Source organism: Pseudophryne corroboree, chromosome 2, assembly GCF_028390025.1.
Source record: "Pseudophryne corroboree isolate aPseCor3 chromosome 2, aPseCor3.hap2, whole genome shotgun sequence".
NCBI classification, from domain to species: Eukaryota; Metazoa; Chordata; class Amphibia; order Anura; family Myobatrachidae; genus Pseudophryne; species Pseudophryne corroboree.
Genome location: NC_086445.1, coordinates 459,192,913 through 459,265,001, shown reverse-complemented (window position 1 = coordinate 459,265,001; position 72,089 = coordinate 459,192,913).

Genomic DNA, 72,089 nt, shown 5'->3' with positions numbered 1-72,089 from the left:
AATATACTTGTAAAAGGGGATAACAGTACATATGATACACTACAATATAACAGAGACTTCCTAACCACAGAACTAAACAATAAATACAAAAAGACAATACTACACTGACCTAAATGCAATACGATACAATACTATAATACTATAAGGTATTTAAGAGAAAAAGAGGAGAGAGAGAGATAGAGAGAGAGAGAGAGAGATTGGCTCGCAGAAAGACAATGATTATGGAGAGAACTTACGCACAAAGGGTATGATCGCCAGCGCCTCGATATCCAGCTCCCGATTATCAGCAGATAACCGTTGATGAGAGAGTGAGAGCTGGATGTGGTCGGCCTGCCTATTTATGCTCCACACACAATGCAATCTCCTGGTCCTACAATCCCATTGTCCATTGGCCGAAGGAATTCGGCCCTGCATCATAACAAAAGGTCATAGGGTGATTCATACAGGTGGGCTGTGACGATTTCCAACAGCTCAGGTGGGTGGGAAACTGGGTTTCCCGCCGCATACCTGAGTATGTGCAAATCATAGAAATGGACATAAACTTCTTATGTCCATAACTATTCGCACGAGCGATTAATACGCTCCAAACCAACACCGGAATATTGCTAATTAAATACTCTTCCGATGGGTACCAAACACTGCAGTATGATTCCTGTTAAACCCTTCGTACGATGCAAAGAGGGATTCCTCAGCTCTGGGACATTATACTTTAACCAAACTTACAGAAACTATCAAAGGGATCATGATCTATAAACTACATTAATTGTGAACATTTGTAACTAATGAGTCGCACGCTACGATCACATAAACTCTACCGTAAATGCGCATACTGCGCGTGCGAGTGCACGCTATTGCGGGTATGCGCTTCCACGGGAGAGCGTACGCATGCGCAGCACGGACCAGTGTGCGGTGCAAATATGGCAACGTGCATTGAGACATTTTTCTGACTTTGACAGTCCACCCTTTGGCAGTCAATAATAACTGCCACAAAACATTTAAGGAGAAAAATGTAAGTCAGGGGTTAATTGATTTCCATGGTTGGGTAGGGGAGGAGAGAGGAGAAGGTGTGAAGAGGGTATGACCTAGTGAGAAAGCAGGAGCATGTGTGTATGAGTCCATGTTTGGAGGGTCATGTATCATCGTGCCGTACGTGTGGTAGATCAAGCTTCGAGGTATTGCGAAGTATACATTTGAATTCCTTCTTATCCTGTGGTACAGGTCTGTGGATGGGCTGTCAAACTTTACCGAGCTCATTTCGGCTGTAGTTGTAACAAAATGGGGATGCACATTTTAGTTGATGATACATGAATGGGGGAGGTATGTGGTTGCTGATATCTGTGCCTGAATTCCCTATCGTCTATGTGTGTCATTACCTGAGGGTTGTAGAGATGAAGATAGAGAACACTTATGAAAAATGCAATGGTATTCTATGTCAGGGAAATGTACATTCGTCGATTGAGGTCTTGATTGGTGTCGGTTGATTGGAGTCTTCTTCTTTGTGCTTTTGCTCATAAATCGTGAGTAAAGCAAACAACGTCCATGGATTTACAAAAAATGTTGGGCTATCGTGATTTTAAAGTTCCTAGGGAAACTGGGGTACCCATGGCATTGTCCATCAAAATCTTGTATATCAGGTCGACTGCTCTTCTTCTTTCCATCTTTCCGTTGTCGGCCCCTTGGCTCATCAAATCCTTCGTCTACGTGGGTCTTTGTACCTCGGAGGAAAACATAGAAATGGGTGAAAGACGGACCGTATACTCATTACATCATTACGTCATGGTTTCTAGCATTGGGTCATAAATCAAATCCAGGTTAATTACAGTTTCCTCACTCCTCAAGCTCATCACTTTCGTACTTTGTTTACACCTCATCAAAGCCTGCCCGCATCTAAATATCAATCCAAACGATATAACGACACCCAAAATACACAGTAGAAACTTTCCAACATCCATTATGACTCCTTGAGCCCACTCTCCCAAACCGGAGAACCAATTTCGCGGGTTCAACCATGACACCCAACCAGTCAGCTCATTACCTACAGCAGCAAGGGTGAGATTGTGTTTTCGACGAAATTCCCACTTTAATTGCAGAATATCATCCATCTTTTGGTCTATGACCTCTACCGGATCCTCGGTGCTATTTGTGATATACGTGCAACACTTTATGCCGTACTGTGTTGCCAATGTAACACAATATCCGCCTGTTACTGCTGTAAGATAATTAAGAACCATCCTATGCTGAACTAGTTCTGTTTTGTAAGCTTGAAGTTCTCTTCCAGTGTATCTAAACGTGTCATCATACATTTCAGTGATATTATCTAACAAATTGGCGAGTGCGGAAATGTATCTATAATTCATCACTCCTCGAGCGGTACGAGTGAAATCTAACGCTACCAGAACCTGAATCCCGGTGGATTCATGGATAAGATCAGAGGCCGGATGCTCTAACCTTTCTGACAGTTGTCTTTTAACTCGGTGTTCGTAATGAGTGTGAGTATAAGGAGCTTGGGCACCACGGTGTATGTCCTTCATTTTGTCATGTGTAACAGTCATCACTTCAGGCAATACTTTTCCAATATAACACAATCCTTCAGAGTTTGGGGCAAGCCACTTGTACGCCTTTCTCCCGCATATGAAATATGCATCATCGGGGAGAACATATGGGACGGAGAAGGACATGACCATGTTACAAACCTTCCAGGTGAAATCTCCTGACCCTAATTCTTCCATCTGCCTAATGCACGTATCGGTTTGTACGATATGTGCACAGTATCCTGGTGATACCTCTCCAACTTTAGTAATCCTATTTCCTAAGGTATATCGATACCGGAAAGATTTTCCTCTACTGGCTATGTGGCGTACGAGCTCTGTATCTGTAGGCATTCTATCTGCTCTGTGTGAAAAGGTCATGGTAAGGTTGCTCCATGACACTTCCCAATTTCCCGGTTTTCTGGGATTGGAGATGTTAAAACATATGAGGGACCTATCCACATGGTATTGGTGGAGCTTCAAACTAGGAGGGCTGGAGATGTTAAACCTCCGGTCCACCGGTCTCCCACCACTTAGCTCAAGTACCTCCCCTAACGTTAAAGGAAATGGTACTAGCCCTGATTTACTGTGACCCTGAGGTACTTGAGAGCATACCCAACAATCTGTTTGGTTTAACACGCTACCCACTAGAGAGTGATAGTCACTCAATGGATGCCGGTCCATATGGATATTAAAACTAGATTGGCATTTCTTTATGCATCCATCTTCAACCAGATTATCACATAGCCTACAGATACAATTTTCCTCAGCTAACAATCCATCACAATTTCTTCTATCGGATCGTTTTCTGATACTCGCCTTTGCTTGTTGGTTTGGTTGATCTTGGAAAACTACGCCTCCATCATCATAATCGGAACCCATTCCAGAACCTCTTTCGACCTCTATGGTACTCTCGCCGGAACAGACTGCTCTGGTCAACATCATGGTTAACATCAAAATCCGGATCACAGTCTCTTGGGGCAAGTCCATCTTTGAGGAGGAAATAGAGAAGAATGAGAAGGGGGAAAAAGAAATTTTAAGGGAGAGGGGATGGGAAGTGGAGAAAAACAATAAAAAGGAGAGGGGAGTCGACAACTGCTTCCGGTCTTCAAGGCTCAGGTGCCGCCTCAGTCCTCCTGGAACAGACACTCCAGTGATACAACCTCTACCGTCTGTTCCTTATCACGGGACTTCTCTGGATCAGCAACCTTCTTGCAGTGGGATGAATGGACCCAAGTCTCTCTCTCAGCAACCTTCAATGCTGTGGTGCTAGTCAATAAGACCTGGTATGGTCCTTCCCATCTATCAATAAGACAACCTGAGCGTAGAAAATTTCGTATCATTACATAATCCCCAGGTTCAATGTCATGACAATTACTATCTGGTAAATCAGGAATCACCAACTTCAGATTATCATTTTGATTCCTCAACTGTTTACTCATGTTAATCAAGTACTTTACAGTTACTTCATTGTTACATTTCAAATCATCCTGAGGGTTAATCATGACATGTGGTTGTCGACCAAACAAGATTTCAAAAGGAGACAGATTAAGAGGGGACCTGGGAGTGGTTCTGATGCTATACAAAACAATGGGTAAAGCTTCTGGCCACGTCAATCCTGTCTCTGCCATTACTTTACTCAATTTATTTTTAATAGTGCTGTTCACTCTTTCGACCTTCGCACTCGCCTGTGGACGGTACGGAGTGTGCAGCTTGCTATCAATTCCCATCAACTTACACATTCCTTGGAAGACATCACCTGTAAAATGGGTACCCCTATCGCTTTCAATGATTCTAGGGATACCATATCTACATACAAATTCCTGCACAATTTTCTTAGCTGTAAACATAGCGGTATTTGTAGCTGCTGGAAAAGCTTCGACCCAATTTGAGAAAACATCTATACAGACAAGTACATACTTTAAATTTCTACATGGGGGCAATTGAATGAAGTCAATTTGTATTACTTGGAAAGGGCCGCCGGCAGGTGGGATATGGGATGGTTCTGTAGGTATTGCCTTTCCAATATTCTTTCTCAGACAGGTAAGGCATGACATTGCTCTTTTACTAGCATGAGAGGAGAATCCTGGGGCGCACCAGTATGCTCTTACCAATTTGCACATCCCCTCCTTGCCTAGATGAGTCAGCCCGTGAGCTGCTTCAGCCAGACACGGAAGGTATGCCCTGGGGGCCACTGGTTTACCATGTCCATCCGTCCAGAGCCCTGAGGACTCCTGGCCATATCCCTTTGCCTTCCAGACTGCTCTCTCCTGAGTGGAACACAAATTCTGCATTTCACACAACTTTCGTGTGTTGATGGTATTAAATACCATCAGTTGTGTGGTGTCTGTCCGTATGGGGGTAGCAGCTGCAAGCTTTGCAGCTTCGTCTGCTCGGCTGTTACCAAGGGATACTGGGTCTTGGCTATATGTATGTGCTTTACATTTGATAACAGCCACTCTGTCGGGTTCCTGTATCGCTGTTAGAAGCCTTTTTATATGAGCTGCATGCGCTATCGGTGTGCCAGCTGCCGTCATGAAATTTCTGAGCCGCCATAGGGCTCCGAAATCATGGACTACCCCGAACGCGTATCTGGAATCGGTGTAGATATTGGCTGACTTTCCCTTAGCCAATTCACATGCTCTGGTTAGGGCGACCAGTTCAGCAACCTGGGCTGAGTGAGGTGGGCCTAGTGGTTCCGCTTCTATGGTGTCTTGGTCATCTACGACTGCGTATCCAGTACACAAGTCTCCCGAGTCTGACTGTCTGTGACAACTACCGTCCGTGTAGAACGTGAGTTCTGCATCTTCTAGTGGATTGTCACTGATGTCAGGCCTTGCGGTAAAATTTTGGGTCAAATATTCCATACAATCATGTGCATCTTCCTTTGCATTAAATCCTCCTTCCCCATCACTCTCACCTCCCACCCTTTGTGCCTGTCCAGGCACACCTGGGAGAAATGTTGCAGGGTTTAATGCACTGCATCTCCTTATGGTGATGTTTACGGGGGCCATTAATGCCAATTCCCATCTCGTAAACCTTGCTGATGAGACGTGTCTGGTTTGGGCAGAATTCAATAAGGCAGATACCGCATGCGGTGTATGGATTGTGAGGTTGTGGCCTAGCACGACATCTTCGCTTTTTGTCACTAGCAATGCTATCGCCGCAACGCTACGCAAGCATGTGGGGAGGGATCGCGCTACCGTGTCTAGCTGAGCGCTGTAGTATGCAATTGGCCTGCTGGCATCACCGTGTTTTTGTGTTAGTACACCTGCTGCGCACCCAGCACTTTCTGTTCCGTATAGTTCAAAGGGTTTCCCATAGTCTGGCATACCTAGTGCTGGTGCCTGCGTTAGGCACTGTTTGAGTCTCTCAAATGCTGTTTCAGATTCGTCTGTATGCGAAATCCGATCAGGTTTGTTTGAGGAGACCATTTCCTGCAAAGGTAGTGCCAATATGGAAAACCCTGGGATCCAATTACGGCAATACCCACACATTCCTAAAAACGTCCTGATCTGTTGCTGGGTTTGTGGCAGTGTCATGTCTCTAATGGCTTGGATTCTATCAGCGGTCAGGTGTCTCAGTCCTTGTGTTAGACAGTGTCCCAAATATTTTACCTTAGTCTGGCATAATTGCAACTTGTCTTTGGAAACCTTGTGACCTGTGTCTGAAAGATGAAACAGGAGCTGTTTCGTATCCTTCAGGGATGCCTCCAGTGAATCTGAACACAGTAATAAATCGTCCACATACTGTATCAATACTGATCCACTGTCTGGTTGGAAAGACTGTAAACAATCATGCAAAGCCTGAGAAAATATACTTGGACTATCTATGAAACCTTGGGGTAACCGAGTCCACGTGTATTGGACTCCTCTGTATGTGAATGCAAACAAATATTGGCTGTCAGGGTGCAGAGGTACCGAAAAGAAAGCGGAGCAGAGGTCAATAACAGTGAAAAATTTGGCAGTGGGAGGAATTTGCATTAGGATGACAGCTGGATTAGGCACTACGGGGAACTGACTCTCAACTATTTTGTTAATCCCCCTTAGATCCTGCACTAGCCTGTAACCCCTCCCCCCACTCTTTTTAACAGGGAAGATGGGACTATTTGCGGTGCTGGACGTTCTTACTAGAATGCCCTGTTGTAGCAAGCGCTCTATTACGGGAAAAACTCCTAACTCCACCTCTGGCTTCAGAGGATACTGTGGGATTTTTGGAGCTATCCTACCTTCTTTTACTTGTACTACTACTGGAGCTACGTTTGCCATTAATCCAGTGTCCTGTCCATCTTTTGTCCAAAGTGACTCTGGTATCTGAGATGTCATCTCTTCTACCTGGGATGGGTTCCTATTTGTCATAATGGTGTGTGACATTAATTTTGATGGGGAGTCTAACATGTCTCGTACTTCCTGAGCGTGATTCTCAGGGATGTCCAAGAATACACCTTCAGGAGTACAATAAATGACGCAACCCATTTTACATAGTAAGTCTCTTCCCAGGAGATTAGTTGGTGCAGATGCAGCCAGCAAAAAGGAATGCTTGGTATGCAAAGGCCCTATTGTAATCTCGGCTGGTTTGCTAACAGGGTAGTGCTGGACTACTCCTGTTACTCCCATGGCTGGAATTGTCCTACCAGTGGTTCTCATGCCCACTGTCGAATTTATCACTGACTTGGCCGCCCCTGTGTCTACAAGAAAGTTTAAAGTTTTACCAGCTACATTGATTGCAATTTCTGGTTCGTTTCCAAGACTAGCAATCAACTTAACTGGCTGCAGATTACAGGTATGGCCACACCCCTATTGGGTATGCTGACCTCCCTGAATCCCGCTGGCAGCAACTACTTGTGAGGGAGTTAGCTGGGAGCTACCAGAGGCATGCCAGTCTCTGTTTGGGGGATATCTTTTTGTTTCCCCTGTATGTGGCTCAAAACTCCGCCTCTGTGGACCCTGCTCCCAATGTCGTGTGTTGTGTTGTTGTCTAGGGGGTTGAAAAGACCTTTGTACATTCTTTGTTCTACATTCTCGTGCAAAGTGTCCCGGTCTGTTACAAGAAAAACATGTTATTACACTTGCCTTACCCACAGGATTCGGTGGTACATACGCAGGCTGCCTTGTGGTCAGCGCCTGTATACTTACGGACATCAACTTATCACTTTGCGACTCCCTGTGCCTAGTGATATTTCTGTCGTGATCAATAGCAGCCTCTCTCAAGGTGGACACTGACAGACCTCGCCAACATGGCTGCGTGGTCTGTACCCTAGCTTTTAATGTTTCTTTCAAACCATCCATCAGTACAGATACTGCTACTTCTCGATGGTTTGGGTTGGTCTTAATGTCTTCTATACCAGTGTACTTTGCCATTTCTAATAGTGCCCGGTGAAAATATTCTGTTGCCGTTTCGGACTCCTTTTGCTTAATGGAAAATATTTTATTCCATTTAACAACGGCAGGGAAATACTCCTTTAGCTGTAAATTTATCCTTTTTACATTATCCTTGTTGTACACGTCTGTAAGCGGTACATCTTTATCCAATGCACAATCAGCTAAAAACTGAGTTGCATCGACATTGGAAGGTAAACAAGCTCTTAGCAGTATCTGCCAATCCTTGTTGTTGGGTTCTACCGTGTTACCTAAATCCCTGATGTATTTTTGGCTAGCAACTAAATCCTTCCTGGGGTCAGGAAATTCGGACACTATTGTTCTTAATTCCATTCTGGAAAATGGAGTGTACATGGCAATGTTCCTTATGGGAGTGGCTCCAGAGATATCTGTTTTTCCATTGGGGACTGCTATTACCCTTACAGGAGCAATTCTAACAGCCTCTTCCTGTGTAGATTCTACAGCTTGTTGTGGTACAATTGTTTCAGTGTAGTGCATGGTGCCGTACTTACCCGTTGACACGACCTCACCTATCCCTCCGCTAGGGGCTTTCACTAATCTCGTGGGTGTCGCTGTGCCTACTGTGGTCTCTGCTATGGTGGCTGCAAGAGAGAGAGCTGAAATTGTTGTTGAATCGTCTTCTTGATCACACTCCTGAGGAAGGTTCAAAACAGGGTACATCTTGCACGGGTTAATACTTGCATGAGTTATTTGGTTAACATCATTAACATTTACAGTGTTACTAAGAGTTTGTGTTTTACAACCCAGTGCGTTTCTCTCCGCAATCAACTTCTCTCCTGCAATGTATGGTGGGGAAGGAGCTGTGGCAATCAACTTCCTGACTGCCCCAGATCCTGCCGCCAGAGCCAAACCTCTCTGTATCTCACCTTCCTGGTGCCATAACTGTAAATAATCATGATGCTGAATTTGTCTCTTTGCTGATTTTACGAGACATATCCTCCTCCTTAAATTTTGTAACACTTCTGGACTGAAGCTACCTATTCTTGGGAATTTGTCCCTGTCTTGTACAGTCATTCTCTCCCATTCATCACATAAAGATTCGGTGTGAATTCCATATTTTTCACACATTACATATCGTGCCGACCCAACTGGTCGGTTCACAGAATCAACCTGAACCAGGGTTGATCGCCCCCTACCTGAGCAACTGGCCCCCATAGTCTGCAGGTGTTGCTTAGTCCTCCTTGGATCTCTGTATCAAGGTTTTCAGCAAGCCTTTTCAGACAACCAAATTACTCCACAGTAGGCCGGCGGTGGCGGTTTACCGAGTACCCCACTCACTCGCCCACCTCGACCAATACGACCTGATCACACCGACGTGGTGCTGGCGTACTCGATACAGGGCCCCTATGGAACCTTCAGTTTACTGGAACATATGAGGGTTACCCGCAGGACACTTACTCTTTCCAGTAAAGGTGGGGTTGTTAGATAGTTCCTGAGTGACCAGCGAACTTCCCTTCCAAAAATAAAAAATTACACAAATCACGTCAGAATGTACAAATAGCGTTTGTGACCACTTTACTCTAATGGTATTAGGTCAGATCACTAACTACTGCACACAATTACGTGCGGTCCAATCGTTCAGTACACGAGCACTACTTGTCATGTACTGAAAGATCAATGGAATCGATGTTTCCGGCCGCGATTCCTTCAGCAAGAGCTTATGGCCTATATGGGTTCTGCACCAACACCCCAGGCGTTGTGCCACTGGACTTTTATAGCGGACCTTTTTACCTTATGACCTCCTGGTCTTGTTACCTTATGACCTCCTGGTCTTGTTACCTTACCTTATGGTCCGCTATACTCTAATGCTCAAATATTATTTAACCAGGGATGCCTCCCTGGCCACCGTATATGTCACTTACACGTATGTCCCTTGACGAGTACCCGGCTTTCTTTTTGGTTCCACCTTAAAGTTATATAAACTTTTGTATACAAAACACACTCACTCAACACATGTACACTTTGTTTCTATATCTATTTCTGCGCAGAAATTGTCTTCAGGCCAAGAGTGTTACCAATTAGGAGCAGGATCTGTTAAACTAAATTTCAGATTTTCTAAAAACAGATTTGCGTTATTTACCGCTTCGCGTTATCTACCGCTGTGCGATACTTATCGCCTTGCGCTAATTATCGCTTTGCGCTAATTCAACTTTTTCGTGACTTGAGCTACGTGAGCGTAACCGGACGCTACGTTGCGTAATGTACGCTGCGTGCGTCTGCCTTTTGGATTGCGTACGCTAGTCTTTGTTAGCGACACGTGTACGCAATGCAAAGGATCCACCGTAACACAATATATTTATTTATCAATGTAGGTGATCCCTGATCATCTACCGCAATCCACACTGACTGCCTTGTATCTCAGACAAACCGTGTGTTTGTTCTATACTTTAACTATTACCTTTACTATGAAATAACAGCAAATCTCTTCTTAGCACTTTCTATCAACTATAAAATTTTGGCAAACAGGAATAGTGATATACGAAAAAAATGAAATACACAAGTGAAAAGAAATGCAGGTATGTATGCGTACGCAAGACAAAAGAAAAATAAACAGTTTTAAAAAGACACAAGCGTTTTGTTCTTACTTCCGGTTACCGGGTTCCTTCAGCACTCTTTGTCTAAGCGAAGCAGACGCTTATCCCGTCAGCAACTGCGAGATAACCTCCCACCCTTTTGCTGGGGGATAATGTCTGCTGATCTACCTAGTGCAGATGTGAAAAGGACCGGACGAGCCCGCAATTGACAATGCTAAATTCCTTTGTCGTATAAACAACCCTTTATGAAGCTAAGAACACTGTACGCTGTTTACTTAAGAAGTACCGTAATGGTACGCTATCTGCGTAGCGATCGCTCAGCCGTAGGCGAGACGCTCAAGCGTCACGTTCGCTCACGGCCCAGTGATCACAGGACACGTTATTGGTTATGTCTAGGGGAAAGATTCGCTGTAACGTAGCGTACGCTAGAGACCACGAGGAGGTCACCAGCGATGCAGACGCTCACAACACTATACCTTTATGTTAAACCTTATACCGATGAAATACACTGAATACCTTAATGTGAGTACAGGGTGTAAGTGCAACCTTGTGGAACCTGACTATCTACAAAGCTGCATGAGCGTCACCGACGCTCAAATGAACACTTATCACTATAGGAAATACACAGATACTGGTTTAGGTTTCCAAGGCCTATTAACTGTATTATGTCTAATATACTTGTAAAAGGGGATAACAGTACATATGATACACTACAATATAACAGAGACTTCCTAACCACAGAACTAAACAATAAATACAAAAAGACAATACTACACTGACCTAAATGCAATACGATACAATACTATAATACTATAAGGTATTTAAGAGAAAAAGAGGAGAGAGAGAGATAGAGAGAGAGAGAGAGAGATTGGCTCGCAGAAAGACAATGATTATGGAGAGAACTTACGCACAAAGGGTATGATCGCCAGCGCCTCGATATCCAGCTCCCGATTATCAGCAGATAACCGTTGATGAGAGAGTGAGAGCTGGATGTGGTCGGCCTGCCTATTTATGCTCCACACACAATGCAATCTCCTGGTCCTACAATCCCATTGTCCATTGGCCGAAGGAATTCGGCCCTGCATCATAACAAAAGGTCATAGGGTGATTCATACAGGTGGGCTGTGACGATTTCCAACAGCTCAGGTGGGTGGGAAACTGGGTTTCCCGCCGCATACCTGAGTATGTGCAAATCATAGAAATGGACATAAACTTCTTATGTCCATAACTATTCGCACGAGCGATTAATACGCTCCAAACCAACACCGGAATATTGCTAATTAAATACTCTTCCGATGGGTACCAAACACTGCAGTATGATTCCTGTTAAACCCTTCGTACGATGCAAAGAGGGATTCCTCAGCTCTGGGACATTATACTTTAACCAAACTTACAGAAACTATCAAAGGGATCATGATCTATAAACTACATTAATTGTGAACATTTGTAACTAATGAGTCGCACGCTACGATCACATAAACTCTACCGTAAATGCGCATACTGCGCGTGCGAGTGCACGCTATTGCGGGTATGCGCTTCCACGGGAGAGCGTACGCATGCGCAGCACGGACCAGTGTGCGGTGCAAATATGGCAACGTGCATTGAGACATTTTTCTGACTTTGACAATAGGCAGGCCGACCACATCCAGCTCTCACTCTTCAACGGTTCTCATTGCTGAAAATCGGGTGCTGGATGTCCAGGCGCATGCGATCGTTTACCCTTGTGCGTAAGTTTTTCTCCGTTATCATTGTCTTTCTGTGAGCCAATTTCTCTCATCTCTCTCCGTCTCTCTCTCTCTCTCTTTCCCTTCTCTCTCTCTCTCGTATCTCCCCTAGACTAGTATTGTATTGTATTAGATAGTATTGTTTAGTTCTGTGGTTAGGAAGTCTCTGTTATATTGTAGTGTATCATTTGTACTGTTATCCCCTTTTTACAAGTATACTAGATATAATACAGTTAATAGGCTTTGGAACCTAAACCAGTATCTGAGTATTTTCTATAGTGTTAAGTGTTCACTTGAGCGTCGGTGACGCTCAAGCAGCTTTGTAGTTAGTCAGGTTACACAAGGTTGCACTTACACCCTGTATTCACATTAAGGTATTCTGTGTATTTCTTTGGTATAAGGTTTAGACATAAAGGTATAGCATTGTGAGCGTCTGCGCCGCTGGTGATCTCCTCGTGGTCTCGAGCGTCCGCTACGCCATAGCGAATCATTACTCTAGTCATAGCCAATAACGTGTCCTGTGATTGCTGGGCCGTGAGCGAACGTGACGCTTGAGCGTCTCGCCTACGGCTGAGCGATCGTTACGCAACTAGCGTACCATTACGGTACTTCTTAAGTAAACAGCGTACAGTGTTCTTAGCTTCATAAAGGGTTGTTTATACGACAAGGGAATTTAGCATTGTCAATTGGGGACTCGTCCTATCCTTCTCATATCTGCACTAGGTAGATCAGCAGACATTATCCATCAGCAAAGGGCGGGATCATATTCCTTGCAGTGCTGATTGGATAAGCGTCTGCTTCGCTTAGATAAAGAGTGCTGAAGGAATCCGGGAACCGGAAGTAAGAACAAAACGCTTGTGTCTTTTAAAACTGTTTTATTTTTCTTCTGTCTTGCGTATACACGCACGCATACATTTATCTGCATTTCTTTTTCAAATTTCGTATATCACTATTCCTGTTTGCCAAGTTTTATAGTTGATAGAAAGTGCAAAAAGAGATTTGCTGTTATTTCATAGTAGAGGTAATAGTTAAAGTATAGACCAACACACGGCTTGTCTGGGAGATAAGACAGTCAGTGTGGTGTGCGGTAGATGATCAGAGATCATCTACATTGATAAAGGTAGAAATTGTGTTACGGTGGATCTTTGTTTTGCGTACACGTGTCCCTAACAAAAGACTTGCGTACGCAATCCAAACGGCAGACGCACGCAGCGTACATTACGCAACGTAGCGTCTGGTTACGCCCACGTAGCTCAAGTCACGAAAAGTTGAATTAGCGCAAAGCGATAATTAGCGCAAAGGCGATAAGTAACGCACAGCGGTAAATAACGCGACGCGGTAAAATAACGCAAATCTATTTTTGGAAAATCTGAAATCTAGTTTAACAGATCCTGCTCCTAATTAGTAACACTGTTGGACTGAAGACAATTTCTGCGCAGAAATAGAAATATAGAAACAAAAGTGTACATGTGTTGAGTGAGTGTGGTTTTGTATACAAAAGTTTATATAACTTTAAGGTGGAACCAAAAGGAAAGTCGGGTACTCGTCAAGGGACACACGTGTAAGTGACATATACGGTGGCTAGGGAGGCATCCCTGGTTAAATAATATTTGAGCATTAGAGTATAGCGGACCATAAGGTAACAAGACCAGGAGGTCATAAGGTAACAAGACCAGGAGGTCATAAGGTAACAAGACCAGGAGGTCATAAGGTAACAAGACCAGGAGGTCGTAAGGTACTAAGAGGTCCGCTATAAAAGTCCAGTGGCACAACGCCTGGGGTGTTGGTGCAGAACCCATATAGGCCATAAGCTCTTGCTGAAGGAATCGCGGCCGGAAACATCGATTCCATTGATCTTTCAGTACATGACAAGTAGTGCTTATGTACTGAACGATTGGACCACACGTAATTGTGTGCAGTAGTTAGTAATCTGACCTAATACCATTAGAGTAAAGTGGTCACAAACGCTATCTGTACATTCTGACGTGATTTGTGTAATTTTTTATTTTTGGAAGGGAAGTTCGCTGGTCACTCAGGAACTATCTAACAACCCCACCTTTACTGGAAAGAGTAAGTGTCCTGCGGGTAACCCTCATATGTTCCAGTAAACTGAAGGTTCCATAGGGGCCCTGTATCGAGTACGCCAGCACCATATCGGTGTGATCAGGTCGTATTGGTCGAGGTGGGCGAGTGAGTGGGGTACTCGGTAAACCGCCACCGCCGGCCTACTGTGGAGTAATTTGGTTGTCTGTAAAGGCTTGCTGAAAACCTTGATACAGAAATCCAAGGAGGACTAAGCAACACCTGCAGACTATGGGGGCCAGTTGCTCAGGTAGGGGGCGATCAACCCTGGTTCAGGTTGATTCTGTGAACCGACCAGTTGGGTCGGCACGATATGTAATGTGTGAAAAATATGGAAGTCACACCGAATCTTTATGTGATGAATGGGAGAGAATGACTGTACAAGACAGGGACAAATTCCCAAGAATAGGTAGCTTCAGTCCAGACGTGTTACAAAATTTAAGGAGGAGGATATGTCTCGTAAAATCAACAAAGAGACGAATTCAGCATCATGATTACTTACAGTTATGGCACCAGGAAGGTGAGATACAGAGAGGTTTGGCTCTGGCGGCGGGATCTGGGGCAGTCAGGAAGCTGATAGCCACAGCTCCACCTCCACCATACATTGCAGGAGAGAAGCTGATTACGGAGAGAAACGCACTGGGTTGTAAAACACAAACTCTTAGTAACCCTGTAAATGTTAATGATGTTAACCAAATAACTCATGCAAGTATTAACCCGTGCAAGATGTACCCTGTTTTGAACCTTCCTCAGGAGTGTGATCAAGAAGAAGATTCGGCAACAATTTCAGCGCTCTCTCTAGCGGCCACCATATCAGAAACCACAGTAGGAACTGCACCACCCACGAGATTAGTTAAGGCCCCTAGCGGAGGGATAGGTGAGGTCGTGTCAACGGGTAAGTACGGCACCATGCATTACACTGAAACAATTGTACCACAACAAGTTGTAGAATCTACGCAGAATGAGGCTGTTAGAATTGCTCCTGTAAAGGTGATAGTAGTTCCCAATGGGAAAACAGATGCATCAGGAGCCACACCCGTCAGGAACATTGCCATGTATTGCCCGTTCACTAGAATGGAATTGAGGACCATAGTGTCTGAATTCCCAGACCCCAGAAAAGATTTAGTGGCAAGCCAAAAATACATCAGGGATCTAGGAAACACTTTAGAGCCCAATAATAAGGATTGGCAGATAGTGCTAAGAGCTTGCTTACCTTCCAATGTCGACTCAGTTAAATTCTTGGCTGATTGTGGACTAGATAAAGATGTACCGCTTACAGATGTGTACGACCAGGATAATGTAAAAAGGATAAATTTACAGCTAAAGGAGTATTTCCCAGCCGTTGTTAAATGGAATAAAATATTTTCCATTAAGCAAAAGGAGTCCGAAACGGCAGCAGAATATTTCCACCGGGCACTATCAGAAATGGCAAAATACACTGGTATAGAAGACATTAAGACCAACCCAAACCATCGAGAAGTAGCAGTATCTGTACTGATGGATGGTTTGAAAGAAACATTAAAAGCTAGGGTACAGACCACACAACCATGTTGGCGAGGTCTGTCAGTGTCCACCTTGAGAGAGGCTGCTGTTGATCACGACAAAAACATCACTAGACACAGGGAGTCGCAAAGTGATAAGTTGATGTCCGTAAGTATACAGGCGCTGACCACAAGGCAGCCTGCGTATGTACCACCGAATCCTGTGGGTAAGGCAAGTGTAATAACATGTTTTTCTTGTAACAGACCGGGACACTTTGCACGAGAATGTAGAACAAAGAATGTACAAAGATCTTTTCAACCCCCTAGACAACAACACAACACACGACATTGGGAGCAGGGTCCACAGAGGCGGAGTTTTGAGCCACATACAGGGGAAACAAAAAGATATCCCCCGAACAGAGACTGGCAGGCCTCTGGTAGTTCCCAGCTAACTCCCCCACAAGTAGTTGCTGCCAATGGGATTCAGGGAGGTCAGCATACCCAATAGGGGTGTGGCCACACCTGTAATCTGCAGCCAGTTAAATTGATTGCCAGTCTTGGAAGCGAACCAGAGATTGCAATCAATGTAGCTGGTAAAACTTTAAACTTTCTTGTAGACACAGGGGCGGCCAAGTCAGTGATAAATTCGACAGTGGGCATGAGAACCACTGGTAGGACAATTCCAGCCATGGGAGTAACAGGAGTAGTCCAGCACTACCCTGTTAGCAAACCAGCCGAGATTACAATAGGGCCTTTGCATACCAAGCATTCCTTTTTGCTGGCTGCATCGGCACCAACTAATCTCCTGGGGAGAGACTTACTATGTAAAATGGGTTGCGTCATTTATTGTACTCCTGAAGGTGTATTCTTGGACATTCCTGAGAATCACGCTCAGGAGGTACGAGACATGTTAGACTCCCCATCAAAATTAATGTCACATTCCATTATGACAAATAGGAACCCATCCCAAGTAGAAGAGATGACCTCTCAGATACCAGAGTCACTTTGGACAAAAGATGGACAGGACACTGGATTAATGGCAAACGTAGCTCCAGTAGTTGTACAAGTAAAAGATGGTAGGATAGCTCCAAAAATCCCACAGTATCCTCTGAAGCCAGAGGTGGAGTTAGGAGTTTTCCCAGTAATAGAACGCTTGCTGCAACAGGGCATTCTGGTAAGAACGTCCAGCACAGCCAATAGTCCCATCTTCCCTGTTAAAAAGAGTGGGGGGAGGGGTTACAGGCTAGTGCAGGATCTAAGGGGGATTAACAAAATAGTTGAGAGTCAGTTTCCCGTAGTGCCTAATCCAGCTGTCATCCTAATGCAAATTCCTCCCACTGCCAAATTTTTCACTGTTATTGACCTCTGCTCCGCTTTCTTTTCGGTACCTCTGCACCCTGACAGCCAATATTTGTTTGCATTCACATACAGAGGAGTCCAATACACGTGGACTCGGTTACCCCAAGGTTTCATAGATAGTCCAAGTATATTTTCTCAGGCTTTGCATGATTGTTTACAGTCTTTCCAACCAGACAGTGGATCAGTATTGATACAGTATGTGGACGATTTATTACTGTGTTCAGATTCACTGGAAGCATCTCTGAAGGATACGAAACAGCTCCTGTTTCATCTTTCAGACACAGGTCACAAGGTTTCCAAAGACAAGTTACAATTATGCCAAACTAAGGTAAAATATTTGGGACACTGTCTAACACAAGGACTGAGACACCTGACCGCTGATAGAATCCAAGCCATTAGAGACATGACACTGCCACAAACCCAGCAACAGATCAGGACGTTTTTAGGAATGTGTGGGTATTGCCGTAACAGGATCCCAGGGTTTTCCATATTGGCACTACCTTTGCAGGAAATGGTCTCTTCAAACAAACCTGACCGGATTTCGCATACAGACGAATCCGAAACAGCATTTGAGAGACTCAAACAGTGCCTAACGCAGGCACCAGCACTAGGTATGCCAGACTATGGGAAACCCTTTGAACTATACGGAACAGAAAGTGCTGGGTGCGCAGCAGGTGTACTAACCCAAAAACACGGTGACGCCAGCAGGCCAATTGCATACTACAGCGCCCAGCTAGACACGGTAGCGCGATCCCTCCCCACATGCTTGCGTAGCGTTGCGGCGATAGCATTGCTAGTGACAAAAAGCGAAGATGTCGTGCTAGGCCACAACCTCACAATCCATACACCACATGCGGTATCTGCCTTATTGAATTCTGCCCAAACCAGACACGTCTCATCTGCAAGGTTTACAAGATGGGAATTGGCATTAATGGCCCCAGTAAACATCACCATAAGGAGATGCAGTGCATTAAATCCTGCAACATTTCTCCCAGGTGTGCCTGGTCAGACACAAAGGGTGGAAGGTGAGAGTGATGGGGAAGGAGGATTTAATGCAAAGGGGGATACACATGATTGTATGGAATATTTGACCCAAAATTTTACCGCAAGGCCTGACATCAGTGACAACCCACTGGAAGATGCAGAACTCACGTTCTACACGGACGGTAGTTGTCATAGACAGTCAGACTCGGGAGACTTGTGTACTGGATACGCAGTCGTAGATGACCAAGACACCATAGAAGCGGAACCGCTAGGCCCACCTCACTCAGCCCAGGTTGCTGAACTGGTCGCCCTAACCAGAGCATGTGAATTGGCTAAGGGTAAGTCAGCCAATATCTACACCGATTCTAGATACGCCTTCGGGGTAGTCCATGATTTCGGAGCCCTATGGCGGCTCAGAAATTTCATGACGGCGGCTGGTACACCAATAGCGCATGCAGCTCACATAAAAAGGCTTCTAACAGCGATACAGGAACCCGACAGAGTGGCTGTTATCAAATGTAAAGCACATACATATAGCCAAGACCCAGTATCCCTTGGTAACAGCCGAGCAGACGAAGCCGCAAAGCTTGCAGCTGCTACCCCCATACAGACAGACACCACACAACTGATGGTATTTAATACCATCAACACACAAAAGTTGTGTGAGATGCAGAATTTGTGTTCCACACAGGAAAGAGCAGTCTGGAAGGCAAAGGGATATGGCCAGGAGTCCTCAGGGCTCTGGACGGATGGACATGGTAAACCAGTGGCCCCCAGGGCATACCTTCCATGTCTGGCTGAAGCAGCTCACGGGCTGACTCATCTAGGCAAGGAGGGGATGTGCAAATTGGTAAGAGCATACTGGTGCGCCCCAGGATTCTCCTCTCATGCGAGTAAAAGAGCAATGTCATGCCTTACCTGTCTGAGAAAGAATATTGGAAAAGCAATACCTACAGAACCATCCCATATCCCACCTGCCGGCGGCCCTTTCCAGGTAATACAAATTGACTTCATTCAATTACCCCCATGTCGAAATTTGAAATATGTACTTGTTTGTATAGATGTTTTCTCGAATTGGGTCGAAGCTTTCCCAGCAGCTACAAATACCGCTATGTTTACAGCTAAGAAAATTGTGCAGGAATTTGTATGTAGATATGGTATCCCTAGAATCATTGAAAGTGATAGGGGTACCCATTTTACAGGTGATGTCTTTCAAGGAATGTGTAAGTTGATGGGAATTGATAGCAAGCTGCACACTCCGTACCGTCCACAGGCGAGCGCGAAGGTCGAAAGAGTGAACAGCACTATTAAAAATAAATTGAGTAAAGTAATGGCAGAGACAGGATTGACGTGGCCAGAAGCTTTACCCATTGTTTTGTATAGCATCAGAACCACTCCCAGGTCCCCTCTTAATCTGTCTCCTTTTGAAATTTTGTTTGGTCGACAACCGCATGTCATGATTAACCCTCAGGATGATTTGAAATGTAACAATGAAGTAACTGTAAAGTACTTGATTAACATGAGTAAGCAGTTGAGGAATCAAAATGATAATCTGAAGTTGATGATTCCTGATTTACCAGATAGTAATTGTCATGACATTGAACCTGGGGATTATGTAATGATACGAAATTTTCTACGCTCAGGTTGTCTTATTGATAGATGGGAAGGACCATACCAGGTCTTATTGACTAGCACCACAGCATTGAAGGTGGCTGAGAGAGAGACTTGGGTCCATTCATCCCACTGCAAAAAGGTTGCTGATCCAGAGAAGTCCCGTGATAAGGAACAGACGGTAGAGGTTGTATCACTGGAGTGTCTGTTCCAGGAGGACTGAGGCGGCACCTGAGCCTTGAAGACCGAAAGCAGTTGTCGACTCCCTTCTCCCTTTTATTGTTTTTCTCCACTTCCCATCCCCTCTTCCTTGAAATTTCTTTTTCCCCCTTCTCATTCTTCTCTATTTCCTCCTCAAAGATGGACTTGCCCCAAGAGACTGTGATCCGGATTTTGATGTTAACCATGATGTTGACCAGAGCAGTCTGTTCCGGCGAGAGTACCATAGAGGTCGAGAAAGGTTCTGGAATGGGTTCCGATTATGATGATGGAGGCGTAGTTTTCCAAGATCAACCAAACCAACAAGCAAAGGCGAGTATCAGAAAACGATCCGATAGAAGAAATTGTGATGGATTGTTAGCTGAAGAAAATTGTATCTGTAGGCTCTGTGATAATCTGGTTGAAGATGGATGCATAAAGAAATGCCAATCTAGTTTTAATATCCATATAGACCGGCATCCATTGAGTGACTCCTTAGTGGGTAACGTGTTAAACCAAACAGATTGTTGGGTATGCTCTCAAGTACCTCAGGGTCATAGCAAATCAGGGCTAGTACCATTTCCTTTAACGTTAGGGGAGGTACTTGAGCTAAGTGGTGGGAGACCGGTGGACCGGAGGTTTAACATCTCCAGCCCTCCTAGTTTGAAGCTCCACCAATACCATGTGGATAGGTCCCTCTTATGTTTCAATATCTCCAATCCCAGAAAACCGGGAAATTGGGAAGTGTCATGGAGCAACCTTACCATGACCTTTTCACACAGAGCAGATAGAATGCCTACAGATACAGAGCTGGTACGCCACATAGCCAGTAGAGGAAAATCTTTCCGGTATCGATATACCTTAGGAAATAGGATTACTAGAGTTGGAGAGGTATCACCAGGATACTGTGCACATATCGTACAAACTGAAACGTGCATTAGACAGATGGAAGAATTAGGGTCAGGAGATTTCACCTGGAAGGTTTGTAACATGGTCATGTCCTTCTCCGTCCCATATGTTCTCCCCGATGACGCATATTTCATATGCGGGAGAAAGGCGTACAAGTGGCTTGCCCCAAACTCTGAAGGATTGTGTTATATTGGAAAAGTATTGCCTGAAGTGATGACTGTTACACATGACAAAATGAAGGACATACACCGTGGTGCCCAAGCTCCTTATACTCACACTCATTACGAGCACCGAGTTAAAAGACAACTGTCAGAAAGGTTAGAGCACCCGGCCTCCGATCTTATCCATGAATCCACCGGGATTCAGGTTCTGGTAGCGTTAGATTTCACTCGTACCGCTCGGGGAGTGATGAATTATAGATACATTTCCGCACTCGCCAATTTGTTAGATAATATCACTGAAATGTATGATGACACGTTTAGATACACTGGAAGAGAACTTCAAGCTTATAAAACAGAACTAGTTCAGCATAGGATGGTTCTTAATTATCTTACAGCAGTAACAGGCGGATATTGTGTTACATTAGCAACACAGTACGGCATAAAGTGTTGCACGTATATCACAAATAGCACAGAGGATCCGGTAGAGGTCATAGACCAAAAGATGGATGATATTCTCCAATTGAAGTGGGAATTTCGTCGAAAACACAATCTCACCCTTGCTGCTGTAGGTAATGAGCTGACTGGTTGGGTGTCATGGTTGAACCCGCGAAATTGGTTCTCCGGTTTGGGGGACTGGGCTCAAGGAGTCATAATGGATGTTGGAAAGTTTCTACTATGTATCTTGGGTGTCGTTATATCGATTGGATTGATATTTAGATGCGGGCAGGCTTTAATGAGGTGCAAACAAAGTACAAAAGTGATGAGCTTGAGGAGTGAGGAAACCGTAATTAACCTGGATTTGATTTATGACCCAATGATAGAAACCAGGATGTGATGAAAATGCGATTATACGGTCCGTTTCTTTCACCTGTTTCTCTGCTTTTCTCCAAGATACAAAGACCCCCTTGGACGAGGAAGCTGACGAGACGAGATGTATACAGACAACGGATTGACCAAAGAAGAAGATTTGACAACTTTAAATATGGACACTTGATGAACTTTGCCATGGATCCCCAGTTTCCCTAGTACTTTTAAACTCACGCTAGCCCAACATTTTTTGTAAATCTGATGGCTCAGACAAAGCTATTTGCTCATGCCCAAGGAGCAATACAGCGCAAAGAAGACGACTCTCAACAGATACCGAACACAACTTCGACGACAGATGTACATTTCCCTGACATAGAATATCATTGCATTTTCCATAAGTGTTCTTTATCTTCATCTCTACAACCCTCAGGTAATGACACACATAGACGATAGGGAATACAGGCACAGATATCAGCAACCACATACCTCCCCCATTCATGTATCATCAACTAAAATGTGCTCCCCATTTTGTTCAAAATCCGAAAAGAGCTCGGTAAAGTTTGACAGCCCATCCACAGACCTGTACCACAGGATAAGAAGGAATTCAAATGTATACTTCGCAATACCTCGAAGCTTGATTTACAACACGTACGGCACGATGATACATGACCCTCTAAACATGGACTCATACACACATGCTTCTACTTTCTCACTAGGTCATACCCTCTTCACACCTACTCCTCTCTTCTTCCTTACCCCACCATGGAAATCAACTAACCCCTGACTTGCATTTTTCTCCTTAAATGTTTTGTGGCAGTTATTATTGACTGCCAAAGGGTGGACTGTCAAAGTCAGAAAAATGTCTCTATGCACGTTGCCATATTTGCACCGCACACTGGTCCGTGCTGCGCATGCGTACGCTCTCCCGTGAAGGCGCATACCCGCAATAGCGTGCACTCGCAGGCGCGGTATGCGTATTTACGGTAGAGTTTATGTAGTCGTAGCGTGCGACTCATTCGTTACATATTTTCACAATTAATGTAGTTTATAGATCATGGCCCCTTTGATAGTTTCTGAAAGTTTGGTTAATATAGAAGGTCCCTGAGCTAAGGAATCCCTCTTTGTATCGTACGAAGGGTCTAACAGGAATCATACAGCAGTGTTTGGTACCCATCGGAAGAGTATTTAATTAGCAATATTCCGGTGTTGGTTTGGAGCGTATTAATCGCTCGTGCGAATAGTTATGGACATAAGAAGTTTATGTCCATTTCTACTATTTACTCATACTCAGGTATGCGGCGGGAAACCTAGTTCCCCACCCACCTGAGCTGTTTGAAATCGTCACAGCCCACCTGTATGAATCAACCTATGACCTTTTGTTATAATGCAGGGCCGAATTCCGACGTCCAATGGACAATGGGATTGTAGGGACTGTAGGATTGCATTGTGTGTGGGGCATAAATAGGCAGGCCGACCACATCCAGCTCTCACTCTTCAACGGTTCTCATTGCTGAAAATCGGGTGCTGGATGTCCAGGCGCATGCGATCGTTTACCCTTGTGCGTAAGTTTTTCTCCGTTATCATTGTCTTTCTGTGAGCCAATTTCTCTCATCTCTCTCCGTCTCTCTCTCTCTCTCTTTCCCTTCTCTCTCTCTCTCGTATCTCCCCTAGACTAGTATTGTATTGTATTAGATAGTATTGTTTAGTTCTGTGGTTAGGAAGTCTCTGTTATATTGTAGTGTATCATTTGTACTGTTATCCCCTTTTTACAAGTATACTAGATATAATACAGTTAATAGGCTTTGGAACCTAAACCAGTATCTGAGTATTTTCTATAGTGTTAAGTGTTCACTTGAGCGTCGGTGACGCTCAAGCAGCTTTGTAGTTAGTCAGGTTACACAAGGTTGCACTTACACCCTGTATTCACATTAAGGTATTCTGTGTATTTCTTTGGTATAAGGTTTAGACATAAAGGTATAGCATTGTGAGCGTCTGCGCCGCTGGTGATCTCCTCGTGGTCTCGAGCGTCCGCTACGCCATAGCGAATCATTACTCTAGTCATAGCCAATAACGTGTCCTGTGATTGCTGGGCCGTGAGCGAACGTGACGCTTGAGCGTCTCGCCTACGGCTGAGCGATCGTTACGCAACTAGCGTACCATTACGGTACTTCTTAAGTAAACAGCGTACAGTGTTCTTAGCTTCATAAAGGGTTGTTTATACGACAAGGGAATTTAGCATTGTCAAAGCCGTGAGTAAAAATACTATCTTCATAGCAAAGATACTTGGCGCAGTCGCAGTGCGAATATTGCGCATGCGCACTATGCGGAATTTCACTGCGATGCGATGAAAAATACAGAGCGAACGACTCGGAATGAGGGCCAATGTAACTGTGCTTATTGCTCTCATACTGTTGAAAATCTTTGAGGTTATCGAGTCCTAAATAAGGGACATCCGTTAATAAATATTTTATGTAGAAAAATCCATCCGTGAAGTTTTTCGTGTGGAATCGCTACTCGTCTCTCTGTGAAGACCTGCAAAGAGAGGGAAAGACAAGGTACTGATACACTAAATAGATACTTACCCCACTGACCTGCAAATACCTTTATACCACACTGACCTGTGTGTGACAGTTGTTTTACCATGAAAGATTAATAGTAGCATCCATTACCTAGACAAGTCTCCAGACACTTATATTATTAACTTCTAAAATGATTTAACTGATTTTTCTCTAACGTCCTAAGTGGATGCTGGGGACTCCGTCAGGACCATGGGGAATAGCGGCTCCGCAGGAGACAGGGCACAAAAATAAAGCTTTAGGATCAGGTGGTGTGTACTGGCTCCTCCCCCTATGACCCTCCTCCAAGCCTCAGTTAGGTTTTTGTGCCCGTCCGAGCAGGGTGCAATCTAGGTGGCTCTCCTAAAGAGCTGCTTAGAAAAAGTTTTTTAGGTTTTTTATTTTCAGTGAGTCCTGCTGGCAACAGGCTCACTGCATCGAGGGACTTAGGGGAGAGAATTTCAACTCACCTGCGTGCAGGATGGATTGGATTCTTAGGCTACTGGACACCATTAGCTCCAGAGGGAGTCGGAACACAGGTCTCACCCTGGGGTTCGTCCCGGAGCCGCGCCGCCGACCCCCCTTACAGATGCTGAAGATTGAAGGTCCGGAAACAGGTGGCAGAAGGCTCTTCAGTCTTCATGAAGGTAGCGCACAGCACTGCAGCTGTGCGCCATTGTTGTCACACACTTCACACCAGACGGTCACGGAGGGTGCAGGGCGCTGCTGGGGGCGCCCTGGGCAGCAATATATAATACCTTTTATGGCAAAAGAATACATCACATATAGCCATTGAGGCTATATGTATGTATTTAACCCATGCCAAATGTCTATAACTCCGGGAGAAAAGCCCGCCGGAATAGGGGGCGGGGCTTATTCTCCTCAGCACACAGCGCCATTTTCCTGCTCAGCTCCGCTGTGAGGAAGGCTCCCAGGACTCTCCCCTGCACTGCACTACAGAAACAGGGTAAAACAGAGAGGGGGGGCATATTTTGGCGATATTTTTATATATTTAAGCGGCTATAAGGAACAACACTTATATAGGGTTGTTCCCATATATATTATAGCGCTTGGGTGTGTGCTGGCAAACTCTCCCTCTGTCTCCCCAAAGGGCTAGTGGGGTCCTGTCTTCGATAAGAGCATTCCCTGTGTGTCTGCTGTGTGTCGGTACGTGTGTGTCGACATGTATGAGGACGATGTTGGCGTGGAGGCAGAGCAATTGCCGATAATGGTGATGTCACCCCCCAGGGAGTCGACACCGGAATGGATGGCTTTGTTTATGGAATTACGTGATAATGTCAGCACATTACAAAAATCAGTTGACGACATGAGACGGCCGGCAAACCAGTTAGTACCTGCCCAGGCGTCTCAGACACCGTCAGGGGCTGTAAAGCGCCCTTTACCTCAGTCGGTCGACACAGACCCAGACACAGACACTGAATCTAGTGTCGACGGTGATGAAACAAACGTATTTTCAAGTAGGGCCACACGTTATATGATCACGGCAATGAAGGAGGCTTTGCATATCTCTGATACTACAAGTACCACAAAAAGGGGTATTATGTGGGGGGTGAAAAAACTACCTGTAGTTTTTCCTGAATCAGAGGAATTAAATGATGTATGTGATGAAGCGTGGGTTAACCCAGATAGAAAAATGCTAATTTCAAAAAAGTTATTAGCATTATACCCTTTCCCGCCAGAGGTTAGGGCGCGCTGGGAAACACCCCCTAGGGTGGATAAGGCGCTCACACGCTTATCAAAACAAGTGGCGTTACCGTCTCCTGATACGGCCGCCCTCAAGGATCCAGCAGATAGGAGGCTGGAAACTACCTTAAAAAGTATATACACACATACTGGGGTTATACTGCGACCAGCCATCGCCTCAGCCTGGATGTGCAGTGCTGGGGTCGTCTGGTTGGATTCCCTGACTGAAAATATTGATACCCTGGATAGGGACAGTATTTTATTGACTATAGAGCAATTAAAGGATGCTTTCCTTTATATGCGAGATGCGCAGAGAGATATTTGCACTCTGGCATCGAGAGTAAATGCGATGTCCATATCTGCCAGAAGGAGTTTATGGACGCGACAGTGGTCAGGTGATGCGGATTCCAAACGACATATGGAAGTATTGCCGTATAAAGGGGAGGAATTATTTGGCGTCGGTCTATCGGATCTGGTGGCTACGGCAACTGCCGGAAAATCCACTTTTTTACCTCAGACCCCCTCCCAACAGAAAAAGACACCGTCTTTTCAGCCGCAGTCCTTTCGTTCCTATAAGAACAAGCGGACAAAAGGACAGTCATATCTGCCTCGGGGCAGAGGAAAGGGTAAGAGAGGGCAGCAAGCAGCCCCTGCCCAGGAACAGAAGCCCTCCCAGGGTTCTGCAAAGCCCTCAGCATGACGCTGGGGCCTTACAAGCGGACTCAGGAACGGTGGGGGGTCGACTCAAGAATTTCAGCGCACAGTGGGCTTGCTCACAGGTGGACCCCTGGATTCTGCAGGTAGTATCTCAGGGTTACAGGTTGGAATTCGAGAGGTCTCCCCCTCGCCGGTTCCTAAAGTCTGCTTTGCCAACGTCTCCCTCAGACAGGGCGACGGTATTGGAAGCCATTCACAAGCTGTTTGCTCAGCAGGTGATAGTCAAGGTACCCCTCCTACAACAGGGAAAGGGGTATTACTCCACGCTATTTGTGGTACCGAAGCCGGACGGCTCGGTAAGACCTATTCTAAATCTCAAATCTTTGAACCTGTACATACAAAAATTCAAGTTCAAGATGGAGTCACTCAGAGCAGTGATAGCGAATCTGGAAGAAGGGGACTTTATGGTGTCCCTGGACATAAAGGACGCTTACCTGCATGTCCCAATTTGCCCTTCACATCAAGGGTACCTCAGGTTCGTGGTGCAAAACTGTCATTATCAGTTTCAGACGCTGCCGTTTGGATTGTCCACGGCACCTCGGGTCTTTACCAAGGTAATGGCCGAAATGATGATCCTTCTGCGAAGAAGAGGCGTATTAATTATCCCTTACTTGGACGATCTCCTGATAAGGGCAAAATCCAGAGAACAGCTGGAAGACGGAGTAGCACTAACCCAACTAGTGCTGCAACAACACGGGTGGATTCTGAATTTTCCAAAATCTCAGTTGACCCCGACGACACGTCTGCTATTCCTGGGAATGATTCTGGACACGGTTCAGAAAAAGGTGTTTCTTCCGGAGGAGAAAGCCAGGGAGTTATCCGAACTTGTCAGGAACCTCCTAAAACCAGGGACAGTGTCTGTGCATCAATGCACAAGAGTCCTGGGAAAGATGGTGGCTTCTTACGAAACGATTCCATTCGGCAGATTCCACGCACGAACTTTTCAGTGGGATCTGCTGGACAAATGGTCCGGATCGCATCTGCAGATGCATCAGCAGATAACCTTATCGCCACGGACAAGGGTGTCTCTTCTGTGGTGGTTGCAGAGTGCTCATCTGTTAGAGGGCCGCAGATTCGGCATACAGGACTGGGTCCTGGTGACCACGGATGCCAGTCTGAGAGGCTGGGGAGCGGTCACACAAGGAAGAAACTTCCAGGGAGTATGGTCAAGCCTGGAGATGTCTCTTCACATAAATATACTGGAGCTAAGAGCGATTTACAATGCTCTAAGTCTGGCAAAACCCCTGCTTCAGGGTCAGCCGGTGTTGATCCAGTCGGACAACATCACGGCAGTCGCCCACGTAAACAGACAGGGCGGCACAAGAAGCAGGACAGCAGGACACAGAAGCTGCAAGGATTCTTCGCTGGGCGGAAGATCATGTGATAGCACTGTCAGCAGTATTCATTCCGGGAGTGGACAACTGGGAAGCAGACTTCCTCAGCAGACACGATTTACACCCGGGAGAGTGGGGACTTCATCCAGAAGTCTTCCACATGATTGTGAACCGTTGGGAAAAACCAATGGTGGATATGATGGCGTCCCGCCTCAACAAAAAACTGGACAGGTATTGCGCTAGGTCAAGAGATCCTCAGGCAATAGCTGTGGACGCTCTGGTAACACCGTGGGTGTTCCAGTCAGTGTATGTGTTCCCTCCTCTGCCTCTCATACCAAAAGTACTGAGAATTATACGGCAAAAGGGAGTAAGAACGATACTAGTGGCTCCGGATTGGCCAAGAAGAACTTGGTACCCGGAACTTCAAGAGATGCTCACGGAGGATCCGTGGCCTCTACCTCTAAGACGGGACCTGCTTCAGCAGGGACCGTGTCTATTCCAAGACTTACCGCGGCTGCGTTTGACGGCATGGCGGTTGAACGCCGAATTCTAAAGGAAAAAGGCATTCCGGAAGAGGTCATTCCTACACTGGTAAAGGCCAGGAAGGAGGTGACTGCACAACATTATCACCGCATTTGGAGGAAATATGTTGCGTGGTGTGAGGCCAGGAAGGCCCCCACGGAGGAATTTCAACTGGGTCGATTCCTAGATTTCCTGCAAACAGGATTGTCTATGGGCCTCAAATTGGGGTCCATTAAGGTTCAAATTTCGGCCCTGTCGATTTTCTTCCAGAAAGAATTGGCTTCAGTTCCTGAAGTCCAGACTTTTGTAAAAGGAGTACTACATATACAGCCCCCGGTTGTGCCCCCAGTGGCACCGTGGGATCTTAATGTAGTCTTGGATTTTCTCAAATCCCATTGGTTTGAGCCGCTCAAATCGGTGGAGCTGAAGTATCTCACATGGAAAGTAACCATGCTACTGGCCCTGGCTTCAGCCAGGAGAGTATCAGAATTGGCGGCTTTATCATATAAGAGCCCATATCTGATTTTCCATACGGATAGGGCAGAACTGCGGACGCGTCCTCATTTTCTGCCTAAGGTGGTGTCAGCGTTTCACCTGAACCAGCCTATTGTGGTGCCTGCGGCTACTAACGAGTTGGAGGATTCCAAGTTGTTGGACGTGGTCCGGGCATTGAAAATATATATTTCAAGAACGGCAGGAGTCAGAAAGTCTGACTCACTGCTTATATTGTATGCACCCAACAAGATGGGTGCTCCTGCTTCTAAGCAGACGATTGCTCGTTGGATTTGTAGCACAATTCAACTTGCACATTCTGTGGCAGGCTTGCCACAACCTAAATCTGTCAAGGCCCATTCCACAAGGAAAGTGGGCTCATCCTGGGCGGCTGCCCGGGGAGTCTCGGCATTACAACTCTGCCGAGCTGCTACTTGGTCAGGGACAAATACGTTTGCAAAATTCTACAAATTTGATACCCTGGCTGAGGAGGACCTTGAGTTCTCTCATTCGGTGCTGCAGAGTCATCCGCACTCTCCCGCCCGTTTGGGAGCTTTGGTATAATCCCCATGGTCCTGACGGAGTCCCCAGCATCCACTTAGGACGTTAGAGAAAATAAGAATTTACTTACCGATAATTCTATTTCTCGTAGTCCGTAGTGGATGCTGGGCGCCCATCCCAAGTGCGGATTGTCTGCAATACTTGTACATAGTTATTGTTACAAAAAAAGCGGGTTGTTATTTGTTGTGAGCCGTCTGTTCAGAGGCTCCTACGTTTGTCATACTGTTAACTGGGTTCAGATCACAAGTTATACGGTGTGATTGGTGTGGCTGGTATGAGTCTTACCCGGGGTTCAATATCCTTCCTTATTGTGTACGCTCGTCCGGGCACAGTATCCTAACTGAGGCTTGGAGGAGGGTCATAGGGGGAGGAGCCAGTACACACCACCTGATCCTAAAGCTTTATTTTTGTGCCCTGTCTCCTGCGGAGCCGCTATTCCCCATGGTCCTGACGGAGTCCCCAGCATCCACTACGGACTACGAGAAATAGAATTATCGGTAAGTAAATTCTTATTATTCCTGTTTTATTTATTTATTTATTTACCAGTTACTTATATAGTTCACACATATTCCGCAGCTCTTTACAGAGAATATTTGCCCATTCACATCAGTCCCTGCCCCGGTGGAGCTTACAATCTATATTCCCTACCACATGTACACACACACACATTCACACTAGGGTTAATTTTGTTGGAAGCCAATTAACCTACCAGTATATTTTTGGGATTGTGGGAGGAAACTGGAGTTCCTGGAGGAAAACCCACGCAAGTACGGGGAGACTATACAAACTCCACACAGTTAGGGTGTTTTCAGAGCTAGCTATAAGAATTGGTTGGGAATTGAACTCATAACCTCAGACCTGTGAGGCAGTAATGATAGTCACTATGCCACCATGCTGTAATGTATGAAATAGCATTGCCAGTACGAAAAGAAACCTGATGAGATACAGAAATGCATACAGTATGTATTTGAAACTACTTCGATTCCATTCAAGCAGATAACTTTGGAATTTGTGTTTGCATTGTTTTCAACCTAGCAGTGCCAATAGAGCATTTACAGAAATGTGCCATATTTCATTGCAGTTGAAGGATTTACATATTAGAAATAATCTCCATTGGAATGTGATTTATCAAATAAAGATGTGTTTATTTATTAAATCCATCTCTTTCCTTTCTGCAATATTCTAACATTCTGATGTGAGATTGCCTTATTGTTAGCTCAAGTGACATGAAACCTATTGAGTATAAAATCAAAGTAAATATAAGCAGGTAGAAAATCCCTTGGGATTAGAGTGTAAAGAAAATGCCTAAGCATCCACTAAATCCTAATTAATATTGAATAGATCATGGTATAAAACATGGTATAGCTAGACAAGATTGGATTTTTAATTTGAACACATTTCCCCTCAGGGGATTAATTTAAAAGCGGGAGCATCAATGTTTGTTTTTCAATTGGAAAAAATTAAAAAAGAGTAAATTCAGAAAATATTTCACCTGCACATCTTAAATGCATTCCTACTTTACTAGTGCTAGTTGTATTTATTTATTTATTTATTTATTTAGCATAGATTGGGCATACAATAACCACAAAAAAAAAGAAAATCAGACACATGCATATCAAAATATAATCAAAATAAATATTTACAATACACAATTCACCAAGTACATAAATTGTGAAAATAACAAATATATGTATGTTTAGAAAGACAATAAAATACAAGAAAAATTAAATAAAATGGCATTTCAAGGTCAGTCAGATTCTACTGTAGCTATCATTTCTCTGTTGCATCCTAGAAAATGAAAGACAGAATGTGATTGGTTGCTATGGCAACACCACCACTTGTCTCTTTTAGAGGCTTTAGTACAGTAAATCTACCCCATTATCTAAAAAATGCCTCAATTTCACTCAACATTAGCTTAGAAAGGGCTGTGCTTTGGGGACCTTAACATCTAGGGTGGGATGTACTACAGAGTAATTGTGGTCAAAACCCTGAATCTACCGTTTTCAGACTTTGGCCGCATTTCCCATATGTACTATGCACTGGAATGCGATGCTTCTTTCCCAATCCCAATCGGATCCCTTCCAGCACCCCTTGTTGCCGCTGAGTCACTCTGCTCATGTGCAGAAATACTCCAGGGGGGGAAACCTCAAAGTCCTGACAGCGCAAAGGACATCTCTTATCGCGAGAGCTGTCCTTTGCGTTACTAATCGTATATGTAAGTATATATACAATTAGTATCTATGTGGTAAGTGGCGGGATGTACCACATTGTGGAAGTGATGCTTAGTACTTCCCTTACCTAGAAGGAAAAGGTCATAGCTGAGACAATAGAAGTGAAGTACTATAGGGCATCTTACATGCAGTGCCACCAAGGAGGGAAGAGGGGGGAGGGGGGGGAGGAGCAGGTACTAATTACCTGTGCCTGGGCTTGTTGGAGGGACCGTGGTCTGCCCATTCCCCCCTCCCCTGAGAATACTTACTGTATCTTGCTCTGGCAAGCGTGTCTTTCCTCCACAGTGCCATCTTCCTAGTGACATGTTCAGGCAGATGGAGCTGTACAGTACAAGCAAAGACTCTGGCACTGTGCCAGAATAACCCCCCCCCCCCCCTCCCCCCCCCCGGGAGGAGGGTACCACTTGCTGGGGTCAGGTAAGATCACCACCTTCCCCTCTGAAAATCTTCCCCTGTCTGAGTAGCAGACAGCACCCTCCCTGAACAGCATGCAGTTTTATATGTATATGTTTTGGAGAGGTTTTTTGGGGGGAGGTGTGAGCATGACCCCGATAATGCAATGACCCCACTCCCATACAGTACCTGGACTCGTCAAACCTCTCTACAGCCCTGCATACATGCAGTACTTGGGTACTGAAGCATGGTATAAAGACTATAAGATCATATGGGCCAAAAGTAGCTTATGTGGTGTATTTTACTATTCCTCTGATCATAAACATGTAATTTGCTGCCTTGGTGGTGTAATATAATTAAATGGGTATAACAGAAGCTACTTTCTATGAACTGACAGCTCTTACGGTTGATGTGGATAATCTCTTGCGACTTGTTGAACTTCTAGAAAAGGAAAATGAGTTGAGTAATGGGTTCGTTTACTGTAATATGAAAAATCACTTTCAGACTCTATTGCACACGAGCAAATCTCCGGGGGAATGGCGCAGCGGCCATTTTCCCAGAGATTTTCTTACTGCTCATGCACAAATCTCTGGAGAAATGGCCGCAACGCGATTTACTGGAGATTTCAGGAGTGATGCCACCGCCGGCGGGGACTCCAAAGAGGTGAGTATTTTAAAATGGGTGTAGGGTGTGCGGTGGGCACCCATTTTAGATATGCCACTGGGCCAAGGGTGTTTTAACAAAAGAGAGGGCCCATGTGCAGTCTCCGGGTGGGCCCCCTCCTCAGTGCAGTGCAGTAGTATCAGGCATTGTGCCAAAGTCTACTGCACATGCACAGGTCTGCGGAACACAGGTCTCTGGAAAGATGGTGCCACCATGTTCCGGAGACTAATTTCACTAATGCGCATGCCCGGAGGCCATTTTGGCTGTGATTTTTGCCGTGGCTGCAGCGCCCGATGCGGGACTCCAGAAAGGTAAGTATTAAAAATATGACTGCAGTGTGTGTGGTGTGGGACACAGGGGCACATGTGCACCACGCACATTGCACACATTATAGAAACGCCAATAGTAAGTGCCCTATTCAGAGGTGGATGCTAATAGCGTTGCTGCTGTGTCTTCATGTGCAGCGCATCTGAGAAGATATGCAAATGTCGCATCCATCTTTTGTATAGATACTCCCACAGCGGGTTCACTACGGCTGGCCGGCGGTCGGGCTCCCGGCGCCCAGCATACCGGCGCCGGGAGCCCGACCGCCGGCTGACCGACAGTGTGGCGAGCGCAAATGAGCCCCTTGCGGGCTCGCTGCGCTCGCCACGCTACGGGCACGGTGGCGCGCTACGCGCGCCACACTATTTTATTCTCCCTCTATGGGGGTCGTGGACCCCCACGAGGGAAAATAAGTGTCGGTATGCCGGCGGTCGGGCTCCCGGCGCCGGTATACTGAGCGCCGGGAGCCCGACCGCCGGTATACAGAAGACCACCCCCCACAGCCATTGTCTCACATCCACTGCTTGCATACAAAGATGCAGAATTGGATGCACATTGGTTGCAACATTGGATCTCTGAGCAACTCTTATATTGTCCGTCACCACCAAGACCCTGAAACCAGCCATACTGCACCTAAAGAAACAGGCGCTGGCAGCGGCACGACCACAAAATGGTTGCGACTTGCCTACATTTTTGTAGCCATCATCTGTTACCTCCAAAAACTACGGTAACTGTCTGTCATTCATTCTATGGGGCTATTGAGAGATGGAAGCAGTGTTCCCGAAAATCGCAAACGAGCGCGTCCGTGGGCTATCATGATGCTATTGCATCCAATGATTCGGTGTTGGGGGGAGTGGACCAGGAAATGCAGGCGTGTCATGATAATTTTCATGGCCGATGACAGCACCTGTGTTTCCTGTGTTTTAAAACATGGCGGCGTGGATAGAGGTCAACCTCTATTTGAGGTTTCTGTGATGCGATTGCAATTCAATTGCGATTGCAGCACTGGGTAGCGCTACACATGCTGGGCTGCGCTGCACATGCTGGGCAGCCTTGCCCTTTGCTGGAAGGCCCCGAGCATGTGAATTTAGTGGTCGCAGATTTTGCTAAAATCTCTGAAAAACCTGCTAATCTATACTATGACCGTCATTGCAAAACCATTACAGTACATACACTGTGTAAATCAAATGCATGCGCAACAGAAAAGACATCAGCCAATGGTGAAAATATCGCTTTTGAGGTCACCTATGAATCCAGCCCAAAGTAAGGTTTAATAAAATAGATAGCAATATTAAAATATCATTTATATAAACTAAAGACTCGTATAGTGTCAGACCACTTTTTGTATTGCCAACTAGTAATGTAACAGCCATGTGATTTGGAAAAACAAATAGAGACCAATATCCTGTAATGGGTACAGAATTTAATCTAAAAGAGCTAAAGTAATTGGATAACACAAAATATTTAATTTTGAAATGTTTTAGCACTTTTTTTAATGGCTGATCTTTAATAACCTTTCGATGGCATGCCACATTCAATCAAACTAAATTACACATCCTTCCTTTAAAATGTTTTATTTCAGCATTTTATTATTAAATTTTGCAAAAGGCCATTCAAGATGCACACATATTAAGATGGCTTTTCGGATTGAATTAACCTCCTCACACTCAAGAGCTCTGCAGCAGATAAAGGATAGCTAAATAAAGATTTCTGCATTAGCTTAGATCTAGTATGAACAATCCCAAAATCTGCCTGTGAGTAATAACCATAAAATGGCTTGTTTTTTTGAAAGGATTTATTTCAACCTCTAAGGTTCACATATGTGATGTTCTTCTGTGCAAAATAAAATAAGTTGCCAAAGAAAGTGTGTCCAGTACATCTTGGTAATTTGCTTCCCTGCCATTTCTCCTAAGGTTTTGGAAAGCAAAATTGGGATAAAATAAGCCCTTCAAACAGTCTGCCCAATCTATGCTCTGATCCACACAAACACCATCCATACCTAACCAACCCAATATTGACCATATTTATACCACATCACATACTCTTTACAATTACTAGTAGGTCATATTTCTTTACATTGTCACCAACATCAGGACTATTTAAAGCAATGACTATTTAGAGACTTGATTGCATATTGTATGTGTAATTAATGCTAAACTGTTTTATAATAGGAGATGCTACTGCGCTGTCTCCAGTATGGCTACTCGTGGGATGATGCTTCATTCTCTTACCAAGAAGTCTGACAATACTATTACTATGCATGTGCAATACCATTGTGTTACTGTGAATGAGTGATATCATTGGAGATGGACTTCTCCCCTTTAGCTTCAGAGAACTGAGACGCTTTTACTTGCTGGACTGCTGTTCTAGCACCTGCAACGCTACTAGCATCTAGAAGACAGTCACTGGCTGCTGATCTGTCTGAATCTCTGCTACAAGTCTGCTTCATGCTCCATCAACCAGTGTAATAGTCAGTATAGCTGTACCATCACTTGCTAAGTAAACCACACTGTCTGGTTAATGTTGACATATAATTACATTTTTTTCTAGGAAGACTTGAGAAAGGTTGAGATATTTAGAACTCATAACAAGAGACATCTCTAAGCAAGAGGGGACAGGGGATTTGACATATAGTTACATGTTAAATGCCACAAGCTGTGCATGACTCATCAGCCTCAATAAGAGCACATGTTATAGGCCCTACACACTGGCAGATAAAAGTGAAAGATATGAACAATCTCGTTCATTAATGAACGAGATATAGTTCATGTCTTTCAGTGTGTAGGAACCAACGATGAACGATGCGCGTCCCCCTGCGCTCATTCATCGTTGGTCTATCATCGGCCATACATGCAGGAAAATCTGAACGATAACGCACTATACGATATGCGTTATCGCTCAGTCTGTATATAAAGCCGATGACGATCCGCCAGACGCCGGGGACCCGCCGCTCAGGACACTCCTCACCGTCGCCCACCGCCGCACAGGACACTCCTCACCGCCGCACAGGACACTCCTCACCGCCGCCCACCGCCGCACAGGACACTCCCCGCCGGCCGCCGCCGCACAGGACACCTGCCACCGTAGCGAAGAGGAGCGCCTCACAGAGGAGCAGCAGGAGCTGAGCCAATAGGTAAGTAGAAACGGTTACCCACTGACCACCAATGTATGACACGGGGCACACACTGTCCACCAATGTTAATAATAATACAAAAACAGGACACAGCATTATTTCATTAATCACACTGTCCACCAATGTATTTTAATATTCCCACTGGCCACCAATGACATAAATATGTTCCCAGCCAGTATGCATTTTGTATGTGTTTTCAGTACACAGCATATGTACTGAGAGCACATGCTGCATGTATACTGGCTGGGGACATATATCACTGTCCACCAATGTATATTTTAAAATCCACTGGCCACCAATTAAATAAATATGTCCCCAGCCAGTATGCATTTTGTATGTGTTTTCAGTATACAGCATATGTACTGAGAGCACATGCTGCATGTATACTGGCTGGGGACATATATCACTGTCCACCAATGTATATTGTAAAATCCACTGGCCACCAATTAAATAAATATGTCCCCAGCCAGTATGCATTTTGTATGTGTTTTCAGTATACAGCATATGTACTGAGAGCACATGCTGCATGTATACTGGCTGGGGACATATACACACTGTCCACCAATGTATCTAAAAATTACCACTGACCACCAATGTTTTCTAAAGATGTCCCCAGGCAGTCAGTAGGCAGCATTACACATTACGTCAGACAGCGTCCCGCTTTTTACACATTACGGCAGACAGCGTCCCCTTTTTACACAATATGGCGCTTGTTTTTACACATTATGGCAGACAGAATAGTTAGAGAAATAGAGAGAGAGAGAGAGAGATACTTACCATGTCTCCAGCGCTATGTACTTGGTAGAGGCGCCGCTGCAGCAGTCCCTCTCCTTCCGTATTGGCTGACCGCCGCCGCTGTGAATGCTGGGATGAAGGAACAGCATCCCAGCATTCACAGCAGCGCCTGGCAGTCAATACGGAAGGAGGGGGACTGCTGCAGCGAAACCTTGACCAATTACATAGCGCTGCTGCGGCTCCAGTCCCCCTCCCTCCTTCTCCGCTGCCTCCGGCGCTGCTACAGCAGAAGCGGCATGTAATGAGTCAATTTGACTCATTACATGCCGCTGGCCTTTGTGCGTTCAGAGCAATTGCGCTGTGTGCCAGGCACACCTGGCACACACGTAGTTACGGGCCTGACCCTCCTATGAAACCATGCCCAGTATTTAAGTGAACCTCAATCTTTCAAATCTTGCAGATCTTTCATATCTTTCATATGGATTGGTCAGTGTGGATGCACATAATCGTTGATGTGAAATCTTTCATCTATCATATCTTTCATCTTTTAAATCTTTCAAATCTACAAGTGTGTAGGGCCATTAGTCACCAGACTTAAAGATCAGGCTGATAAAACTTCAGGTGCATGTTGTTTACTTGGGTCTACAATAAGGGTCTGCATGTGTCCAAATCTGTCACTGTGTTATTGGATCATCACAGTACTGTACAGCTCCACAGAACTTAGCCTAGGAGAGATTGATACCTACACATATTGATAGTTGTTTGCTGTTATCTTCAACCAAACCTACTCTGGTTTGGAATCAACGTGTAGACTAATCTCCTTGCTCACAATCGCTATGCACCTACCCACTTATAGGCATTTGCCAATACTTAAGCTAAAGTTGACTGGTTCTTTGGTCAATCACATTCTGCTAACTTCAATTTTTAAATCTAATTCTGCCACGCTTCAGAGTTTTGAACATTTTACCTTTGCAGTGTCTATCCCAGCTGGCACTGAGGTCTGTTCATGCTGTCCCTGCACAACACTCTCAGCGTCCTGAGGCTAGCAAAAGTGAGTCTCTCTGCAGTGCACCGCTTCCACTCAGCATTCTAACTGCACAGGCTGAACGCCAGAGTTCCCTCCAAAACACTAGTATGGGCGTAGCCATGCTGGAAACAGTCACCTGACTCTCTTCAGCCACTCAGAGCCACTCCTAGACCAACTGATCACAGCTTCCAATAAGGGAACACTCAGTGCTATAAAGGGAACTGCACAAAATACAATAAACTACTGTGCACTATAATGTAACATATGTATAATATATAATCAAGTGCACAATCTGGATCCTGATCACTAGAGCAGGGGGTGGACTCTTAGACAGTGGGGCCCCCTGGGGGATTAGTGTATAGGGGGTATACACTTGTGGGCCAGTCCAACCCTGGATACCATGTAGTTGTTTCTCCAATTGCAAGAGTTCTGCTTTTGTTGGATGCAGGTAGATGATTATTATGGAGATCAGTGAAATATTGTGCAATCCTATGTCCACCTTTCAGTTCTTTTTATCCCTTTTTTTTTTTTTACTTAGGATTCACTTTTGTCTCTGTATCCTAATATTGCTCCAAAAGAAATTGTAGATTTGGTTCTCTTCAGACCATTTTAGTAGGATTGTGACCAACAGGCACTAACTGTCATCCCATTGTGTAATAAGACTAGTGGAGTGGACATGAGGTGAGGGATTAGTGCTGGATGAGAGGATGATGATAAACCACCACTCGTATGCTGGTTGGTGCTGCTGTGGGTGCTGTTGCTGCAGTGGTATGTTTTTACCAGGTACAGGTGAGCAAGGAACTTGAGTTCCTGCCTAATGTTTCCCTTCAGCTTGGTTCCTGGTTGCAGCAGAGCACAAACAGGCCAGGATGGAAAATTGGTCATCCTTTCTTACTGCACACATGGGCCATGGAGCTGCAAACTGCAAAAGCTGAGGGTTCTTATATTGGTGGAAAACTACATCTCCATTTAGTAAGGACAACACAGCCATATGACTTATGTGACCGATGAGTTCCTCATTACCTGGTCTAATTGTCTGGGTTGACCACACAGAAAAAGAAAATAACATATAATAAGAACATTCAAAGATAATATCAAAAAGTGAATACTACTGTACAATAAAGAGAAAATTACATAGTAAACACAAGCTTACTGTATACTAACGCTGCTGGGAGAGGATACCGGATACAGTGACTTTTACCTTGTAACTGTCAGAATGAGAATAAACAAAGATGGCATCAAATCAACTAGTACCTATTTTAACAAGGGTACAGTATTTAAAGGCTGCATCCTCAGTGGTTGACAGACATAGGGGTCTATTTACTAAGCCTTGGATGGAGATAATGTCGCTGGAGATAAAGTACCTAACTAACCAACTAACTGTCATTTTTCAAACACAGCCTGTGGCATGGCAGTTAGGAGCTGATTGGCTGGTACTGTATCTCCAGAGACTTTATCTCAATCCAAGGCTTAGTAAATAAACCCCATAGACTGCTACCACTGCTGCTTTGCGTAAGTATTCAGTATTGGAAACAAACGGTGTGGTGAGTTACAGTAAGTGGCCATCCATTTCCTCCTTATGCTCTTATTTTGTGGAGGTAACTCTAAAGAAGACACAATTGGCATACACCTCAATATATTCCAGGCAGACGAACCACCAGTGCAGTAGTTGTTGGGGTTCCCATAGGTTACAATTTACAAATGATGTTTTTAATATTTTGAGGCTCTACAAATTAAAGAAAATATTTATTCAAAAAGTTAAATATTTGCATTTCCCAGAAATACAGTATCAACAGTAGACAGCTTGAAACCAACTTCTACTCCAATTACTTTGTTTCAATACATGTCTAAACATTTAAAAATTTCCCATCCTCGCAGTAACAAAGACACCCAAGTAATTTTTTCTGTGCCAGTCTAAACATTTCCAAATTTAGAGAAAATCAATCACTGTCTGTAAATACCATACTGTATATACAAAAGTATCTTGATGTGCACTTTGATATTCTGACTTTTAAAAAATCTTTGTGATATTCTGAATAGAATAAATTTAAAGTCAATTTGTTTTCCTTTACAACATATGCTAGTTTGTACCATTTAACTGGTCACTCTGACATTGTACTCCAAATCTAGATCTGGGCAACATGACATTTTCTATAACAATGTGAACAGGTTATCAAGCATCCTGTATATAAGCGAACACAAAAATATTTATGAATACTGTGATATTTTGAAGGTGAGACCCAAATATCACAGATCATTCAAATCATATTTGAACAATTTACAAAGTGTCTGTAGAATAGGTAGAATAATACTATGAGAAAATGCCAGTGCTCTATATAATCTATATAATAAGCGGGGAAGTGTACAGTATGTGAGTGTCTGTTTGTCCTTAACGCACAGCCAGATTTTTGTACCTACTGTAGTTCCACCAAATTTAGCATGGTGGTGTAGTCTGACCAGGATTACATTTTTTCCTAGGTTTGAAATTCGTCAAAGGGGGCAATTCAATTAAAGTACAAGAAACATCGGAAGTTCAGTGAAACCTGTGTGTTTTTGTGAGATACAGCCCCATTCTTGACCAAATACCGGAGAAACATAGCCCCCCGATAATCCACGGGTAATTGAATTCCCCCCTAACTTTTTGTTTAAGCAAGTTCACTCAGGGTGTCTCACCAGTATCTAAAACTGCAGTAATCTGAAGGCACAGGGTGATATGTACCAGTGGGAGCAGGCAGAGCTTCAACTGAAGAGCAGTGAGTTAAAGGATCAACTGTCACAATGCACCTGCACTGACAGTTACTATGTAATCTATCATCCTTACAAGCAAATTTTCATATTGCATGGTCTCCAATGTTGGTCTGCAGAGACTTCTGGTCGGCAATGATTTCTGTTCTGCAGTGATTTCTGGAACCGCAGTGATTTTGGAGACTACATATGTGTCCCGCTACAGAGTTGCTGCGTAAAGTAGTGTTATGTAACAGGACTGTCATGCGTATGCAGTGCGGCATGCTGCATGTATATGCACTGCAAGCGGCTCCCATTAGAATGAATGGGAGCAGCGTGCGCATGTGCGAACGCATCACAGTCACAGTATAAAAGGACACATCTGTATACTGATTTCTCTTCTGTAAGTCAGTCTGCTACTGATATACCACATTCCAAACAGTCAGAGAATACTCCTGCCTGAACCGTAATCTACACCACTTCTGTGTTCCTTCCTTTTCAAAGCTTTTCCCCTTTAGTATACCACATTCAAACTAAGTTTAGTTCTTTTCAGATTTCAGACTTCAAAAGTGTGGTTCTTTTCAGGACCATTCACTGTAAAAGCAGAATGAAACACTAAGTTTTAGAAAAGACATGCCACCAAAAAATGATCCATTCTTGATTGCAGCTCCACAGGTGCTAGAAGTAAAAGAGAGGCGAGAGTTGGGGAGACCTCACAGGATGTACAAGCATGTTTGGCAGCTCAACAATAGAGACAAGCAGCCACTTGATAGAATTACTGAATGCAAGGCTAGCTCACCAATCTGCTGATGCTGCTAGACATGCAGCATTCAGGGCCATGGAGTCCCCAGCTGCAAGTCAAACACATCAGTCAGCCAGTGCTGCTAGACATCCAGCATTCAGGGCCGTGGAGTTGGCAGCTGCAATATAAACACATCAGTCAATCAAGTCTGCACAAACTGCTACATCCTTGGCCATGGAGTCCCCACCTGCAAGACAAACCCACCAGTCAACCAATGCTGTACAAACTGCAGTCTCGAGAGCCAGACAAATTCAACAATCTGCTAATGCTGTAAGAACTGCAGTTTTCAGATTAAAACCATGACAAGGCTTTAAAAATGCTGCATTTCACTATGATACAAAAATCCAGTAAGAGATGCATCATAAGCTAGGGATTTAGTTGGCTCTCAAAATGCCAGCATTCAAGATACCAGTGCTGGAATCCTGACACTGGTGATAAGACCAGTGCTGGAATCCTGACACCGCTCACAATGCTGATGCCAGACACCTGGCTGTCGGTATCCCGAATGTAAGTGTGCCGGAGATGGATAGCGTTAGGCTGCTGGGGGAGAGGGTTAGGTTTAGGCACTAGGGGTGGGCTTGGGTTAGGCTGCAGGGGGGGTAGGGTTATGGATAGGCTGTGGGGGGAGGGTTAGGGTTAGGCACTTAGAAGTGGGGGTTAAGGTTAGCCACTATGGGGGTACAGTTAGGGTTAGGCACTAATGAAGGATGGTTAGTGTTAGGACTAAAGGGGGACAGTTAAAGTAAGGGTGCAGATAGGGAGGGTTAGGGTTAGGGAAGTAGGGGGAGAGGGTTAGTATTCTTACCCACCGGGTGTCAGGATCCTGACTATCAGCATGCCACTGTCCGTCTCCTGATCGCCGGCATAGTAAGCATCTGGATCCGATACTCAACCCCTAAGGTAAATATTGGAAATATGTCCAGGCAATACATGCACTGTAGTGTTAAGACATGGGACAGAGAAGCACCTGGTATATGTTGCTGTGGGGGCAAGGTGAAAGTCCCACCACTCTTGGACCCACCTGAGCAACGTAAGTCTCTGGTTGCTGGAACACACAAAATAAAATTAAAAGTGTTTTGCAAGGACAATGTAAAAAATAAAGGCTACAGAGGTACTTCAAGGTCCATTCTTCAACCCGGTCAGCATCGGGTATCCCAGCTACACTAGTTAATAATAATAAACCCCTCTATAATAGAGTTATATAATAGACTATGGTAACTTTAATATTAGAAATTATTTTCTAGTTATAACAATTGCAGTCATCTGTTCAATGGGGATGCTATTGACAGCAGCATCCCAACACACAGGATCCTAACACCTACTAGGTAAGTATACTAAGCCTAACCTAACTTCTCCCCTCTGCAGCCCAACCCTCTTTCTGCAGCCTAACCTAAGCTCCCCCCACCCCCGCGGCCTAAAACTAAAAAGCCCCGGCATACTTATGTTTTGTATGCTGGAAGTCAGTATTCCAGTGCTGGCATTGCAATCGATGTCGGGATACCGGCGTCAGCAATTCTGAGCAGTTTCGAAATTCCAGCATCGGTGTTCCAACTGGCGGGATCCTGGACGTATCTTGTCCAATACTGTGCTATTTATTTTACATGAATTAAAGCCATTTCTTTTTTATGTGGTTAATGCCAAAGATGTAAGAAAACAGCTAAAATTTAATAATATGGTCCTGATGTAAGGTTGTAGAGATTAGAAAGAAGTGCTACTACTTTAGATTAATTGATATTTATGTTTGAAATCATATTGCTGCGAGGAGGTGTAGTGAGTATTCCATTCTTATTAAGGGGCCTATTTATTAAATAAATATTGTGGGCTATAACATGAAAACTCCCATTTTCAAGGGTACCCACAAATATTAAGGATCCCCAAATGTACCATGGAGGAACCTCAGCAGATACAGTATCTCTTTATCTGCCGCAGTCCCCCAATTTCCTACAGCAGCCGCACCCCCATAGGTTTCTTTGGCGTCTGTGAAGAAGACAGATTTATCTATAGGTTGCGTTAGCTGCTATAGCCTATTGGCTGTATTTCGCACAACTTATGGAAAGAAAGTTCCTCTGTAACACTGTGCAGCAATTGCGGCCGCACATTTGTGGTCTGTGGACCACGCATACGCAGTAGCACACAGGAGTCCCAAACTAGAAGTGAAGTGCTGATGCAGACACTTCACTTCAAACACATCGGAGGGGTGAAGGGCTCCTTTCAGAGCCCCTCCGTGGGACTTTTGTTACATTTGGGCCGGTATATAATTTCTTATTGCCACAAATAGCAGCAATAAGATTTACAATGATCAAATTTAAATTCCAATAATTCCTAAGTAAGCCCCTAAAAGGTTAACATAGTTTGATGTTTTCCAGAGCTTAAGAAGTAATGCCAGGCATACATTATGCAATTATAGGTCTGATTGGGCTGATAATCACAAGCCTGCAATGGAAACCAAATAGCTGATTTGTGTAAGTTTTTGGGTGCTATTTTCAGAAACCAGAGAATTCCAAAAATATCTGTGTTTAAAACTGTTTTTTAATGTTTTTGCAATGTCAGATTGGATTTCTTTGAATAATTTTGTACATAAAACATTTTACATAAATATGTTTCAACCAGAATATGCATTATTATGCTAATTCCCCAAATTTTCACATTGCATTTGTGAAAAAACCTTGCGTGATAGACAAATTTTGGTGGTCATATTTGGAATCAGCACGCCAAAACCCATAAGAATCAGTCGTCAAATTGCAGACAATTATCAATGACCCCAATTTTGCAGGCCTGTGTAATCGCATAGTATATAATCACTAGAGATGTGCACCGGACATTTTTCGGGTTTTGTGTTTTGGTTTTGGATTCGGTACCGCGTCCGTGTTTTGGATTCGGACGCATTTTGGCAAAACCTCCCTGAAATTTTTTTGTCGGATTTGGGTGTGTTTTGGAGTCGGGTGTTTTTTTTCAAAAAAACCCCTCAGAAACAGCTTAAATCATAGAATTTGGGGGTAATTTTGATCCCATAGTATTATTAACCTCAATAACCATAATTTCCACTCATTTCCAGTCTATTCTGAACACCTCACACCTCACAATATTATATTTAGTCCTAAAATTTGCACTAAGGTCGCTGGATGACTAAGCTAAGCGACCCAAGTGGCTGGCACAAACACCTGGCCCATCTAGGAGTGGCACTGCAGTGTCAGACAGGATGGCACTTTAAAAAATTGGCCCAAACATCACATGATGCAAAGATAAATTAAAGAAAGAAGAGGTGCAAGATGGAATTGTCATTGGGCCCTCCCACCCACCCTTATGTTGTATAAACAGGACATGCACACTTTAACAAACCCATCATTTCAGTGACAGGGTCTGCCACATGACTGTGGCTGAAATGACTGGTTGGTTTGGGCCCCCACCAAAAAAGAAGCAATCAATCTCTCCTTGCACAAACTGGCTCTACAGAGGCAAGATGTCCACCTCCTCCTCATCGTCCAATTCCTTACCCCCTTCACTGTGTACATCCGCCTCCACACAGATTATTAATTCGTCCCCACTGGAATCCACCATCTCAGGTCCCTGTGTACTTCTGGAGGCAATTGCTGGTGAATGTCTCCATGGAGGAATTGATTATAATTAATTTTGATGAACATCATCTTCTCCACATTTTCTGGAAGTAACCTCGTACGCCAATTGCTGACAAGGTGACCGGCTGCACTAAACACTGGAGGGGGGGCAACTTAGGTAAAATAAAGCCAGTTTGTGCAAGGGCCTCCAAATTGCCTCTTTTTCCTGCCAGTATACGTACGGACTGTCTGACGTGCCTACTTGGATGCGGTCACTCATATAATCCTTCACCATTCTTTCAATGATGACAGAATCATATGCAGTGACAGTAGACTGCATGTCAGTAATCGTTGGCAGGCCCTTCAGTCTGGACCAGATGTCAGCACTCGCTCCAGACTGCCCTGCGTCACCGCCAGTGGGTGGGCTCAGAATTATTAGCCTTTTCCTCGCAGCCCCAGTTGCGGGAGAATGTAAAGGAGGAGCTGTTGATGGGTCACGTTCCACTTGACTTGACAAGTGTATCACCAGCAGGTCTTTGAACATCTGCAGACTTGTGTCTGCCGGAAAGAGAGATACAACGTAGGCTTTAAACCTAGGATCGAGCACGGTGGCCAAAATGTAGTGCTCTGATTTCAACAGATTGACGACCCGTGAATCCTGGTTAAGCGAATTAAGAGCTCCATCCACAAGTCCCACATCCCTAGCGGAATCGCTCCATTTTAGCTCCTCCTTCAATCTCTCCAGCTTCTTCTGCAAAAGCCTGATGAGGGGAATGACCTGACTCAGGCTGGCAGTGTCTGAACTGACTTCACGTGTGGCAAGTTCAAAGGGTTGCAGAACCTTGCACAACGTTGAAATCATTCTCCACTGTGCTTGAGTCAGGTGCATTCCCCCTCCTTTGCCTATATCGTAGGTAGATGTATAGGCTTGAATGGCCTTTTGCTGCTCCTCCATCCTCTGAAGCATATAGAGGGTTGAATTCCACCTCGTTACCACCTCTTGCTTCAGCTGATGGTGGGGCAGATTCAGGAGTGTTTGCTGGTGCTCCAGTCTTCGGCACGCAGTGGCTGAATGCCGAAAGTGGCCCGCAATTCTTCGGACCACCGACAGCATCTCTTGCACGCCCCTGTCGTTTTTTAAAAAATTCTGCACCACCAAATTCAATGTATGTGCAAAACATGGGACGTGCTGGAATTTGCCCACATGTAATGCACACACAATATTGGTGGCATTGTCCGATATCACAAATCCCCAGGAGAGTCCAATTGGGGTAAGCCATTCTGCGATGATGTTCCTCAGTTTCCGTAAGAGGTTGTCAGCTGTGTGCCTCTTATGAAAAGCAGTGATACAAAGTGTAGACTGCCTAGGAACGATTTGGCGTTTGCGAGATGCTGCTACTGGTGCCGCCGCTGCTGTTCTTGCTGCGGGAGGCAATACATCTACCCAGTGGGCTGTCACAGTCATATAGTCCTGAGTCTGCTCTGCTCCACTTGTCCACATGTCCGTGGTTAAGTGGACATTGGGTACAACTGCATTTTTTAGGACACTGGTGACTCTTTTTCTGACATCTGTGTACATTCTCGGTATCGCCTGCCTAGAGAAATGGATCCTAGATGGTATTTGGTACCGGGGACACAGAACCTCAAGCAATTCTTTAATTCCCTGTAAATTAACGGTGGATACCGGACACATGTTTAACCCCAACGCAGCTGCCAAGACCTGAGTTATCCGCATTGCAGCAGAATGACTGCTGTGATATTTCATCTTCCTCGCAAAGGACTGTTGGACAGTCAATTGCTTACTGGAAGTTTTATAAGTGGTCTTCCGACTTCCCCTCTGGGATGACGGTTGACTCCCAGCAGCAACAACAGCAGCGCCAACAGCAGTAGGCGTTACACTCAATGATGCATCGGAGGAATCCCAGGCAGGAGAGGACTCATCAGACTTGCCAGTGACATGGCCTGCAGGACTATTGGTTTTCCTGTCTAGTGAGGACATTGACACTGATGGAGTTGGTGGTGTGGTTTGCAGGAGCTTGGTTACAAGAGGAAGGGATTTAGTTGTCAGTGGACTGCTTCCGCTGTCACCCAAAGTTTTTGAACTTGTCAATGACTTCTGATGAATGTGCTCCAGGTGACATATAAGGGAGGATGTTCCTAGGTGGTTAACGTCCTTACCCCTACAAATTACTGCTTGACAAAGGCAACACACGGCTTGACACCTGTTGTCCGCATTTCTGTTAAAATAATTCCACATCGAAGAGGTGATTTTTTTTTGTAATTTGACCAGGCATGTCAATGGCCATATTCGTCCCACGGACAACAGGTGTCTCACTGGGTGCCTGACTAAAACAAACCACCTCACCATCAGAATCCTCCTTGTCAATTTCCTCCTCAGCGCCAGCAACACCCATATCCTCATCCTGGTGTACTTCAACAGTGACATCTTCAATTTGACTATCAGGAACTGGACTGCGGGTGCTCCTTCCAGCACTTGCAGGGGGCGTGCAAATGGTGGAAGGCGCCACCTCTTCCCGCCCAGTGTTGGGAAGGTCAGGCATCGCAACCGACACAATTGGACTCTCCTTGGGGATTTGTGATTTAGAAGAATGCACAGTTCTTTGCTGTGCTTTTGCCAGCCTAAGTCTTTTCATTTTTCAAGCGGGAGGATGAGTGCTTCCATCCTCATGTGAAGCTGAACCACTAGCAATGAACATAGGCCAGGGCCTCAGCCGTTCCTTGCCACTCCGTGTCGTAAATGGCATATTGGCAAGTTTACGCTTCTCCTCAGAGGCTTCTAATTTAGATTTTTGAGTCATTTTACTGAACTTTTGTTTTTTGAATTTTACATGCTCTCTACTATGACATTTGGCATCGGCCTTGGCAGATGACATTGATGGCATTTCATCGTCTCGGCCATGACTAGTGGAAGCAGCTTCAGCATGAGGTGGAAGTGGATCTTGATCTTTCCCTATTTTACCCTCCACATTTTTGTTCTCCATTTTTTAATGTGTGGAATTATATGCCAGTAATATATTAATAGCAATGGCCTACTGTACTGTACTATATATGTATACTGTTGGTCACAAAAATGCTGCACTGTAATACTATATATACTGCTCACAAAAATGCCGCACAGATATGGAATGGATACTTGCAGTGACACAGAGCTGCAAGATACAGCAATGGCCTACAGTACACAACTATGGGGGTCATTCCGAGTTGTTCGCTTGTTGCTGATTTTCACAACGAAGCGATTAAGGCAAAAATGTGCATGCACATGGTACGCAGTGCGCATGCGCTAAGTATTTTAGCACAAAACTTAGTAGATTTACTCACGTCCGAACGAAGAATTTGCATCGTTGAAGTGATCGGAGTGTAAATGACAGGAAGTGGGTGTTTCTGGGCAGAAACTGACCGTTTTCTGGGAGTGTGCGGAAAAATGCAGGCGTGCCAGGATAAAACGCAGGAGTGTCTGGAGAAACGGGGGAGTGGCTGGCCGAACGCAGGGCGTGTTTGTGACGTCAATCCAGGAACGAAACAGGCTGAGCTGATTGCAGTGTAGGAGTAAGTCTCGTGCTACTCAGAAACTGCTAAGAATTATTTATTCACAATTCTGCTACTCTTTCGTTCGCAATTCTGCTAAACTAGGATACACTCCCAGAGGGCGGCGGCCTAGCGTGTGCAATGCTGCTAAAAGCAGCTAGCGAGCGAACAACTCGGAATGAGGGCCTATATACTGTTGGGTCACCAAAATGCTGCACTGTAATACTATATATACTGCTCACAAAAATGCCGCACAGATATGGAATGGATACGTGCAGTGACACAGAGCTGCAAGATACAGCAATAGCCTACTGTACACAACTATATACTGTTGGGTCACCAAAATGCTGCACTGTAATACTAGTATATATACTGCTCACAAAAATGCCACACAGATATGGAATGGATATGTGCAGTGACACAGAGCTGCAAGATACAGCAATGGTTCTACTGTACACAACTATATACTGTTGGGTCACCAAAATGCTGCACTGTAATACTATATATACTGCTCACAAAAATGCTGCACAGATATGGAATGGATACTTGCAGTGACACAGAGCTGCAAAATACAGCAATGGACTACTGTACTGTACTACTATAATTATTATATACTGGTGGTCCCCAGTCCCCACAATGCAGCACACTGATCAGATATTTGAAGCACACTGAGCACAGATATGGAGCGTTTTCAGGCAGAGAACGTAGATATTTTCAGTACACTGAGCACAGATTATTTGCAGCACACTGAGCACAGATATTTGCAGCACACTGAGCACAGATTACGGAGCTTTTCAGGGAGAGAATGCAGCCACGTCCTCTCCGTTCAATCTCCAATGCACGAGTGAAAATGGTGGTTACGCGCGGCTCTTTATATAGAATACGAATCTCGCGAGAATCCGACAGCGGGATGATGACGTTCGGCCTTGTTTGGGTTAACCGAGCAAGGCGGGAAGATCCGAGGCTGCCTCGGAACCTGTCACGAACCGGTCTCTCACCTTTGCGGGTTCTGGGGTTCATCCGTTGCCAGTGCGGTTGCTCGCGGTGCTGTGCGCCCGTGTGGGGACACGGCGTGATCAATGGCACAGGTAATGCAGAGTCTGGGAACTGTGAGTGCGGGGACCAAATGGCCTAAGGCACTGCGGTGTGTCTGCTGTATAGGAGGTGGCCATGTTGGAGACCAAATAGCTAATACTGAGCACTTGTGAAAACACCTGTGGGCAGGTGTAAGCCAATCCCGTGCTTATGCTGCCTTTAAGTAGGCTGGGATTATGTCACTCTGGGCCAGTGCTTTGTTGTATCAAAGCTGTGCTCTAGCTCTGAACTCTCTCCGTGCATTCCTGTGTGATTCCCGTGGTCCAGATATCGCCTCCGTTCCCAGAGGTCCGTTTTGCAGCCTTCACTGCCAAAGATCTACCGGCTCTCCATTGTGCTATCAGTCAATTGCACACCTGTTGGAAATACTTGGATTCCCAGTGTCCTGCATGAGGTTACCTTGTCTGTCTGCCTATCATACAAAGTCTGGAGGATTCCAATTCCCTCAGCTGTTCATTTGTTCAACTCTGCATTTAACCCATTCATCACCTCGCCATCTACTACAGTTTCACAGTGATCTCCGGAGCCCGCAAGTAACCCAATTCAGTACTTTTTCTATGTTGTCATTACAAGGATAATTCTTCACAGTCTCTCAGTTAACTCTTAAAACTCCATTGCAAATTCTTACAGTTAATTCTCCATGTCTGCATTAACCAGTTAAACACAATCTGCAGTTCAGCATCAAAGCCTGTTTATATTTGGACAATTCAACATTTATTCTTCAGCTTGTTTTTGCATATGTTTCCATGAACATTTCTTTTATTTATTTCTGAGTTTTCTCTTGCATATTATTTCTGTCATTCCTGCAATACTTCAGTATAATGATGATTAACAACTAGTCATTTAACTCCTTACTGAATTGTTACTTTAATAAATATATGAAACGGAACTTCCTTCGTCCTCCCTGTTTTCTTCATACCCCAGCACCTACCCCTGTGGTTGGTTCCAGGTTAACGGATTCACAAAAACACCTGGACCTGACAGTAAGCACTGGCCACATGGATCCGTCAAGTGACCAATTCGCAGGAGGCGGTGCTACGTCAAATATCCTTTCCCGTCTGGAAAACCAGGAGTCTATACAGACACAAATAGTGCAGTTTATGCAAACTATGGCAGACCGTTTAGAGACTCTTCATACAGCAATTAAAACGTCTCAAGTCCAGATTCCAACTCCGGTTGTCCCAGTTACCACTACAGCTTCTCCTGTGATGCTGCCTACGTCCCGCTTGCAGTTACCCTCTCCGAGTAAGTTTGACGGAACTCCAAAACTTTGCAGGGGATTCCTGAATCAATGCGAGATCCAGTTCGAACTGATGTCCGCCAGTTTCCCATCAGCTCGTTCTAAGGTCGCATATATTATTGCCCTCCTCTCCGGTCAGGCTCTGGAGTGGGCATCACCATTATGGGAGAGAGGTGATCCTATCCTCTCTAATTACAAAGAGTTTGTATCTTCTTTCCGGAGAATCTTTGACGAACCCGGCAGGACCACCTCAGCATCTTTGGAGATTCTCCGTCTACGTCAAGGTTTACGTCCTGTCAATCAATATATTGTTCAGTTTCGCACGTTGTCTTCAGAGTTAAACTGGAATGAGGAGGCCCTGATCGCCGCGTTTTGGAATGGACTTTCTGAGAGAATCAAGGACGATTTAACTATCCGGGATGTGCCAACTAAACTGGATGAATTGATTTCTCTCTGTAACAAACTTGACCTACGCTACAGGGAGCGATGTTTAGAGAAATCCAGGGCAGAGCGATCCAGTCCACGTTATCATCCTAGGCCTCGACAAGATTCTTCATCACAGTCTCCGGTAACGACAGACGAACCTATGCAGATTGGGCGCTCTCGCCTCACAGAAGAGGAACGACTTCGTCGTCGACAGGGTAACCTCTGCATGTACTGTGGGTCCTCTGAACACTTAGTTAAATTCTGCAAACTCCGACCGGGAAACTCTCGCTCCTAGCTTATTCAAGAGAGGTTAAGCTAGGAGTTACTCTAGAATCACGTTCTGGGAAAGAGCCGACCTTGTCTATTCAATTAGAAGTGCCAAGTTCTACAGTGAAAGTTTCAGCTCTCCTAGATTCTGGGGCAGCCGAGAACTTCATCTCCTCAGCCTTTGTCATGCGGTCTAAAGTTCAAACCATGCCTCTGGAAGCAGCAGTTGCCGTTACAGCAGTGGATGGAAGTCGAATTCCAGATGGTATAATTACTCATCGAACCGTATGTCTCAAGATGAAAGTTGGTGTGCTCCATTCCGAATACCTCTCCTTCTACGTGATTCCCAAAGCCTCTCAAGATGTGATACTTGGTTTACCTTGGCTGCAGAAACATAACCCTCAACTTAATTGGCAAACCATGGAAGTCCTTTCATGGGGTAAATCTTGTACCAAGAACTGTTTAGCCTCAATTGTACCTCTCCGGTCAATCAGCCTTCCCGACCTACCTCCGGTGTATCAATCCTTTGCGGATGTTTTCAGTAAACAAGCAGCAGACTCTCTACCTCCTCATCGCGAATGGGACTGCCCAATTGTCCTGGTTCCGGGTAAAACACCTCCTAGGGGACGAATTTATCCGCTATCCATCCCAGAGACGCAAGCTATGTCTGATTATATACAAGAAAATCTAACCAAAGGATTTATCAGACCATCTTCTTCACCTGCAGGAGCCGGATTCTTTTTCGTTAAGAAGAAGGACGGTGGGTTACGACCATGCATAGATTACCATGGACTCAATGAGATCACTGTGAAAAACAAGTATCCATTACCCTTAATTCCAGAATTATTTGACCGAGTAAAAGGAGCTACTGTGTTTACAAAACTGGATCTCCGAGGGGCCTACAATTTAATCCGCATCCGAGAAGGGGACGAGTGGAAGACTGCTTTTAATACCCGGGATGGGCATTACGAATACCTTGTAATGCCTTTCGGTCTTTGTAATGCACCTGCAGTTTTTCAAAGCTATGTGAATGAACTTTTTCGTGATCTTCTCTACAAGTGTCTAGTAGTGTACCTGGATGATATCCTAATATTCTCTAGGGATATAAAGTCTCACCGTCACCAAGTTAAAGAGGTACTGACACGTCTGAGGAAAAATCAACTTTATTGTAAGTTAGAGAAGTGCACTTTTGAAGTATCTTCCATACCGTTCCTTGGTTACATCATTTCTGGATCAGAGCTATGTATGGATCCCGGTAAGGTACAAGCTATCCGAGATTGGTCCACTCCTACAACTCTCAAGGGGATTCAGCGATTTCTCGGCTTTGCTAATTTCTATAGGAGATTCATTAAGAATTATTCTACGTTAGCTGCTCCCATCACAGCCCTAACTCGTAAGGGAGCAAATCCTACGAACTGGTCTTCAGAAGCAATCAAAGCCTTCTCTGATTTAAAGCAAGCCTTTGTGTCAGCCCCCATTCTTCGACAGCCTGATCTGAATCGTCCCTTTCTACTAGAGGTGGATGCATCTACAGAAGCAGTAGGAGCTGTGTTGTCACAAGTCTTTGAGGATAAAAAGGTCCATCCCTGCGGATATTTCTCCCGTAAGTTCCTCCCGGCAGAACGTAATTATGCAATCGGTGAGCAAGAGTTACTTGCCATCAAGTTGGCATTTGAGGAGTGGAGATACCTTCTAGAAGGAGCTCAACATCGCATTACAGTTTATACTGATCATAAGAATCTTCTGTATCTGCAGTCAGCTCAGTGTTTGAATCCACGACAAGCCCGATGGGCGCTTTTCTTCTCACGATTTGATTTCAAACTCACCTATCGTCCAGGGTCTCAGAACAAAAAGGCAGATGCCCTTTCCCGGTCCTTTGCTTCTTCTGAATTAAATGATGCTACCACGAATCAAGCCATTGTGAATCCTAGGTCCTTTTTAATGACTCGAACCTCTCCAGTTCCTCCGCCTGGCAAGACCTTTGACGCCACAAGTCTTCGAAAACGGCTGCTTACCTGGGCTCACTCCTCTTCCTTCATGGGTCATCCTGGGGTTCTAAAGACTCTCAAGTTTATTCAACAGTCTTATTGGTGGCCACGTCTCAAAGCCGATGTCCAAGAGTTTATAGCAGCATGTCCTAAATGTGCCCAACATAAGAGTCCAAGAAGTTCTCCACCAGGTTTGTTACATCCACTATCCATACCCAAACAACCATGGACTCATATCTCAATGGATTTCGTGACCGATCTACCTCCATCAAAAGGGCGAAATACCATTTGGGTGATAGTGGATCGATTTTCGAAAATGGCACATTTCATTCCATTAACTGGGTTACCATCAGCCCCTTTACTAGCCAGATTGTTCATCTCTGAAATCTTCAAGTTGCATGGCCTTCCTCGAGAAATTGTTTCTGATCGGGGAACACAGTTTGTGGCCAAGTTTTGGAGGTCGCTTTGTTCATCTTTAAATGTCAAGTTGAACTTTTCTTCTGCATATCATCCTCAGACAGATGGACAAACTGAGAGAGTCAACCAAGACCTTGAAACATTTCTCCGGCTATATATATCGTCCTCACAGGAAGACTGGGTTGACTACCTTCCATTGGCAGAATTTGCTCATAATAATCTCTTCCATTCATCTTCAGAATCTACGCCCTTTTATATTAACTTCGGCTTTCATCCTCGTGTGCCAGAGTTTCATCCATTGCCAGCCCTAGAGGTCCCAGCGGCAGATCAAGAGCTTCAACGTCTATCTAGCATCTGGAGTTGTGTACGTAAGTCCTTGGTCAAAACTTCCGCTCGTTATAAATCTTTTGCAGATAAAAAACGTAAAGCTGTACCGAATTACAAAGTGGGAGACCAAGTTTGGATTTCTACGCGCAATCTCAAGTTCAAAGTTCCTTCTAAGAAATTTGCTCCCAGGTTTATTGGTCCATTTCCCATTGTAAAGGTACTCAACCCTGTGTCATACAAAGTCAAGCTGCCACCGTCTTTGAGAATTCCTAACGCCTTTCATACATCTTTACTGAAGCCTTTGATTCTCAATAAGTTCCGTACTACCCAGTCCAAATCTCCTAAAGTTCACTCTTTGCAGAATGAGGAATTTGAAGTTAAAGAGATTGTGGACTCACGTTCCCGATATGGACGTTTACAGTTTCTGGTCGACTGGAAGGGTTACGGCCCGGAGGAGAGATCCTGGGTTTTCTCTGAAGATGTTCATGCTCCAAGACTGGTACAGAAATACTTCTCCAAAAATCCTGACAAGGTTCAAAGGTGTTCGGAGACCACCCGTAGAAGAGGGGGTACTGTCACGAACCGGTCTCTCACCTTTGCGGGTTCTGGGGTTCATCTGTTGCCAGTGCGGTTGCTCGCGGTGCTGTGCGCCCGTGTGGGGACACGGCGTGATCAATGGCACAGGTAATGCAGAGTCTGGGAACTGTGAGTGCGGGGACCAAATGGCCTAAGGCACTGCGGTGTGTCTGCTGTATAGGAGGTGGCCATGTTGGAGACCAAATAGCTAATACTGAGCACTTGTGAAAACACCTGTGGGCAGGTGTAAGCCAATCCCGTGCTTATGCTGCCTTTAAGTAGGCTGGGATTATGTCACTCTGGGCCAGTGCTTTGTTGTATCAAAGCTGTGCTCTAGCTCTGAACTCTCTCCGTGCATTCCTGTGTGATTCCCGTGGTCCAGATATCGCCTCCGTTCCCAGAGGTCCGTTTTGCAGCCTTCACTGCCAAAGATCTACCGGCTCTCCATTGTGCTATCAGTCAATTGCACACCTGTTGGAAATACTTGGATTCCCAGTGTCCTGCATGAGGTTACCTTGTCTGTCTGCCTATCATACAAAGTCTGGAGGATTCCAATTCCCTCAGCTGTTCGTTTGTTCAACTCTGCATTTAACCCATTCATCACCTCGCCATCTACTACAGTTTCACAGTGATCTCCGGAACCCGCAAGTAACCCAATTCAGTACTTTTTCTATGTTGTCATTACAAGGATAATTCTTCACAGTCTCTCAGTTAACTCTTAAAACTCCATTGCAAATTCTTACAGTTAATTCTCCATGTCTGCATTAACCAGTTAAACACAATCTGCAGTTCAGCATCAAAGCCTGTTTATATTTGGACAATTCAACATTTATTCTTCAGCTTGTTTTTGCATATGTTTCCATGAACATTTCTTTTATTTATTTCTGAGTTTTCTCTTGCATATTATTTCTGTCATTCCTGCAATACTTCAGTATAATGATGATTAACAACTAGTCATTTAACTCCTTACTGAATTGTTACTTTAATAAATATATGAAACGGAACTTCCTTCGTCCTCCCTGTTTTCTTCATACCCCAGCACCTACCCCTGTGGTTGGTTCCAGGTTAACGGATTCACAAAAACACCTGGACCTGACAGAACCGTGTAAAATAGATGATGTTCGGGGGGGTTCGGGGGCCCGAGGAACCGAACCCGCTCATCTCTAATGATCACTACTGATCTGTGATGTATAATGCTTGTTACAGCCATACCAACTGGAGCAATGTGATGAAGTCATTTGTGGGTACCGTCCACGGACCTGGCGGTCAGCGGCACATGTGGGGGTGGAGGCTATAAGGTTAGTACAGAGGTTGTTGTTTGTATCCTAATGATGAGGTTAATAAAGCCTTGAAACATTGAAAGTTACACTACTGCCATGTGTCTATGTTAAAAATCCTGTGAGCCGCCTTTATACCTGCTATATTTGCATCCCAGCTACACCCCGGCCACAGCATGTTTAACTTGCTTCCTTCAGGCAGGCGTTACAGGACCGTCCCCGCCAGGTCCACCAGAAGCCTCAAGTTTCTTTCCCCAAGCGGTCCGCCTGCTGAACTCCTGATCATTGACTGACTAGACGTACACGTAACTAACTTGTGTCCCTATGGTATGCCTATCTGTATGACTTTACTTGTTTCCCCCTCCTACCCACTCCTGCTTATCTGTCACCTACAGTACTTGGCTGTTGTATTGCAAACCGAAGACAAATTCCTAGTATACTCAAGTATACCTGGCCAATAAAGCTGATTCTAATTCTAATACTGAGGAGAGGCACCGGGTAATGTAAATGGCCTGAAAACTGGATGTGCTGCCCATACTCTTGAGATATATATATATATATATATATACATACACATATATATATATATATATATATATATATATACTAGTGATGAGCGGGTTCGGTTTCTCAGAAACCGAACCCCCCGAACTTCACCCTTTTTACATGGGTCCGAGGCATACTCGGATTCTCCCGTATGGCTCGGGTAACCCGAACGCGCCCGAACGTCATCATCCCGCTGTCGGATTCTCGCGAGATTCGGATTCTATATAAGCAGCCGCGCGTCGCCGCCATTTTCACTCGTGCATTGGAAATGTTAGGGAGAGGACGTGGCTGGCGTCCTCTCCGTTATTGTTGAACTTGATTGTGCTGTGCACTATTGCTTAATTGTGGGGAGGGCTGGGGAGCAGCTGTATATAGGAGGAGTACAGTGCAGAGTTTTGCTGATCAGTGACCACCAGTTATCCGTTCTCTACCTGAACAAAACGCTCCATATCTGTGCTCACAGTGTGCTGCATATATCTGTGCTCACACTGCTTAATTGTGGGGACTGGGGAGCAGCTGTATTATATAGCAGGAGTACAGTGCAGAGTTTTGCTGACAGTGACCACCAGTATACGTTGTCTGCCTGAAAAACACTCCATATCTGTGCTCAGTGTGCTGCTTTATTGTGGGGACTGGGGACCACCAGTATAATATTATATAGGAGGAGTACAGTGCAGAGTTTTGCTGACCAGTGACCACCAGTATATAATATATAGCATTACGGTACAGTAGGCCACTGCTGTACCTACCTCTGTGTCGTCATTAAGTATACTATCCATCTACATTCTATACCTGTGGTGCATTTTAGTTTTGCAGTTTGCTGACACAGTGACCACCAGTATACTATATATAGCAGTACGGAAGGCCACTGCTGTACCTACCTCTGTGTCATCATTCATTAAGTATACTATCCATCTACATTCTATACCTGTGGTGAATTTTAGTTTTGCAGTTTGCTGACACAGTGACTACCAGTATACTATAGCAGTACGGAAGGCCACTGCTGTACCTACCTCTGTGTCGTCATTCATTAAGTATACTATCCATCTACATTCTATACCTGTGGTGCATTTTAGTTTTGCAGTTTGCTGACACAGTGACCACCAGTATACTATATATAGCAGTACGGAAGGCCACTGCTGTACCTACCTCTGTGTCGTCATTCATTAAGTATACTATCCATCTACATTCTATACCTGTGATGCATTTTAGTTTTGCAGTTTGCTGACACAGTGACCACCAGTATACTATATATAGCAGTACGGAAGGCCACTGCTGTACCTACCTCTGTGTCGTCATTCATTAAGTATACTATCCATCTACATTCTATACCTGTGGTGCATTTTAGTTTTGCAGTTTGCTGACACAGTGACCACCAGTATACTATATATAGCAGTACGGAAGGCCACTGCTGTACCTACCTCTGTGTCATCATTCATTAAGTATACTATCCATCTCTTTTATCCGCCTCTTTTTTTCTTTGCATCATGTGCTGTTTGGGGACAATGTTTTTGAAGTGCCATCCTGCCTGACACTGCAGTGCCACTCCTAGATGGGCCAGGTGTTTGTGTCGGCCACTTGTGTCACTTAGCTTAGTCTCACAGCGACCTTGGTGCGCCTCTTTTTTTCTTTGCATCATGTGCTGTTTGGGGACAATTTTTTTGAAGTGCCATCCTGCCTGACACTGCAGTGCCACTCCTAGATGGGCCAGGTGTTTGTGTCGGCCACTTGTGTCGCTTAGCTTAGTCTCACAGCGACCTTGGTGCGCCTCTTTTTTCTTTGCATCATGTGCTGTTTGGGGACTATTTTTTTGAAGTGCCATCCTGTCTGACACTGCAGTGCCACTCCTAGATGGGCCAGGTGTTTGTGTCGGCCACTTGGGTCGCTTAGCTTAGCCATCCAGCGACCTTGGTGCGCCTCTTTTTTTCTTTGCATCATGTGCTGTTTGGGGACTATTTTTTTGAAGTGCCATCCTGTCTGACACTGCAGTGCCACTCCTAGATGGGCCAGGTGTTTGTGTCGGCCACTTGTGTCGCTTAGCTTAGTCTCACAGCGACCTTGGTGCGCCTCTTTTTTTCTTTGCATCATGTGCTGTTTGGGGACTATTTTTTTGAAGTGCCATCCTGTCTGACACTGCAGTGCTACTCCTAGATGGGCCAGGTGTTTGTGTCGGCCACTTGGGTCGCTTAGCTTAGCCATCCAGCGACCTTGGTGTACCTCTTTTTTTCTTTGCATCATGTGCTGTTTGGGGACTATTTTTTTGAAGTCCCATCCTGTCTGACACTGCAGTGCCACTCCTAGATGGGCCAGGTGTTTGTGTCGGCCACTTGTGTCGCTTAGCTTAGCCATCCAGCGACCTCGGTGCAAATTTTAGGACTAAAAATAATATTGCGAGGTGTGAGGTGTTCAGAATAGACTGGAAATGAGTGGAAATTATGGTTATTGAGGTTAATAAAACTATGGGATCAAAATGACCCCCAAATTCTATGATTTAAGCTGTTTTTTAGGGTTTTTTGTAAAAAACACCCGAATCCAAAACACACCCGAATCCGACAAAAAAAATTCGGTGAGGTTTTGCCAAAACGCGTCCGAATCCAAAACACGGCCGCGGAACCGAATCCAGAACCAAAACACAAAACCCGAAAAATGTCCGGTGCACATCACTAATATATACACACACATACATATACAAAGATACGATAAGCCTCAAGGTGAACATCATGGCGTCTCTGATATTATTTTGGGGCGTAGAACCCAATAAGCTGGTGAAGGTCAGCCATCCAAGGGCAGCACACCAGTGAGGAGCTAAGGTGTTAGTGAGTGTTAATAAGAAAGAAGCAAAAGCTGTGTATTAAAAGGTGATAAACAAGTGAAAGGTGTAATTAAAATTAGTAGACAAAGTTTTTGAAAATGTTAAAAAGTGCTCATTTTAATTAGCACTTTTTCTAACATTTTCAAAACTTTATAGTGTGCTACTCCCAAAGTAGCCTGGCCACACCAATCTAGGGGGCACCAAGCCAAAACTCATTCCTAAAACTAATAACAGCACCCCATCCGGGTCATATAATTGCCTAATATAAGGCCATATATCTAAATTCAGAGCCAGCTTAACTGGAGTCATCCTTAGGTTCTCCAAATGACACTAGAGAAACCAGCATGCCATCCAAACGATGGCACCTTCTATGCCTCTCAGAAGAGCAATAAGAACAGCAATAAAAAAATGTTGGTACAGTAGCTGCTCAACATAATTAGTAATGTTATCCAGATACATGAAATATAGGGATTATTCCTCTGTCACTTCCCCTTTTTAATGAGGGAACCCAGTCAATCATTATGTACAGTAACATAATGTTGAAATTCAATGTTTTACTTAAAAAAAAAAGTGCTGCTACCAGTTTATAATTTGTGCCATTAGAAAATATCAAACTAATAGATGATTTATGTTGTCTTTCCTAGATGCATCCACAAGGACATGTCAGGAAGTTGACATGTAAGGTGGTAGTGCAAATACTTTTTATTTCAATTGTGTGGGTGATAATATATTCCTGTAATCAGGGCACTGCATGTTGTGCAACCCTGGCACACTTATAACTGCCATTCTGCTGCTTTAGTCAATTCCTTCAGAGCTCTCATGTGGTCTCACCATTTGAGGCTGGGTCCTCATCTTATACTAAGAAAAGGAGGTCTATTACTCAGTTTCTTGAAAGCCGGAATCAAGTTGACAATTGACCAGTTTTTCTTGATGGTCTTTTGTACATTTCTTAAATTAGTATCACATCTTGTACTCGGTTGGTATCCATAACTTTACTGGTCCTCCTGTGACTTTCAATGAATATCTTTCTGGCTTTGGTGAGGAATCACCTTATAACTAGAGATGAGCGGGATCAGATCTCCGAGATCTGAACCCCCCTGAACTTCACAATCTGAGCAAGGAATCGAGCCCGGCTGGGGACTTCCCACCAGACTCGGATTCAAGAACGAGGCAAAACATCATCCTGCTGTCGGATTCTCGCGGGTTTTGGATTCCATTTTCACTCCGGACTTGGAGAGTGAGGGAGACAGACCTCTGTCTCTCTGTGGGTGGTGGCTTTGGGTGGGGTCAGTGTGTGCTCTCTAGGGGTGCTATTTTGTGTGCTGTTAGGGGTGCTGTCCTGTCACTGAGATGTCCTGTGCTGTTAGGGGTTCTGTCCTGTCACTATGATGTCCTGTGCTTTTAGGGGGTGCTGCAGCTGTACCTGGGTGTTGCTGTCCTGTCACTGTGTTGTACAGGAGCACTGTCCTGTATGCTGTAAAAATACAGGGGTGCTGTGAAAATACAGGGGTGCTGGTTCTGTTCTCTATGCTGTAAAAAGTACAGAAGTGTTGTGAAGGTACACTGTATGCTGTAAAATTACAGGGGTACTGTGAAAATAAATGAACACTGGCCCTGTATTGTATGCTGTAACAATATAGGGGTGCTGTGAAAATAAATGTACACTGGCCCTGTCTTGTATGCTGTAAAAATACAGTTGTCCTGGCCCTGTATGCTGTAAAATTACAGGGGTGTTGTTAAAATACAGGGGTGCTGGCCCTGACCTGTATGCTGTAAAAATACATGGGTGCTGTGAAAATACAGCGGTGCTTGTTCTGTTCTGTATGCTGTAAAAAATACAGGGGCATTGTAAAGATAAACTAGCCCTGTCTTGTATGCTGTAGAAATACAGGAGTGCTGTGAAAATAAATGTACACTGGTCCTGTCTTGTATGCTGTAAAAATACAGGGGTTCTGTGAAAATACAGTGGTGCTGGTTCTGTCCTGTATGCTGCAAAAAAATACAGGGGTGTTGTAAAGTTACATTGGCCCTGTCTTGCATGCTGTAAAATTACAGGGGTGTTGTAAAAATAAATGTACACTGGCCCTGTCTTGTATGCTGTAAAAATACAGGGGTGGTGTGAAAATAAATGTACACTGGCCCTGTCTTGTATGCTGTAAAAATACAGGAGTGCTGTGAAAATAAATGTATGCTAGCCCTGTCTTGTATGTTGTAAAAATACAAGGGTGCTGTGAAAATAAATTTACACTGGCCCTGTCCTGTATGCTGTAAAAAATATAGGGGTGCTGTGAAAATAAAGGGGTACTTTTATGTGTGCTGTAAAAATACAGGGGTGCTGTCCTGTGAAATGAAGAACAAAAATTTGGAGGAAAAAATAGTGAAAGAGGAGGAACCACTTCCAGTTCCTAGTGCTAGTGCTGTAGCTGCTCCTGCCACCAGTCATGACATTGATGATACAATTCCATCAACGTCGTCTGCTAAGGCTGATGCCCAATGTCAAAGAGCGCATGTAAAATCCAAGAAGCAAAAATTAATAACAAAAAAAATGATCTAGTAATAAACGTAAATTTTCCAATATGCCATTCACAACATGAAGTGGTAAGGAAAGGAAAGGCTAAGGCCTTGGCCTATGTTCATGACTGGTGGTTCAGCTTCTCATGAAGATGGGAGCCCTCCTCCCTCTTGAAAAATGTAAAAAATAAAGCTTATTAAAGCACAGGAAAAAACAACTGTGCATTCAAAGATATCAAAAATCCCCAAGGAGAGTCCAAGTGTGTCCGCGGTTGTGATATCTAGGCCTGACCTTCCCAAGACTGTATGGGAAGAGGAGGCTCCTACCACTATTTGTACACCCCCTACAAGTGCTGGAAGGAGCACTGCCAGTCCAGTTGCTGATATTGAGATTGAGGATGTCGCTGTAGTAGTACACCAGGATGAGGAGGATATTGGTGTAGCTGGCACTAAGGAGGAAGTTGATGATGAGGATTCTGATAGTGATGTGGTTTGTTTGAATATGGCACCAGTGGAGACAGTTGTTGGCCATGGGATGAAAAAGCCCATTGTCATGCCTTGCAGTGTTAGAAGAACAGAGTTTCAGTGATCTTGCATTGCATCAGCTTTCCATTGCACTGCAGCACTAGATGGGCCAGGAGCTCCTGTGAGGCACAAACAGTTACTAAATAAGGGCCCAGCATAGAGTCTCATTGTGGCTTACAGCAAGGAAGATGTCTGGCTTGCCAGGCTGAGGCTATTGGCACAGAGGTTAGCATTGCTTCTTCCCACAGCCCTACTTGTAATATGAAATGAGTTTCGATTACAGCGGTAAGGTCCACTAGGTCAGGGGCTAAATAACAAAAAAAATCACTGCACAGTCCTGCTTAGTTCTGTACTGAACCCACCTGAACTCAATTTGCCCAATCCGGGGCTGCTGTGCAGGCTCACGAGGGGCTGCTAAAACATCTAAAATAAAAATAAAGTATGAATAAAATAAACAAGACACACAGGTATGCTCACATGTATGTAACTGGGACACACAGGTATGCTCACATGTGTGTAACTGTTAGGGTCTCCTGCCCTGTGCTGCCACGTCGTCATGGCAACCGGGAGACAAGTGCTAGCGGAGTAACCTGAGCGCAGCTGATACTCCGGTTCGGGTCTTTTGCTGTGCAGTGGTTACAGGCTCTGTGCACGGCAGGGGATCCGGTGCTGGTTTTTGTGCTCACAGTCTGTGAGGTCTGAGTGGGGCGTGGACAGCACCTGCTATATAAGGCCTCTTCTCAGGTTAAGCAGATGCTGCTGAATCTTTGTTGGTTAGTCAGTTCCTGAAAGTTAGCCAGTACTGTGTAGCTTTGTATTTGTTGTTGCTTACTGCAAATAGGCCTGGGGATTTGGTACTACACTCTGCCAATCCAGACCTAGCAGTAAGACTGGAGTCAGTTGTTTAACTTGCTGGGGTTCTTTTGCTACTCTGTGAACTTAGCAAGTTTGTGTGTTTCTCTGACCAAGGAGTTTACTGCCACACCCGTTGGTAACCCTTTAGGGTTTTGCTGTTGCCCTTAGCAACAGCATTTCGGGTTCTCTACGTATTAAAACACAACATTTTGCTTTTTCCATCTGAGCATTACTAATACTAGGGAGACACCCAGTTTCTTAGCCTCTGGGCTTCTCTGTTCACTTTGTGTTTATTTTGTTACCCTATCGCCTTCTGTGTACGTAATGTCATATTCCCCAGTCTGTCTGTAAGTTCATTTGTTTTGCATCCCTATCCGTTCAGACACCAGTACATTCCTGCAGGCACTGGTGTGCATAACAGTTCAGACACCAGTACATTCCTGCAGGCACTGGTGTGCATAACATATTCAGCAGCCTAATACTCCTGTTGAAATTTTGTGGGAATATGGAGCATACCCCTCAAAATACGTTGCAACAGGTGGTCGATCAGGTGCAGGTCCTGACTCGACAATTTAATGATTTGTCCATTAAAATTCACACCTCCCAGGCCGCTGGCGGAGCTCCTGCAGCAGCAGCACCTTCAGGGGTTAAGGAGCCGAAAGTAAATCTCCCGGATCGTTTTTCTGGAGATCGCTCGCAGTTCTTTTGTTTCAAGGAGAGCTGCAAGCTATACTTCCGGCTTAGGCCTCAGTCTTCTGGGTCGGAGATTCAGCGGGTGGGCATAGTGATTTCCTTGCTACAAGGAGACCCACAGGTCTGGGCATATGGGTTGCAGCCTGACTGTCCGTCGCTTAAAAGTGTTGATGCTTTTTTTACAGCACTGGGCATGTTGTATGGTGACCCTGACAAGACGGCCTCAGCCGAGGCTCAGATTTCGATCCTTAAGCAAGGGCGAAGGCCAGTTGAGGTTTACTGTACGGAGTTTCGGAGGTTGGCCCATGATACCCAGTGGAATGACCCAGCCCTGAGACACCAGTACCGAAGAGGTCTTTCTAACCAGATAAAAGACCAACTGGTACAATATCCCTTGCCTGATAGCTTGGATCAGCTCATGCAGTTATCCATCCGGGTGGATAGACGACTGAGAGAGCGTAGGCTTGAAAGGGAGACCGAGGTTTCCTTCTTTCCCAAGGGAACCTCAGACTCTGAGGAATTTTCCGAGGAGCCTATGCAGATTGGGGCTACCCGCCTCTCCTCGCGTGAGAAGACGCGGAGGAGACAGCAGGGGTTGTGTTTGTACTGTGGGAATAAAGGTCATGTGGTAGTATCATGCCCAGAAAAGCCGGAAAACTTCAGGGCCTGAGGGTGATGGGAAATATCCTGTCAGGCCAGAAGTCAGAATTTCCCAAGAAGACTTTTATCATTCCGGTGACCTTGAAGATCCTCGGTCAAACTGTCAAGACTGAGGCCTTTGTGGACAGTGGGGCCGACGGGGTTTTTATGGACCGCCAATTCGCCCTGAAACACTCTGTTCCCTTAGTACCCTTGGCATCGGAAATTGAGATTTGTGGGTTAAACGGGGAACCATTATCCCAAGGTAAAATTACCTCTTGCACTAGCCAGATTTCTTTGTTTATTGGAGCCACACACTCTGAAAAATTGTCCTTTTATGTCACTGTCTGTACTTTTGCCCCATTGGTGTTGGGGTTACCCTGGTTAAGGGCCCACAATCCTCAATTTGACTGGGTCTCTGGGGAGATTCTTAGTTGGGGTACTGATTGTTTCAGGAGTTGCTTGAGTCTTCCAGTCAGGCTCTCGCAGCTAAGTTTGCCAGGATTGAAAGGGTGTTATGCAGATTTTGCGGACGTGTTCTCCAAAAAAGTTGCAGAGGTACTACCTCCCCATCGCCCCTATGACTGTGCCATTGATTTGTTGCCAAATGCTAAGCTTCCCAAGAGCAGGTTGTACTACCTGTCACGTCCTGAGACTCAGGCTATGGCAGAGTACATTCAGGAGAACTTGGCTAAGGGATTTATCAGACCTTCACAGTCTCCAGTTGGGTCGGGGTTCTTCTTCGTGGGTAAAAAGGACGGTTCGTTGCGACCCTGCATCGACTTCAGGGAATTGAACCGTATCACGATTAAAAACTCATACCCACTGCCTCTCATTTCGGTCTTGTTTGACCAGCTTCGTACTGCCACCATTTTTTCTAAGATTGACCTACGCGGTGCGTACAATCTAATCCGAATAAGAGAGGGGGATGAATGGAAGACTGCCTTTAATACCCACTCAGGGCATTATGAATATTTGGTGATGCCTTTTGGGCTCTGTAATGCCCCGGCAGTCTTCCAGGATTTCATGAATGATGTACTCAGGGAATATTTGGATAGATTCTTAGTTGTATACTTAGATGACATCCTAATCTTCTCCCATTCCCTGGAGGAACATCGGAAGCATGTACGCTTAGTCCTCCAGAAACTCATAGACCACCGGCTTGGGGCGAAGCTGGAGAAGTGCGAATTTGAAGTTCAGCAAATCGCATTTCTAGGATATATTATCTCCCCAGAAGGTTTCCAAATGGAGGGTTCCAAGGTACAGGCAGTCCTGGATTTGGTGCAGCCCACTAGTTTGAAGGCGCTTCAGCGTTTCCTGGGCTTTGCGAATTTTTATAGACGATTTATCGCTGGATTTTCGTCTATAGTGGCGCCCTTGGTGGCACTCACTAAGAAAGGGGCGGATGTTGCTCACTGGTCTTGTGAGGTCAAAGCAGCTTTTGCCCGTCTCAAAAGGGCATTTGTCTCGGCCAAGGTGCTGCGACACCCAGATCCAGAGCGTCCTTTTGTGGTGGAGGTGGATGCCTCTGAGATGGGTATTGGGGCAGTGCTCTCTCAGATGGGAGTGTCTGATAATCGCCTTCATCCCTGTGCTTACTTTTCCCGTAAATTTTCGCCTGCCGAGATGAATTATGACGTGGGTAACCGGGAATTGTTAGCTATTAAGGATGCACTCGAGGAGTGGAGACACTGGCTTGAGGGGGCTAAGTTTGTGGTCTCAATTCTCACCGACCATAAGAATCTGGCATATTTAGAGTCAGCGAAGCGTCTTAATGCCAGGCAGGCATGATGGGCTTTGTTTTTTGCTCGCTTTAATTTTTTGATAACATATCGCCCTGGGTCAAAAAACATCAAGGCTGATGCGCTCTCGCAGAGTTTTGCTCCAATCCAGGAGACCACCGAGGAGCCGTTGCCCATTGTGTCCCCATCATGTATTAAAGTGGGCATTACCCAGGACCTCTTATCATTAGTCCTTAGAGCACAGGAGCAGGCTCCTCCTGACCTTCCGGTAGGTCTTTTGTTTGTGCCTCCTAGGTTAAGACAGCGAGTGTTCCTGGAATTCCATGCCAAGAAGTCGGCAGGTCACCCGGGTATTGCCAGAACTCGGGAGTTGCTATCTAGGGCGGTGTGGTGGCCCTCGGTGGCTAAGGATGTGGATCAGTGGGTTCGGGCATGTGACATCTGTGCCCGAAATAAGACTCCTAGAGGGGTTCCTGTTGGCCCATTACATCCACTCTCTATCCCATCTAAGCCATGGACCCACATTTCAATGGATTTTGTGGTGGACTTGCCCAAATCCTCGGGGATGACAGCCATCTGGGTTGTCGTTGACAGGTTTTCGAAGATGGCGCACTTCGTTCCACTGGTTGGGCTGCCATCGGCCAGACGCCTGTCTGAATTATTTATGCTGCATGTTGTGCGTCTCCACGGGTTGCCACTTGATGTGGTCTCTGACCGCGGATCCCAGTTTGTGGCCAAATTCTGGAGGGCATTTTGTTCCGATCTCCAGATTTCTGTCAGCTTGTCGTCAGGCTACCATCCGCAGTCTAATGGGCAGACTGAAAGGGTGAACCAGTCCTTGGAGCAGTTCCTCAGGTGTTATGTCTCCAAGTGTCAGACTGACTGGGTTGCTCATCTGTCCATGGCGGAGTTTGCCTATAACAACGCGGCTCACTCTGCTACAGGGATCTCTCCCTTCCTTTGTGTGTATGGGCATCATCCTAAGGCCAATTCTTTTGACCCCCTGGACTCCACGCCTGGTGGTTCCTCTGTGGTTTCGGTCCTTAGAGGTATTTGGAGGAAAGTGAAGAAAGCCCTTGTGTCTGTGTCATTAGTGACCAAAAGGGTTTTTGATAAGCGGAAAAGACCCTGCAGCTTCAAATTAGGAGACTTCGTCTGGTTGTCTACCAAGAATTTGAAGTTGAGACAGTCATCTCATAAGTTAGGCCCCCGGTTCATCGGCCATTATAAGATCACCAGGGTTATCAATCCGGTGGCATTTCAGTTAGATCTGCCCCGTTCTTTGGGTATCAATAAAACATTTCATTGTTCCCTTTTAAAACGGGCGATTAGTAATCCTTCTTCCAGTGGAAGACCTTCCCCTCTTCTGATACGTGGCCAGAGGGAGTTTGTTGTTGAAAGGATTATTGACTCCAAGATGGTTTGGGGTCGGCTGTCATTTTTGGTGCACTGGAAGGGGTATGGCCCGGAGGAGCGGTCATGGGTGCGCAGTTGTGATCTTCATGCCCCCAGACTGATACGCTCTTTCTTCTCGCAGTTCCCCGATAAACCCGGTGGTAGGGGTTCTTTGACCCCTCGTCAGAGGGGGTTACTGTTAGGGTCTCCTGCCCTGTGCTGCCACGTCGTCATGGCAACCGGGAGACAAGTGCTAGCGGAGTAACCTGAGCGCAGCTGATACTCCGGTTCGGGTATTTTGCTGTGCAGTGGTTACAGGCTCTGTGCACGGCAGGGGATCCGGTGCTGGTTTTTGTGCTCACAGTCTGTGAGGTCTGAGTGGGGCGTGGACAGCACCAGCTATATAAGGCCTCTTCTCAGGTTAAGCAGATGCTGCTGAATCTTTGTTGGTTAGTCAGTTCCTGAAAGTTAGCCAGTACTGTGTAGCTTTGTATTTGTTGTTGCTTACTGCAAATAGGCCTGGGGATTTGGTACTACACTCTGCCAATCCAGACCTAGCAGTAAGACTGGAGTCAGTCGTTTAACTTGCTGGGGTTCTTTTGCTACTCTGTGAACTTAGCAAGTTTGCGGCTGTATTCTCAGATTTGTCTGCCTAAATCCTGTCTCACTGTGCAAGGAGTTCAGGTGTCAGTTTAGTGGCAGTAAGCTGAACCTGTGCACTGCAAGTGAGGATTAGGATTGTGGAGACTCTCCTTGTGTCTATCATTCCATCTCTGACCAAGGAGTTTACTGCCACACCCGTTGGTAACCCTTTAGGGTTTTGCTGTTGCCCTTAGCAACAGCATTTCGGGTTCTCTACGTATTAAAACACAACATCTTGCTTTTTCCATCTGAGCATTACTAATACTAGGGAGACACCCAGTTTCTTAGCCTCTGGGCTTCTCTGTTCACTTTGTGTTTATTTTGTTACCCTATCACCTTCTGTGTACGTAATGTCATATTCCCCAGTCTGTCTGTAAGTTCATTTGTTTTGCATCCCTATCCGTTCAGACACCAGTACATTCCTGCAGGCACTGGTGTGCATAACAGTTCAGACACCAGTACATTCCTGCAGGCACTGGTGTGCATAACAGTAACTGGGAGCTATGAAAAATGAAAATAAGGCATCTGCCACAAAATATGTAAATAAAAATGCAATTAAAAAAAATGGAAAAATAGAAACCCACAAGATTTTCACAAAATACGTCTCCAGACTCAGTGGAGGGGAAAATATCCAATCTTGATCCTGTGATATACACCAGTTTTTCTGCATCCCAGCATTAAATCTGAGATTATCTTAATCCCTGAAAATGGAGAAGGGGGTACAAATTCAGAGGCTTTGGCCCCTAGTTTTTCAGTTTGTCCAGTAATATGGTAATTATATACAGTATTTGCTTGGTTAAAGTCCTTTCTGTTCCAGACCAATATAGGAGGTGAAAGCCTGTGTGTTGTTCCTAATTGCGTGTGCCTCTCTAATTTTTAATCACCTTCTTGACACTGTCCTCTTCCTCTTGCCTCTTCTCATAATGTGAAAAGTCATTAAATATGAAGGTGGTATGTTTGTAGCTAGCTATGATTCAGAGAACTTGGCAAGCTTTTTCCAGGGGGACCACCTGTCGCTGAAATGATGGGTTTATTAAACGGTGCATGTCCTGTTTAAACAACATAAGGGTGGGTGGGAAGGCCCAAGGGCAATACCATCTTGCACCTCTTTTTTTTTGTATTATGTGCTTTTTGTGGCCTAGTTTTTAAAACTGCCACTCCTAGATGGGCCATGTGTTTGTGCCGCCTACTTGTGTTGCTTAGCTTAGTCAACCAGCTACCTCGGTGCAACCTTTTGGCCTAAAAACAACATTGTGAGGTGTGAGGTGTTCAGAATAGACTGGATATGAGTGAAAATGAATGTTATTGAGGTTAATAATACTGTAGGATCAAAAATACCCCACAATTCTGTGATTTTAGTTGTTTTTATGTTTGTTTTTTCTCAAAAAAATCCAGATCCAAAACCCGAAAGGATAGTTTTGGCAAAACCAATCCAGATCCAAAACATAAACGGAGATCCAGATCCAAAACCAAAACCCAAAACCCGAAAAGTGTCTACCGCACATCTCTACTTGTAACAGATGTCTTATATCCACGTTCAGTGAAGCATATCACACACTCTTTGAGTTGTTCCTCTGCACTAGATACTGTTTATCCAAGTTATTCCTCAGGACTCTGAGAAACTGTGAAATTGGTAAATTGGACTTCAAAAAGTCTGGTTGGTGACTCGTAGCCTGCAGTGAAGTGTTTCTGTGTGTTGGTTTCTTGAAAAGAGTATAGCCAAGGTTTGGTATTGTTTTAATTACATAAACATCCAAGAAATCCATACATTCCTTATCTATGGATGCAGTAAAATGAATTGAGCAATCCAGATTTTTCAATTTATGAACCATATCTTAAAATGACTTAGTACTTCCCCTCTATACAATAAAAATGTAATCTTTAAATCTCATAATACAGACTCGCATCAGAATATTCATTTAGAATGTACCCATACATTGATTAATAAAAATATTTGCATATGCTAGTACAAGGGTCGAACCCGTCATGGTTCCGTCCACTTGGATAAAATACGTCTTGGTACATACAATATGTCTTGATACATAATCTGGTTCGGTCAAGTACTTTACTTAACAAGGTCACAATAAATTCAAATTTTCTCACAAAATCAACTCCAACTTCATAGGGAAACAGAGGGGGGTAAATTTACTAAGATGGGAGTTCTATTTAAGATGGGATGTTGCCCATAGCAACTGGTCAGATTCAATGTCTTATATTCTAGAATGTGCTAGATAAATGAGAAGTAGAATCTGATTGGTTGCTATGGGCAACATCCCATCTTAAATAGAACTCTCATCTTAGGAAATGTACCAGAGTAAACAAAGAACACACATAAAAAGTAGTGAACAGACAATCAGGAGGGAAACTGTCAACCAGTTTTAAACCTGAGAGGAATTTGTCAGTATCCCAAATGTAGTCCTTCATCTCTTTTATACAGAGCTCAAGTTAATAATATATATATGTATATTTATGTGCTTTCCTTTCATGACCACGAGGTGTTTTGGTTAGGATTGTGATCTTCTTCCTGTTTATTACAGACAACTCCAGAAATTGAATAATAGTAATAACAATAATAATAATAATAATAATAATAATAATAATAATAATTTTATTTATTTATATAGAGCTTTTCTCCAGCAGGACTCAAAGCTGATTTACAAGCTTCAAAAACATAGCACAAAGGTTTAGTAATACAGTACAAAGAAAAAAAAACAAAAAATAATAACCATAAAGGGCACAGTAAGTTTAAATGATACAATGGGGAAAGAAAAAGAAGGCTCTTGGGTTGGAGCACTCTTGGTTTAGAATAGGTAGAAGAAATGTGTTATAAGATTGTAAAATTTTACTTTTATTACTATTGGTTATAACATATGCTGTATCCCATTATAATGTCATACACAAATTTGTCTAGACATGAAGGTTTATTCACAAACGTATATAATATAATATATAATACATTTTTTTAATGTATTCTGGTTTATCTATATAGTGAAACTGGTCGCTCTGAGGCATACTGATGTGTGAGGAATGGGTCAAAACCAGCCGTAATGTGGTACTAGGGGATGAACAGAATCAGGATAGTGTAATAGTCAGAGTCAAAATCAGAAAATCACTAGAAGCAGTACAAAGGTAATAAGTAAGGAGAATCACCTGACAGAACAGGTCAGAGCACAGATACTACACTGGTTGTTCACGGAGAACAGATACTGGAGTAAAGAGATGGTACCTAATTCTCTGGCACTGAATAGTGCCTAGAGACTTCCATTTATAGCTAATGGTTGAAATTTGGTGACAGCATGACTTTACTCCTTTTGCACTCTTG